Source organism: Zeus faber, assembly GCF_960531495.2.
Source record: "Zeus faber genome assembly, chromosome: 5".
Taxonomy (NCBI): Eukaryota; Metazoa; Chordata; class Actinopteri; order Zeiformes; family Zeidae; genus Zeus; species Zeus faber.
In genome coordinates this window covers 18209714-18281802 of record NC_137192.1, presented here as the reverse complement: position 1 = coordinate 18281802, position 72089 = coordinate 18209714, and the positions used below count along the sequence as shown (strand labels likewise).

Genomic DNA, 72089 nt, shown 5'->3' with positions numbered 1-72089 from the left:
AAATGATTACCAAGTGATTACTGTGCTCAGTAAAAATGAATAAATCTGTTTGGCGACACTGTCTGACACCGCCAAATTGTGAATTCACATAAATATATATAATTTTTTTAAGTTTCAGGTTTTTTTGGCAACCCCGACCGAAAACCTGCCGCAGGCTCTCGTCCCTTTGAATGAAAAACGAAACAGATAAAAGTTGTCTTTTTTTTTTTTTTGGAATATCAAACGAATCACAAAAAAAACATTGTTTTATTGTTCAAACACGACAGGAACAGTCGGTATTTGACGTATTTTGGCAGTTGCGTGGACGCCCCCCCCCCCCCCCCCCCCCCCCAAAGCCAACGCCAGGCTTTTCAAGCGTTTTATTTGAAAGGCCGAGGAGTCTCTGTGCGGACCATAATAGTCATTATTTGGATGTGATGAGATATTTGCCAATCAGTGGGAAAGAAACAGAGAGTCCTCAAAAGAGCCTGGGAAATAAGAGCCTACAGTTAAAATCCCAGGCATGTGTTTGTGATTGTCATTTATTGTCTTTGCCATGGGAAAAAGTGATGCCCCCCCCCCAAATTCTGCCCGAGTCTGGACCAGAAGGACTCAGCAGTAAAGCTTTGACTTGCAGTGGCATGCTATTTTATCCTTTCCTTATCTTTAATTTAATGTGCCTTCCAAATTGTCATAACATGACTCTTCCATTACCTTTCTGCCGATTAATGAGGTAACGAAAATCATTGTTGGTCATTTTTTTTTCCTCCAATACATTTTTTTCCCCAAGTCATTTTAGTTAATTCCGCTTTACATCTGAGCAGCAGTACCTACCTTTAGAATAAAAAAGCTAAAATAATATAACAATAACGTATTTATATATGTTTTTTTTGCAATAAAATCATTTTTTACACACTTATTTAAGTGTGTTTTACACTCTTAAATGACAACCCCTTTAGATTTAAAATTGTTAAAAAAAATTGAAAATACATTAATTCAAGGGCTTTTTCAATGGTTAATATTGAACAGGACTAATCTCAGGTCTGCTATCTGATCTGATGTGATCTGATGTGATCTGATCTGCTGGAGGTTCAGCTCCACGGCAGCATTTTCTTCTGGTAATTCTGTAATATCATGATTTCAAGCAGTAACCCATTGTTTGAGCGTTGAATACCCTCAGTTGTGTAGGTTGAGCATGCGACAGGCACATCTGCCTTGTATTGATTCTAATCCGCAGATCAACCCACACATAAACCATGTGAAATATCTCCACATAAGAAACACATTGTACACCATGACATAAAGGCTATTTTGTTGCATTTTTCGAACAAAAACAAAAAAAAAAACAAGTAATGGGATACTCTTGCTGCCGAACTGAAATTAACCAAAAAAAATCCATAATCATGGGGCGGTTGTTGTTCTTTAAGTTAAATATGATGTTAGAAATACCAGGATTTAAGAAAATATATATTTTTAATTGGTGTCATTTTCTTGGCAGCTTTGGTTTCAGTTCCTTAAACATATTATGTGTGTGTGTGTGTGTGTGTGTGTGTGTGTGTGCGTGCGCGCGTGCGTGCGTGTGTTTTCTGTTTTGCAAGAAAATATATGGAATTTAGCCCCAGCGCCAAATACTTTGAAGCACTCTTGTAATCCCTCACTTCTCACTCTCTGTCACTCTCTGTTCCACAGTGGACGTCGAGGGGGTGCGTTCCCCCGGTGGCTCCGAGGGGGAGGATGAGTTGGGCGCGTGGGGCTTGGCACCGCAGGACGGCCCGGGGAGCCCCGGCAAGGCGAGCCTGACGCCCAGCGAGGGGTCCGGGGAGCCCGGGAGCCCCGCCCAGTCCGCACGGACCCACAGCCCCCGCGGCCGGACCCCGTGGGAGAGAGCCGAGGCCGGGGAAGAGGGAGAGGGAGAAGGGGGAGACACCGCCGCGTCTGCCCGGGACGGGGAAGGAGACCGGGAGACGATGAAGATGTGCAGTAAGTCACGCCCCTTCCCGCGCTGAAGATGAGGCCGTTGCCCGAGCCCGTCGCCGTCCGGGCCCACGTTCAGGAGAGGTTCTTCAAGGAAGGACTTTCTGGATGTGTTGGATAGTGCTTTTTATTTATTTTATTTTTTTTTAGAATCATACCGCATATAAACATGTTCACAGCGTGCCTCGTGATGCAAGACGCTTCCACCGCAGTCGGGTGAAGCAGCTCGGAGCTCCGCAGCTCCACCTCCTAAACGGCGGCTGGCGACGCGGAGCCCGTTTCCTCTTCGCTTTGCGAGACGACGGCCCCTTCTATCGAGCACGACAAAGGAACTCATCCTACGCAAAGTCACTATATCCTACGCTACGGTGCTGATATCAGAAGTCGGCGGCGTGAGGCTTCCCCTCTTTATTTCGGGGCAGAGATCAAAGACCAAAGACCGGCAGTCATTTAGCCCCGTCGCCTCGTCTGATTTGGCCTCTCTTGATGAGGGCGAAGCCGAGTTTTTACAAGAGCCGACCACACCGACTCGTCTCTGTGCCCACATTAAAACACAGCTCCAAATATGCCAACATCTGCAAACATTTGAAAAAATCTCGGTCAGAGCGGCGCTGCTGTAAGCAAAGATGACTCGCATGAGCCGCGGTGGAAGCGGCTTCTCACGTGAAAAAAAAAAAATCATTTTTAACTACTTACCTTTTTTAGAGACTGAGGGTACAAAGATGTTCAACGCAGTATGAGGGTCACACACACACACACACACACACACACACACACACACACACACACACACACACACACACACACACACACACACACACACACACACACACACACACACACACACACACACACACACACACACACACACGCACACACGCACGCACACACACAGTGGAATCAGAATTTGGCAGCACTAAGATTTTTGTTCAAAAATCCAAGGTAAACATTTAAATGTTGAGTTTACATAAGTTATATTGAATTTAAACAATTTAGAGAGATCCCAGATGTCATAATTCACACCAGTCATAGTTGGGTTGAAAATAAAACATTTCTTTTTGTGACAACATTTGACAGCTAAATGCACAACCTGTGATTTTTTTTTTTTTTTTGTGTTTTTTTTTTTTTTGACAGCAGATTATAGCCGATTCCCTCTCTCTCTATTCTTTCTCCAGATAAGTCATTGGACTCCCAGAGTGCCTTAGAGGACTTGGCCCACTATGAATTCTTGGCCCAGCTGAGAAAGGCGTCTACCTCAGCCGGTCTCCCGGAGCATCTGACCCAAAATGGGAACAGGCACGATGACCTTCCGCCGGCCATCTGGTCTCCTGGGGCCCAGCACCTCTCACCTGAGGGACTCTGTGAGTTAAGAAACTGCTTTTAAGGAACTGCTTGGCTTTACCTTTCTTCAAGACAAGTATCAAATACGCAAACGCCACGTGCTCGCGGTACTCAGTGTATTTTGCCGAGCAACAGAGAAGCTTCCTGCTTCCATAGAAGAGTCTTAATGTTCTGCATGGAAACTGTGTGGAATTTCCAAAAGCAATGGAGACATTTTGCCGTTTTGATAGAGTACGACCAAGGGACACGCTGTCTGTAATTCTTGCTGGTTTCTCCATCACACATGTCCATTTCCACAGTATTTATGACTCCATTTCACTGTGATCCATTAGTCTTGAACGAAATGGGAACTTATGAGAAACTCACTGAACAGTTTTGTGCAATGTGGGTCACGGCCAAACAATCAATTGAAATTGAAAAATAGGCAGTGACATGGATTTATGAAACAGTCTCAATAGTTTACTCACTTTTTCTTCATGTCAGCTGTACGACTATGAATTGTTACTCTATTAAGTGGACTGACTTAAAAAACGCGAAAAACAAACCAAAGAAACTGAGCTCTAACTGGACACAACGGTTACAGGCGCGCTCCCGGACGCACCGAGGAGCCATCAGGCGTGTCCGTTCTGCCACAGGAGCCTCCAGAGAGGAGCCTCCCTCAGAGAGCACATCAGAAACTGCCAGGACAGGGACGCAGGCCACATGGTCTGCCCGCTCTGTGGATACACTGCCACCTATAGGGCGCAGATGGAGAGACACCTGGCACTGCACAACCATGTGCAGGACAAGGTGAGGGGGGAAAAAAAAGAAAGAGGAAAAACCATGTTAAATGAATCATAGATATTATTATTATGCTGTCAAAGGGTTGTGTTTGTTTATGTGCCTTGACCCATAATGGGAATTCTAATATGGAAATAATGGGAATGGGAATGGTGTTTTCAATTGAATAACTATTCCTTTTTACAATCCTGCAAACATCATGAACTGAATGTAGTGGCATTTTTTTATATATTTTTTGTAATGTAGTATATCCTCCTATTTTCAAATTCTAGAATTCTATCGCCTTGGACCAGGGCATGGAAAGCAGAAAGTTTAAATGCCTGCAGTGTGGGAAAGCCTTCAAGTACAAACACCACCTCAAAGAACATCTTCGTATCCACAGCGGTAAGATAGAATAACATCAGAATGACAAATCTGTATTTTTCCATTGTTTTGTTGCATCCTAACCTTTACTTATAATGTCAATTGTACCATAGTATGGATCATAGGTAAATGAATGTATTGTGCAGAAAGAAAAGCTTCTAAAATGATTCACAAATATAACAAAAAAGGATCACACTAACCGTTTTTATGTTTAACTGCTGCAGCCCTAGTTTGACCCTGTTACTGTCTGTTTAGGTGAGAAACCATACGAGTGTTCCAACTGCAAGAAGCGTTTCTCTCACTCGGGGTCGTATAGCTCTCACCTCAGCAGCAAAAAGTGCATGAGTGGAGGAGGAAGTGGCGCGGGAGCCGCAGGTGTCTTTAACGGGCACAACCATGGTTCCTACCACCACTCCTTCCCTACATCTCCCCCTGCCGGCGGGGGGAAGAACACCAACGGCAAGAGCTCCCCATTCTCTGCTAAGACTCCGGAGAGTGTCGGGGGTCTGGGCCGAGTGCCGGAGGATCCTCACCAACTCTCCCCGCAGGGAAACCACCAGACCTTCATGGCATTTCCCAGAGTTTCCGACCTGGCCGGGCTGTGGGACCCCACGGCCGAGCTCTCCCTGAAGGCCAGCGTGTTCAAAGGCACCACCCTGCTGCCTTACCTTCACTCCGGCGCCAAGTTTGAGCAGGTGCTTCAGGAGATGCTTCACAGGGAGGTGAGGAGAGAGGAGGAGAGGGTCGGAGAAGCGCGGTCGGGGGAACGGAGAGGGACGGACAACGGAAGAGGGCTGGGCAAGACTGCCTCACCAGACGGGAGGGCTGGAACGGAGAGGTTGAAGTCGGTCGAAGGGGACAGAGGCGTCCTGGGTGTGATGTGTCGCTGGTGTTCCCAGCTTTTCCCCAACGCTGCGGTCCTTCTCCAGCACGAGCGCTACCTCTGTAAGATGAACAGAGAGGCAGTGGAGCTGCCTAAAGGTCCTCACAGCAAAGGCTACTCATCTCCCCCTCTTGCCTTCCAACCAGCAGACTATACTAAAGCGAGCGCCGTCACCAAAGGCCTCTATGAAGACAATTCACCAATGCAGAAGCTCAACTGGCACTCTGTACCACAGCAACTTCTGGTCGCACTGCACTCGCCCACACAGTCTCGCCCTGAAATCCTAACATCTCAACCTTATTGGTCCAACCAGGAAAGCGGTAGCCCCAGCCAACCTATCAGCCCGTCCGCAGAGCTGACGTCGCCTAAAGCCAGAAGGAGAGTTCCTTCTGGATTTGGTTCTCCTCCGTGCCTTAATCTCTCCAACGATCCTGTCGAACATTCCCCCCGTAAGAACCAGACGGCACACCACAACAGGGCCTGGTCTGCCAACGCACAGAATGAGCCTCTGGACCTCTCTCTGCCGAGGCAACCTTCGGGCAAAGACGGGGAGAATAAAAATGTAAACGGTACTCAGGCCAGAGGGGATAAGAGAAATCTAGAGAACCAGCAACTCAGGAGACTGGGTCCAAGCCACTTTCCCCTTCACCAACACCCACTCTACAGCGGGGCAGGAGCGCCTATGTTTGGAGCTTCCATGTACAATGGCTTTCCTATCCTCAATCCGATGGCCCAGGCTGGCCTCGGGATATCGGGGCATGATGGCATCCCGTCTTTTCCAATGAGCCAGCCCTCAAACAGTCCAGAGTTCCTCTCCTCAATGGCCTATATCATGGAGACAGATACGGAGGCCTTGCTGAAGAAGATTCACCAGGACAGACACGCTCTGATGGTAAGAACATCAATGAATAACATCAAGAACATCACCATTTAAAGATTCATTTTTTTTCCAATTCCATAGGATATAGAAAATGTGTTGATTACATTATTGTCCTGTTTACTACCAAGAATGAAGCTTTAAGTCGTGGAGGTCTGGATTACCTCTCTCTCATGGACGAAGGGGCAGAAGGGGAAGGGGGGCCAGGTCGGAAGAGACTGAAGAAGACAGAGGAAGGACTGTACGCCTGTGACATCTGTGAAAAAACCTTCCAGAAGAGCAGCTCTCTGCTTCGACACAAATACGAGCACACAGGTCTGTAATTCACCCACAATAGGGGATTATTTTTAAAGGGGAAAAAAAAGTGGGTTGAATTTGCTCAGTTGTGTCAAGTGAGAAGCTGCAGCACCCGGGCTTAGGAACCCCAGACAGACCAGCCTGCATGTTTAATAGGAGTGATAAAAAAAATCTAATAACAGTTCAGTTAATTTTAGAGTGATGTAATAGCTTCCAATAAAATGCCCGTAAATCCCGCATTTTTTTAAAGGTTAATATAAAGTTTTTTTTATGTTTATTTATTGCAGGCAAACGTCCACACGAATGCAAGATCTGCAATAAGGCTTTTAAGCACAAGCACCACCTGATAGAACACAGCCGTCTACACTCTGGAGAGAAACCCTACCAATGTGATAAGTGTGGCAAGCGCTTCTCCCACTCCGGCTCCTATTCCCAGCACATGAACCACCGCTACGCGTACTGCAGCAAGGACCAGGATCCAGACCAGGACCCCGAAGAGATGCCCCTCACCCCAGGGGCGGCCAGCAGTCTTGGGGGCCGCTTGCCCGACGAGACCCCTCACTCCTTCCTCAGTGACTCCAGTTTGGACGGTGGTCCGGACGGCCTCGGGGAGGCCTCCCCGACGGACCTCCGTCTGGACCCCTCCCTGGCGGACCTCCCAGACGAGCCACCCAGGCCTCCCACATCCTCCTCCGAGGTCCTCCCCGAGGCCCGTATGGAGCTTGAGGTAGGAGACGACATCGGAACTGATAGTTCGGAGAACCATCACTGGGAGGATGAAACAGGGGAGCAAAATGGAGACAAACTTAACCTGGACACGGCACACTCACAGTGACCTTAGTGAAGTTTCTTGTGTCGTTTTTCAAGTCATGCAATTTGTATACAAATACTTTTTTTATGAGTGTGTGATTTTCTATATTGCTATCTTATCTATATATTCAGAATTATCCCTTTTTTTATTTATTCCAGTGATTTTTTACTCATGTTGATAGATAAAAAAAAACAACTCTCAAATCAAGACCTAAGCCATACCGACAAAATATATTTAATGATGCAAAATACAGTATTTTATTATGGAATATAACACACTTTGACTGGTTTTGGTTAATTTAACACAAGCGGCAATTTTAAAAGTGAAATTCTTTGTAACATGCTCAGAATTTCCAAACCTACTCAATTTTGGTTTAGGTTGATATACAGGCCCTGACCGGGTGTAGAAGAAGGTCAATGATCAACAAGTTTAGAAACAAGGCCCCAAAGGAGTTCAATCCCGCCGCACTAATGCATAATAGATGTTTAGCAGGGAAATATAACTGTGACTATGGCTACATGTCATGTAAGGCCAGATCATACAGGTAAACAGCCATATTGATCAGGATTATCTGTTGCTCAGTCATTTTTATTTATTCTTCTCCATCAATGCAATTTGTGCTTCTTTTAATTGTTCTGTAGAGATCAGATCAGGGCCTCAAATTGAATATGCAATAATTTGAGTTGTTATTTACTTACATATGAATACATCTTCAAATTGTAGCTATTACTTGTGTCAAAGCCAGTGATTGGATTTTGGATTAGTTTTTACTTATGCTGTGAAATTTTTTTGGTAGATGCTAAAACCAGTTAACTATTATTAATTACGTTTCCATAAAATAGCTTTATTATCAAATTATTTTAGCAAAAGCAACATATCAAAGAGATAAAAAAAAAAGACCTATTGAATTACAAACCTCTTAAGGATAGTTGTACGCTACCTTTAAATTGAAACATAACAATAAACCAGAACATCTTGAAGTGGATGCTGAATGTTTGAGATTGGATGGTTTTAGATTCACTATTTGGGGTTTTGCCTTTGATAATAAAGCTTACACTGTCGCTGTGCATTACCTGGTTTATGTATAATCACGTGGAGTTGCTTTATTTAATCTAATGCTAAAACGTGTGGGTTTTTACCGTAAGTATTTACATGTGCTGCGACGTGTTTTTCCACACTGTGGTGACGGTGAAGTGTCACACGTTTGGGCTGCACGTGGAGACACAGCGACCGGGGTGAGGTGGAACACACAGCGCGTAGTTCCTCTTTTTTTGGCAGCGTAAAAGGTGCCTTCCATGTTCTCAGACACTGTGAGTAATGGGACGCGGCCTTGGCTCAAGGAGATAAGAGGGTGGTTGCGGTGCCGGAGGCGTGAAGCCCCCACCGTGCCTTCTCGGGGCATCCGACGCCTTCTGCTCCCAATGTGTGTGCGTACACCACGTTCCTCACCAAAGATTCACACTTTGTTTTTTAAGCCAACTGCTGTCTTTTGGCAAAGCTCTGACCTGTTACAGTATTTTACGCTATGTCTAAAAAGGGCAAACATGTTTACTTTCACTTCCTGTCTGCACACATTTATACCATGCAGTATCTTTTTGCTACGACTTTTGTATTGAAATGCCTTTTTTTTTGTATTTTTGCATGTTAATATTTGTAATAAAATTGTACATACATGTTCACCACATTCTCTATATTGTGACTATATTGATCAATGTTAATCAGACGTTACAGAGATTGAAATCCTATAACTGTAATACCATGACGAGAGGAGTTGGGGTTGGAGGCCCGAACCTCCACTTTTACACCGTCAGATCCAAAACAACATTTTAAAGGACGCCATTACCAAGCGAGCGAATACGCAGTACACAAAATAACTGCACCGGGATACTACTATTTGATCAGAACCCCTCTGAAATCAATCACAAGGGTGAATACAGATGTCGTGTAAAGTAATGTGTGGGTCAGGTTGTGGTCTGCCCCGCTTCCCCCGTTTCCCGTCACAGTGAACAGCTTCTATCGCCCCACAGGCTTAGGTCTGACTTATTTGTGGGGCCGTATTTGCATGGTGATCCATTTAGAGGTGACTCGTTTCTGCCTCTCAACCCCGTGCGTGCGGTCAAAGAGGCTCAACCGACTCGGCGCGTTTTTTTTGTTCTCGCCCAGGATATTTGATACACCCAGTATCTGCAGCGCACTGACCTTTGAGATGTGACATTTGGATTTTGATTTAGTCCACGCCGCCGCTGTACACTAACAATTCAAAACCGAATGACGCAAAAAGAAATAAATTGACAGTGTCGGTTCTATGCGCCGACAATAATTAGTCAACTGTAGCACAAACAAGACACGCTGTTTTGACGTGGGCAGGATAGTTTGTTTCCACCGCAGTATAAGCAAACAGTCTGAGTGAGGTGATATTTATCCCTTGAATTATGTCGGACGGATTTTACCTAAATTTGAGTTTTTATCATCACTAAAAGGCTGGGTAACATCCTGGTTTCAGCCTAGGTGACTAGGTGACTTTGCCTAATTTGGGGCGATGAACTTTTATACATAATATTAACATCTTTACGGTTTTAAGTCTATAAGCACTTCGCACCCCATTTTGATGCGTCGGCCTATTTTGACCACAAAAGAGAATAGGCCTTTCACACCTCTTGCAATTAAAGTTTGAATAAGTTGACGAGTGTTGTTTCTACGATGGTCCAACCATCATACAATACAATCATTTGTCAACCATAGCACAAACATGTTAGCTGTTTTGACGTGGGCGGGATGGTTTGTTTCCATCGCAGTGTAAGCAAATAAGGTGTAAGGTGATATTTAATGAAGAATGGCTGCCGTGGACAAGTCTCGGATTCCGCATCAAACACTTTGAAAATGAGACATATAAATAGGGCTGTTCCTGCGGACCATTAAAGTGGTAATCTGTAAGGTTATTTGGTAAAAAATAAATAAATAAAAATCAGACGTTTGATACTTCCCTTTAATTGACACTTTTTCAGAAACAGCAATTGACTTGGCTTTGTGCTATGTATGTGTTCCTCTATATGCTGGGCCCCCCCGGTTGGTGGCGGGGTCCGCCTTTCCCGGCAACGATGCAAAGATCGGGAAGGGAAGCCAGAAGGGAAAGGCGGCCGCGGTGAATTTGATAAACCAGTGCAGTGAGCTGTGGTCGATACGGATATGGATGAACTCGGGTGGAAAAATATCTCCACCACCTCAAGTGACCAAGAAAAACCCCAAATATAGTAACTCAGAGAAAAGAACGTAAGTGTTTTAGATCGAAGGCGAGCGTAAACCCGGAAGTGGAAAACGACACATTCACACCAAGTGTTCAGTCTTAAAGGAAGGAAAATTAAAGAAAATCATGTAGTTTACTTAGTTTATTATTTTTTAGTATGGATTTGATCAACATTTTCAGATTTGACTTTTGGAGGAAATATATTTCAATGTTTATATATTTTTTTCTATTAAAACGTATCACACACTAAAAGGGTGAACACATTTCTTACATTTCTGGCATGTTGTCTTTTCTTCGCCAAATAAAAGTCATTCATATTTCTTAATATGATTAATATTCTTTGTTTCATTGTAGTAATCGATTCGTACTAATTAATTGCCATTAATCATGACCATTAATAATCAAATAAACACAATGCTCCTTAAGACAATATATTAATTATGCACTCTATCACTGAGAGAAAAATAAGTAATAATTACTTATGTACAATGGAAATATAAGAGTAGATGGTGATGGATTAAACAATAGCGTGTTATTCTCACTGCAAAAGCAGATCGTTTGATGATGTCTCTAAAATTAGAGGCTGATTAGCGCCATGGCACCAAGATACAGAAATCACATCACAGAAGACGGCGTCCTCAAGGATTTTATACTATTGGGTTTTATTCACACATAAATCTCTTTGATTTCAGATGGTCGGACAGAGGATATAGTATAATAGTACATAATTACAGCAATGTACAAAAGAAAAGCAAGAATTTCTCAGATATTGAATCATTTAATGGTCTCAATGTGTTATGCGTATTGCATGTAAGAGGACTCCAGATTTGTCCTCAAAGTATTTTTATTTTTTTCCTTTATAGTCTGCGCTGGATGGAAACATTCACAATATGTTGGTACCAGGACACGGGGCTGTCAAACAAAAAATGAAGTACATATTTGACGGTTTGGAAAAATATCTTGAAAGGGGCACAACGCGTTTAGGGCTAAATGTATACATTGACACTAACACCAGGGGCAATCACTCAAATCAAATAAACAGCAGGGTTCTTTGATTAAAAAAATAAATAAAAATTACAACCGCTGCCGTCAAAGATAAAAAGATTGAGCCGGGCAATGTGCTGAAAAATAAAGTGTTTCCTCCATCAAACCTTCAGATGTCGATCTATCAATCATACTCCTTTTGCTGAAACAAATTATTTTAGCAATTCACGAAAAAAATAAAAATGAAAAAATCGAACCGGCCTTCTTTGCGTACCTAATTTGTTTCCTTTTCTATTTTTTTCCTCGCTCCATTTTGTCTTATGCCAAACCCACAGTCAATATAAAATTACCAAAGCCACAAAATACTCTGTGTGTGTGTGTGTGTGTGTGTGTGTGTGTGTGTGTGTGGGGAAAATCCACATTTTTTAAACATATGTATTTCCAGTTCCTCTTTTGTTCTGTTATTAAAAGCAGCATCTACACCCATCACAGGGGACGTCTCCGCCCACCCACATACCTCCACACGTCCACTATCTCTCACGCAAGCCGTCGCTCAGCACAAACAACTCGTCAGGAAAAACGCGACGGCTCCATCGGCTCGCAGGTTTTATTGCAGGAGTTAATACAGGTCAGGCTTCTTGTTTTCTCGCCGTGCACATTTTCTACATTTCAATGCGACTGTTTGCAAAGTGCGACAAGTTGACGAAGAGGATATCGACATATTTACAATCAGTTATCAACAGTTGATACTTAATTCAGCAGGGTTTTGCACCGGTACAAATTGGAAGACAAACTCTAATAGTATACAGCAATGGTTCCAGAGGTCCACATAAAAATGTAGTACTTATTTGGTAACAAGGAGACATTACCAATGAAAATTGGCATAGTAAGCTATGAAAAAAAAACCCAAAAGCTTTCTGGGGAGTTCTCCTGGGAGCGCTCCTCTCATTCTCTCTAAATCACATAAAACCCAAAATACACTCCGCACGCACTGTCTCAACTAAATACTAGATAATTTATTTGCCGAGGGTGGCGCTCGCACACCCCGTCCTCCAACCTCTATCCGCAGGACCTTCGTCTGCCGCCTCCTCGGCGTGTTTCGTTTCCTGCTGCAGGAGATGCTTTACAGTGTTTTCACAGTGAGATGGTTCTGCTCGATTTGCTGAAATGCTGCGCAGAGAGCCCGCCATTCCAAACAATCTCATTTCTTGAATAAGATTACAAGTGATTTACAGACGGGCGGACTAGCAGACCAGCGTCCACCTCGTCGAATTGAATTCGATTACACATTTAGGAAAGATGAAGAGGGATCTAATCCGCCAGTATCAGGTCCAGAGGTCAGTTTTCGTTTCTCTCGCCACAGCCGAAAGCAAAGGTAATGGAGCGTGAGTTTAAGTTGGACCATTAAACTCGAAAACATTAAACTGTTTTAACATCTTTTTTTATACGGCGGCAAAAAGTAATGAATTAAAGCTGTCGCCGGCTTTTCTTGCCACATACTTCGGTTTTGGTGAGAAAACCAATTCACGCCTCATGCCTGAACACCCATGGAAAAGGACCTACGCCGTTATCTCGCCGTTCCCATTCTCACGCCGGATCGAGGGCTCGCGCCGACCCCCGGCGTCGCGGAGATCATGAGAGTCGTTTGGTGCCGAAGATGTGGTCGAACTCGCTGAGGATGAGCTCCACCGCCTGGTTCTGGTAAACCATGTTGATGGCCATATTGCCGTTGTCGCGCTCCGGGCGCATCAGCGTTGGCCCGAACACGATGCCGATGTTCTGCGTGGTCATCCGGTTTGAGTCCGAATGCTCAAGCACTCTGCGGACGGGGCGGCAAGGCGGGGGAAAGGGAGGAAAAAAAAAAAAACAAGTGAGAAAAAACAAAGAGAAAGAAAGAGCGAGGCATGAAACAAAAGAGAAAGAAAGGGGCTTAGCCATCAACCGGGATAAAATAACCATAGAATGAAGGGAACAGACGTTTTGCTCCAAACCACAGCGAAGGCTCTGGATCGGCTGCTGTATATTTTCTAATGAATCTGATACACGTGCTGCAGCTGTCAAGGAGCTGAAGGAGTAGACAGCATCATTATCCCATTGACTATCAAACGGACACAAGATCTGACTTTAAAGCGGCACAAGGCAAGTGTGTGTGTGTGTGTGTGTGTGTGTGTGTGTGTGTGTGTGTCTGTGTGTGTTTTGGAGTGTCCTCCAGTGTATACTGTATACAGATAAGTATACAGTACATATACAGTATACACATATATAACATATACTGTATATATCTCATATGACTATGAATATATATATATATATATGTGTGTGTGTGTATGGGTGTGTGTGTGTGTGTGTGTGTGTGTGTGTGTGTGTGTCTGCGTGTGTTTGTGTGTGACATCTTCTCTGAATGCGTTTATGAATTTGTATACACACACATTCCTGCATTTGAATTTGCAGTTAAATAGATGTGCATGTATGTGACACTCTTTATTGTGTATGCCTGTATGTTTGACAATGAGTATATTTATGCGTGTAAAAATATGCATGCAAGAGTTTGTAAGTGTGTGTGTGTGTGTGTGTGTGTGTGTGTGTGTGTGTGTGTGTGTGTGCGTGTCTTCGTGTATGAATGGGTTAAACCCCCAGCATGAGGCATTCTTCTAAAAATGCCATTCCCACCAAGCCACAGAAGCAGCCAGCAATTGCTCAAAACTTCCACATTAAAAAGAGCGGAGGGGGGGGAGGAAAACGGAGGGAGAGAGAGAAGGAGGAGGAGGAGGAGAGCGGGAGAGAGAGGTTCCAGCGGTGGCGGCGGCGGTGTTGGTATGCCTTCCAGCAGACGGACCGCAACGCTCCCATGGGACCGGGGAGCCGAGGAGGAGGAGGAGGAGGAGGAGGAGGAGGAGGGGGTGAGACGAAAATAAGGAGAATGAGAAGGAGGGATGCAAGAATGAGGAGAAGATAAAGAAAAAGGACGGGTGTGTGTGTGTGTGGGGGGGGGGGGGGGGGGGGTTGATGGGTGTGGGGCAAAGGAGGGAGAAGAAGGAGAAGAAGGAGAGGAAGCGGCAGAAGAAGAAGAAGAAGCGGGAAGGAAGTGGAGATAAGACGGAGGGGAGGGCAGCGACGGGGGGGGGGGGCGGCGGAGGAGGAGGGAGATCGCAAATGAGAAACAGAATGAGGGGGAGAAAGGAATGACAGGGGAGAGAGAGAGAGAGAGAGAGAGAGAGAGAGAGAGAGAGAATGAGAGAAAGACAGAGAGTTGACAAATTCATAGGGGCCCACCACACCCTGGCGCAAACATCAGGCCTCGGAACACGAACGCTCGCCCCAAAAGTGGAAGGAAAAACCATAAGCGGTGAAAAAACACACACTTTATGTACTGTAAAGGGAACTGGCCCGCAGCACGTTAGGAACCATTCATCTTCCCCCCTCTCCCTAACCTTTTCATCTTCACAAGACCCAGAGTTAACTGCAGCGCGGCGATCCCGGCGCAGCGCTGGCACCCGGCAGCGTGTGATTCATCATTCGGAGTCTCGCTTTTAGGGCCGTGGAAATAGCCGGGGAACAACGGCACTACCCCCTCTCGTGGTCAGAGTCCGGCAGGTCGAGAGGAGCAGGAACAATCGGGTTTTTTATTTATTTATTTTGGTTTTTTTTTTATAAAGGGGGGGGTTCGTTCGTGCTTCGTTCCCTTCATGACTAAACCGCTTGGCAGGAGTGAAGGGAGGATTCCTTCATGTAGTTGGAAGGTGGCCGTTCCGAAAGGACGGCGGATCGTAACTCAATACGGACATTTAGAGGCAAAATTGAAAAACCTTTTAGATGATATTTATGTGAAGTCTCTCGTGACGCAGGTTTTTTTGTTTTTCTTTATCTAGCGACTGAAGTGTGTGAACAAATACACCAGAAAGCCAATAAGACAATCAGAATTTTTTTTCCAGTCGTCAGGTTATTTTATTTTATAATGTTATTATCTTATCTTACTTTATCTTATCTTACCATATCTCACACAACCCTACCTTATATTATATTATATTATTTAATTTTATTTTATCTTATCTTACCATATCTCACACAACCCTACCTCATATTATATTGTATTATTTAATTTTATTTTATCTTATCTTACCATATCTCACACAACCCTACCTTATATTATATTATATTATATTATATTATTTTATCTTATTTTATCTTATCTTACACGTCTTGTCTCGTGTGTTTAGTGTGAGTTTGTTTCCTCTCACCGTCTCAGGTGGTTGCAGATGAACTGCAGGGTGTCGTGGTTTGGAGGAGGCATGCTGAGCACCAGACACTTGAGACGATCCACCTTGTCCCATTGGTCAGACATCTCTGGAAAGCACAGCAGGAAACGGCTCATGTTACTATTGAACATCACGATAATTTCCGTGGATCTGACGCAGAAATAAAAAAAATAATAAGCCACTTTGTCATCTATTGGGACGATCCAGACGAATTTCCGGCACGGTGTTCTGTTACAGGTTGAAACATTCGCTCTGAAGGAAGTGAATGTTGGTTTATAGCAGCTGCTGCTCATCTCAGTTAAAGAAAAAATAAATATTCATGAACTAGTCTAATCTTTGCCTATTAAAGAAAAAGGGAATTGAATGACTTAGCACATCCATCCTCCCCTGAATCACTCACAAATTTGATATTAGACAGGCAGACAGACAGACAGACAGACCGATAGATAGACTCAGCAGCTCACATAAAAAATAGGCAATAATAATAAAGTAATAGAATAAAAATGGAAAAATGGTAATAAACGATAAACCAAAATTAACAAAAAAATAGAAGCAAATGGCAATATACAATGAACCTAAACAATCAAATAAAAGTAAAAAGTGAACAATAAATAATACAATAAATAAAAACGATAAACCTAAAATTAACAAAAAATAGAAAGAATAGAAAAATTTGAATAAAGAATAAACCTCCGTATCAACAATTCACTTCATGACAAAAGATTTTTTTTTTGTCGTCATTTATTCAACAAAAGTGAAGGAATAATGGAATAATATTATTTTATTTACATATTTTTGGTTTAAATAATAGAATATTATTTTATTTTTATTTTTAATAATAGAATAATAAAATTGAATGTAAATGTAGACTCATTTCTAACCTCCCCCATAAGTGTAGTGGTTGTAGTAAAGGGGGTGACGGGTTCACAGACGGAGCTTTTATCCGTCTGTGAGTGGGGGAACGAAGGCGGCGGGCGTCGACTCACTGACGGTCTCCACGATGTCCGTGAAGAAGCCATAGGGGACGAGCGGCTCGGGAAGCTCGCGGAAGAAGAGTTTCAAAGCTCCCGTGATGACATGAATGTCCTCCCACTCGCTCTGGTCCAGGCTCAGCTTCTCCTCTGAGAGAGAGAGGAGAGAGGGGAGGAGGGGGAGGAGGGAAATGTGCAGGAGAGAGATAGGGTGAGATAAGGGAAGAGGAGAGGGAGGGAAAGAAAAGAGCAGAAAATAAAACGAGTGGGGAGGAGGTAGATGGAGAGGAGATGTGACCGAGGGAAGGAGAGGAGAGAAAGAGATCAAATGGCAGAAAAAAATAGAAAAGGAAAAAAAATACAAAGTGTTGATGTTTATATAGAACAAGGTATAAATGCTTACTGCTGCAGGAAAGAGAAAGATACGGACATGGAAAGTAGTTTGTATAAATCGGCCACGCGCACGCACGCACGCACGCACGCACGCACGCACGCACGCACACACACACACACACACACACACACACACACAGGACTGTACATGAATATGCACGCACACAAATGCTGCCAAAGAAATACAAGTGTGCAAATTAATCCATAAATCCATTCCCAGTCCTTGAAAGAGCTTCTCAAATCAAATGGGATTTGGGTTTTCTCAATCAGTAAATGTCCAATTAAAGTAATTACGCACAGCCATCACCGAGGTGTCAAAAAGTTCTTCATCTAGGCCTCAGCTCTCGTGTGATGCAATGGGAAGTACTGGTCAGTGCTGGCGGATGGAGTTGTGGATTCAAAGCAATTCACAGAAACAGAAAGCGCTTTCCTGGTGTTTCCAGCATTTCCAGCATTCATCACGTAGTGTTTCCACCACATGGGGGCGCCCACGAGCTGCAGGAGAACTGCTATATGTTATATGTGTGTGTGTGTATATATATATATATATATATAAATATATATATATACAGTCACACACACACACATACACACACACATTACATCAGAAAAACTTCAATCAGAAACGCTTAAGGGAGACACATACATTTAGACGGCGGCGGAGCGAGAACTTAATGGTGAAGAGCTCTTTATGTACACGTGAGGCCGGAGGCGCGCGTCCGGCTGCCTCGGCCAGCGTTTGAGCGCGTGATTGTGTTGCAGAGAATTTGATTAAAGCCTTGTTCACATTATGCAACGCACACGCACACGCGCGCGCGCGCACACACACACACACACACACACACACACACACACACACACACACACACACACACACACACACACAGATAAGCCGGCGGACTGGCACGTCAAAGCAGAAAAGGCCCGTCTTGTTCTTCTATATTTTGTCTGGATCTACCTTGAACCAACTCCGCCGGGAACATGTAGCGGCCGTCGGTGGTCACCGCTCGCTCTGCAAACACCAACAGCATTCTGTCCTCAGCAGTAACTTAAAAACTGTTTTGATGTGTCAATTACACACCGAGTCATGTCTTCTGTTTGGATATTAAATGGTGTGTGTGTGTGTGTGTGTGTGTGTGTGTGTGTTCTTGTGTGCATAAAGTACAATGTCAAATCCTAATTTTGAATAACTGGACTGATTTCGGATCAGCGCTGACCGTCATTTGTTTTGCTCCCCGGCTTCATTGTAACACAACACATTATGGGCATTGGAGTAAAATAAAGCATCAATATTAAGAGTTAACTGTATTGCCTGTACTGTATATAATTGTATTGTTGTATAAGTAACATTACACTCTGGGAAAAAAAACAAGACTGATCTGATCAACTTGTAGTTCAATTTGCAAAACCTATACATTTTTGCGGTTCTCCCAACCTTAAAATTGAGAGATTTAAGATTTAAACCTAAAAACGAGCAATATAATTCAAACATTTTGCAATATAAAGCCAGCTCCAATTACTTTTTTTTTTTTTTGTTTCAATTTTTATCCAATATATTGTATTTCTTCAAATGCACAACTGCACGTTCAAAAAGGGGGATTCAGACTGTTAATTCTCTCTCTTTTCCACCCATCGTCGTATTTGATTCGGTGTTCCGTCCTTACCGTGGTTAACCAGGAAGCGCAGTTTCTGAATCACAGCCAAGTTCCCAGACACCCTGTAGATACCATCGGTTTCCAGCCCTGAAACGACCACACAGTCAGTTTCAGGTACTGCAGATTAGGGCACTAGAGGCCGCGCTCGCACTCCTGATATGAGGAAGCCGAAGCTCACGTCACGAATGCAGAGCATCACTTTTTCCACCCGCAAATGCAGTGTTTTTTTTTTTTTTGTTTTGTTTGGTTTTTTTTTTTCCCTTGAAAAATTCAAACAACTTGTTGTTCTCACTGGCCTTTAAAATGACAAAGCTGGGCAGATTCATAATTCATCCTGCCTGGGAACGTTGCTTTTGATGCAACGAAACTACAAAGCTCTGCAACGCGTGAGAAACAAATAACAGACAGCGCGGGGGGAAACTCGGAGCCAAAACAGCTCCGCACAATGTCATCACGCGCTCGTCAACACCTGTAGAGAGCCACGCAACAAACATCGTCTCTGCATCATAACCGGTGGGAAAGGGCTATTTACTTCCTTTTTTTTTTTTTTCCTCTCTCTCTCTCAACACTTTTCAGACACACGAGCGTTCTCGCAGGGCTCGCTCGCTCGCTCGTTGCGAAATGAAGATCATCTGAGTTCCAGCGTTCCGAGCGCTCCGGCGTTTCTTTTTCCGTTTGGGGGAAGTTGAGGAAAAAAAAAAGGCTCCACCTTCGCGGCTCGTTAAAGAAACAAAAAAAAACAAAAAAAAAAACAAAGGGCGCTGAACGCCGACGGTGGACGGGCTCTACCTTTGAAACAAAAAAAAAAAAAAAAGAGCGATGGTCGAGCTGCGATGGTGTCATCATTTTTAAGTGGCATAATAACGGCCGCTCGCGTGACAGCGCAAGCAGATGGACGGTTGCGACACCGACGGGGACGGGGCGGACTGGGGGGCTCACAGAAACACGATCTATTAAATAATTACTGTCATCGTGACCAAGCAGGGAAACAAACGAGAAGCAACCGAACCAACCTGTTAAATCTTTATCAACGCGTCCGAGACGACATGACTGATTGCAGCGGTAATGACGCTCATGGTGATTATTCCACAGCAGCCGACGGGTAATTACTGAAACAACGCTCATAAATAATAGCATTAGTGATGAGCGACATTACTCAATAGTTGTCTTACGGACACATTAGTCTTTGTATTTTTTGATTGTTTTAGCAGTTTATACCACAATTCACTCGACGGGGGTCGTTTGTTTCTTTAGTTTCCGTGAGCTGATTCTTACCAAATTTTCTTAGATTGTTCTTCGATTTGAACCAGTTTCTCGAGAAGAGGAAAAAAAAGGCAACTATTGAAAACTTTGAAAATCACGGCTTTTCTTTTTTTTTATTATTATTATTTTCTTTACAAATGCCATGATGAAATGCAATTTTTTTTTTTCCCCTCGCCTCTTTTTTCTCGAACGGGTTTGTCCAATTGCGTCGTTTCTTTGTGCTGAAGCTCTCTCAGTCTGACAGACTTCATTCACCAAAATGCCGCTCCTGAGAGACCACCGTGGCCAAAATACGACGTTTTTACGGAAACGTGAAATATTAATTTGCTGTATTGTGCTGAAAAGTCTCGGCGCGGCTCCATTTTCCTCAATTTGGATCTGCGTTTGCCTGGCACTTGTCACAGGTTTTTGCATTTCACTCTACTTCACTTTTGGCTCTGAAAACCAGGCGGAGCGTGTTCGTCACATGGCTGTCAGGTATTTAAAGTGCATTGTCGACGCTGCGGAGCTGTCGGCTAATTGCTGTTCCAAATTTGGAATCCAGGCCGCTTCCGTCATTTTATTTTGCGGCGGCTCAGGGAGAGTTGCAGCACGGTGTCGCGGGGAGATAAGCTCCCGGCGGCGGCTCCTGTGACCGTACCTCGGCTCTCCACGGCCTCCGTGCACAGCCTGACGAAGCGAGGCACCGTGCTCTTCTCCCGCTCGCACAGCATCTCCAGCTGGCAGCCGAAAACCTGGTCTGCACGGGGACGGGCGACAAGGGACAACCGGAAAGACACACACACACACACACACACACACACACACACACACACACACACACACACACACACACACACACACACACACACACACACACACACACACACACACACACACACACACACACACACACACACCTTGTTCAGGAATGTTTGATAGAACCATCAGGGCTTTTACCAGCACGATGACATTACCATCCCATGTAATGAAGATATTGGCAGAGCAACTTTACCGAAGCTCGTCATAGGTCACAATAATCCCTTTCATTTGATATACATTATATGTTGCTCTGTCATTTTTCATCCTGGGCTTAACCTTGACGATGCAACTATTCCTGGTTCAAACTCGTACAGCTCTAAATTAGAGAGCAGTAGAACGACACAATTACTGTTTTGCGTCTATTTTTTAGACCGATCGGGTGGAATGGATGAAAAGCTTGACTACAGTATATCTAAGGCAATACCTATGATACATCTTAATTCAATTCCTAACGTGAACCGGTACTGGTGTTCAAAACAAAGTTTTCAAGGATACCGTAACCGACCCGTGACAGCTGTTTACTGTTGGGTAACAAGGCATTTATAACATCCAAAGACTTACAAAGAGATTTTATTTTTTATTTTCATCCATTTACTCTTCTTGTTTATTATGAATGATCAAAATGGAAATGAAGCGCGCTTTGCTTTGTTCCACACGCAAACAAGAACGATCTTGATTTACCCGCCAGCAAATGTTTGTGCTGGTTACCATGGTTACCCACGACCCGGTGCATCACAGAGCTCTTAGATGAACCGTGTTCATCTGACGTTAATTGACGGCGTAAATCATTTATGAAAAGATGTTCGCCCACAGCAGCGGCCTGACCCAGTGTACACATTCACATTAGGCAATCACGCATCAGAAAAAATGAAATAAAATAAAAAATAAACTAATCTCACCTTTGATGAGCCCCTTCTCTTGCAGCGCCTGCAGCGGAGGCCTCCGGAGGATCAGCTTCTTCAGGCGGCTCTTCACCCGCTTCCGCTCCGTGTTCTCCAGGTTGGAGGCCGAGCGGGGGACTGTGGAGGGAGGGGGGGAGGAGGAAAAGGAGAGGGGGAAGGGGGAGGAAGAGGAGGAGGAGGAGGAGGCGGAGGTCAGCGCGGGCCGGTCTGCTAGAGTGGAGGCGGAGGGGAGGAGGTGCGAGGGGGCGGTGGCGAGGAGGAAGAGGGGGAGGGCGGGGCGGCGGCGGAGGTGAGAGAGCGCCGTGGGAGGGATGACCTGCCACGGGGGCTGCGTGAAGATATAGCTGGGCTGGATGGAGGTGACAATGGAGGAGAGAATGGTGGGATGAAAGAACCCTGGATGGAGGTTACGAGACAAACAGACAACGAGGAATGAAAATGAAGCCCCGGAGGAGGCCAGTGGCTCGGGGAAGGACGTGTGGGAATGTTCTCTGAAGTTCCCTTCATGACACCCTTGGTGAAAAAAAACAGTGTTCCAGGGGATCGGGCTGGGTCACAAATTGATACAACATCTACTCTACTGTGTATCTGGATATGAGACCAAACATCATCTTGGATCAATCTAGCGAATGATTTATCTCGTAATGGCAAGATATGATTGATTATTGTCTTGAAGGCTGCATTCGAGTAAAGTGATGCAACTTTCTGAAATTCAACGCCTCTACCCGCCTGGTCATAATATCCACATTACAAATGATTGTTTCTCAAGTATTTCTCATGTGTAACCATATGGAAAGCACCCATAGTCATTACCAAAATATTGTCAAATTGTCAATATTGAGGTATTCAACGAAAAATGTTCATTTGATCAATATCGATTCATTTAATCAATCGCCCAGGACCTACCAGAGGGCATGTCAAACACGCCTCCTTTATTTTGTTGTTACTTTGTACGATTTCCACAGGCCCACGCGATGCTATTCCTCTCGGATGAAAGGGCCTTTCCTCCCAAATTCACCTTCACAAAGACGCAGTTTAGCAATGAATCTGAGTCGGTAGCTAAAACCAAACAAACAAGTCGTTTGTATTGCTCATTACCGCATGCATCCTCATTACCTTTCCTTGTTTTCCTCCTTACGGAAAAAAAAAGAAAAAAGGATTTGTTCACATTTCAAACGTATTTGATTGACCTTGAATGAGCGATCATTCATATAACCAGGATTTGACTAAACATCTTAAATGTTTTCTGATGACTGCCGCGTCGTTATTTCACTTTCCGCCAGCCACAATGAGGCTGGCTGCATCTTGACTTCATTCTTCAGGAGAAGCGGAGGGAAGTCGCGGCGTTGAGACCTACGTGACGTTCTGCATCGGTCCTCGTCGTCGCCGCTGTGGTCCAACATCTCCACGCTGCCGGCTCTCCTCAGGGAGTAGAGCAGGACGTTGTCCAGCGGGTTCTCACGGTCCTGAAACACATGGAGCAAACTGTGTATTCATATATTCTAAACGTAGATTATGTATGAATGCATACCATAACGCTGAATGTATATAATTATCTTCAATGAATTCATGAGCTTAATTTTCTGTATTACAAACTTACATTATCTTTTAATGTACTTTTATTTTTACTAATACTTATTCGTAAAAAAAATCAGTGTAAATAACTACATTCCAGCTGAGCATTATCAATCCACAAAATTTATTTATTTACTTAAAATCGACAAATAGACACAGCATCATCGCTATATTATTAAAAAGGAGATCATATGATGCCTGTGTGCATGTGCGCGCGCGTGTGTGTGTGTGTGTGTGTATGTGTGTGTGTGTGTTTGTATGTATATGTGTGTCTATGTGTGCATTCGCGTGATTGTCCCACCAGCCTGTCGATGACACTCTGGATGGTGTTGTACCACTCTCTGATCAGGGAGTCGGTGTCCGACTGCAGAAGGAACTCGTTACCAGTCACCGTCCTCAGCTGAAACGTGCGCGCGCACACACACACACACACACACACACACACGCATTTATAAAAGACCAAAGTGTGTAACCTCTCCACAGTATTATTGTTCTTCTCAACCTTCCATTCTTGGGACCTCAACCAACACACCAAAGCAAAAACACCGATTTAACACAGTTCCTTTGTGCCCATTCAGCATGTAATAACTTACTCTGTCAGTGCTTATTAATTTAGGTTGCACATGTTCCTGACAAGCCCTGTGTTTTGGCATTGATTATTCATGCCATTTGAGGTCAGGTGAATGAGATACGTGTGTGAATTCCTCGTTGGTCCCCGACCAACGCTGTTTCAAAGGGTTGGATCTGTTCCAAGGAACCACTACCACACCAAGCCACAGCGTTTGAATTCAGATGACAAGGAATCGAAAAGTGAGGTTAGAAAGCGAAGAATTTCACGTACGAGACCTAGCTTTCACTTGACTCCCTAAATAGCTGCCTTCTCTGTTTTCTCCGCTCCACACACGTCCACGTTTTTTTTCTTCTCCCCCACCGCAACGTCAGCGCTGTTTGCTTTAGTCAGGGGTGAAAATCCTTAAATACGGATGAAAAGGTTCACCGAGGGCTTAGCGTTTTGACGAGTGCAGCGCGTGTACGCGTTTGTTTTGTTAGCGCGGCGTCGTTCAAAATTGAGAAAGTGAGAGGACCTGGGATTTGAGATTCGTACTTGAAAGGTTGAACTTCGCTGTTCGGAGGGAACTACGCCCGCGGTGACCGGTTACCTTGAAGACGTTCTTCTTGCTGGACAGCTCGTTGGCCCAGTTGAGCTGCGCTCCCCTCAGATCCACGCTGCTCTCTGGACGACTGTTTCCTGGTTTCTGGTCATAGGGGACAACACACACACACAGACATCGCCTCAGAATCAAACGACAAGAAATGATTTATTTTGTTAATAACCTATTGTTCAAGGGGAACGCGCTCTCAGCCTTTGTTCCCGTGGAGGTCCGACACAACGCAGCTCTATGCAACACATGTGGTTTCCTGTATCGGGGTCTGTGTGCCACTGAATGAAGCCAGTGAGTAAGAAGTTAATAGTTGTGTTGAAATACATATTGGATGTTTTATTTCTGCTCTTACCCAGCTGGAGGGGGTCTGCGATTTGGGATCCTTGAAGAAAACCAGGCTGTTCCCCACCAACACCACCCACGACGGATTCCAGTTTTTCCTTCAGAAACCGACACGGGTGCACAAGGTTTTTATAATCCCATTTCAGATGGAATTCATACTCGCTTTCACCTTCACTTCACCCTCTAAAATATTACCCACACCCATTAATATGAAATATTTTACACGGCTTTAAGTTCGGGTGATTGATTTGATCGGATGAGAGCAATCCATGTGTGCTTAGATAGGATTGAACCAGGATCCGCTAATGGCTGTATTGTAGCTTCAATCACAGTAAACAACAGAGCAAAAATGTATACATTTGCAAAACATTTGCGACGTGCAAATCAAGGTGTATGATACAATGTTCTCCTGCTATGGTGACACACGGTTACAAAGCCAATCCTCTCGTGCGAAATCATCGAGATATACCCAACTCATGCTGTTTTCACACATGCACTGTAAGCCTGAAATTATCCGGACATTGCCCCGAGGAGCTGTACGCTCTGTGTGAACGCAATCATTTGACCCGATACATCCAAATACATGGCGTACCAACGCAAAACATTGCACAACTTCTGATAAGTCTGTAGCCTCGTCCGCCATCTTGGGTGTCTTGTAAAGCTCTGCAGCGTCAGGCCCTGCCTCCTGCACGCTCTACCCAGGCTCCGCCCCTCGTCTAAACCAAATGGAGGGTTTCCAGGTGGTGTTCACGCATCTGACACGGACAATCTCGTTTGTTTTTTTACTACATGTGTGAAAGGGTAAATCCGGACAATGTCAATAATCAGGTCCAGACATTGTCGTGCGTGTGTGAAAGCAGCTTTATATACAGCATCTTATTTCAAATAACACATCCTGCATTAGTCTTACCTCAGTTTTCTGCCTCCCTCTGCAATCTTGGTCTTATTCAGGATACCGGCCTTCTCCAACTCCTGGAGAAAGAAGTCACAGTGTCTCCATGTCCAAGGCCCGGTGCAAATATCACATTTGTTCTCTCAATCATATTGTACATACTCTTATTTCTTCGATTCAAAGACATCTTATTATCAAACACAGTAATACTTGCCGAACTGCTTATACTATATATATATATATTTTTTTTTTCTTTTTTTTTTTCTTCTTTGACTCAACTGGTCAGCTGTTGCCCAACTTCCTTTGTTCAAACTGTACTGTAGGTCTAATGTAATCTGTAACCTGTGTATATACTTTTATACTGAAAATAAAAAATAATAAAAAAATCTAAGCCTTTGGATATACCGTGAATGATTTGGCCAACATAGAGGTAATTTCGATATCATTCAAATCCATGTCCATCTCTATATTATTAAGGGCAATAAAATAATTCATTTTCATGTTTTCCTCCATATCGTGTCACAACACTGTAAGTCCCAAAAAGGCGAAACTTCAGAGAAAAAATACGTAAAAAAAAAGACAAACACAAAAGAGGAGCAAGAGGTTCTCCCGTGTGAGTAATGCGTTGTAGTTCTGAAAAAAAAAAACATTTGACCAAACTCATAAAAAGCAGAAGAAGAGCGGCTGTCACAAAAGCGGAGATCAGCAAAAGATATAAACGCTCCCTTCACTCTTAAAAACTAAAATGGTTTGGCCGCCGCCTTACTGGTGTGACTCCGTCGCTTTCCGGGGAGCTGTCAGGAGACGGAGGCTCCACTATGATGTCGGTCAAGTTGTAGGAATAGTCGGCACACTGCTGCGCGACCTAAAAAAAACAAAGGTGGAACACTGAAGGTACATTAGGGTGTTCATCAATGTCTGAACATAAATATCTAAATATCAACAGCTAAAGACCTTATTTATAATGTGCGTCTAAATGAACGGTATGAAGTCATTCTTGCATCGGGTCGTGCTGTGTGTGTGTGTGTGTGTGTGTGTGTGTGTGTGTGTGTGTGTGTGTGTGTGACCATGCTCTGCAGCTTTGTACCTCGCCGTTTTTGGGTAGTGCCATAGACTGGGAGTGGGTGAGGTGCTGCTTTCCGTCATGCGGGTACCGGGAGGAGTTGGGAGAGCAGGCATCATCGCCCTCGCCGAACGGCGCCGTGCTCAGCGCGTCGGAGGAAGCGGCGCGCTGCATGCTCTTCGGGAGGGGTTAAAAGAGGCGAGAGTTAGGGTCAAAGGTGAAGGGTGAGCGGGCAAGAGGACACAAAGGAAAAGGAGCAATGATCCGCTGTGGCTCCATGTAAAGCCTTTTCTATAATGTAAAGGTTCTCTAGTCATTCATACATGCATGTGGTTGTTTCTTTATTGTTGTCGATTATGTTATGTATTATGTAAAACCATGCATGACTTTCACCCTTGAAGTAACATGTTTTTAGGAGTTCATTTTTACCCAATACCCAAAAATACTTATGTAAAGTATTTCTCTCTGCACTTTTAGTCATCGGTTATTATAGTGCGTACCTTTTTATAAATAGGTAATTCAGCATGCATTTTTAATCTAAAAACATTTCTGTTCCAGTATGGAACCATTTAGATGCTTTACCTTTGCCTTGGTTAAACATTTTAAACCCTTTTCCTTTAATATAAAGCGGGCTCTGTCAGTATCTGTATGGGTTCTGTGTTTGCTGAGACGGATGAATAGCATGGAGGGGAAATGGCCTGGAGGCATCACTGTACAACACAGCCAAGGCCTTCGGATCATTCATATCGGGATTCCTGGATTTTGAGGCGTTCTTATCTACTGGCCCCCATAACAGACGACTGTGTGGGCAAGTAGGAGGGATTTCTTTTTTGCGTTTTACAGTTTTCGTGGCAATAGCCGATGTTGTAAATGCTATGTGTATCTTACCACAAGCATGTCCTATCCACCAAGTCATTTCCCTCAGAGAATTGTGAGAAGTGGTGCACTTTCAAATTTCAAACATCAATCAATTAATCCATATATATATATTTTTTATATATACATTGACAATAATATTTTGGAGATGACTATCGGTGCTTTCATAAGATATTTAAACACAATAAATATTAGACCAATGATCATTAGCAATGTGGATATTATTACCAAGCAGGAAGAGCCGTTGATCAGAACAGCTAGAACAGTCTACGAAGTTCAGAAAACTGCATTATTTTACTGTAATGCAGCCTTGAAGACATTTAACGATATTGACACAATATTTAATATATTAAAAAAAAATATATATATATATATATTTATTTATTTTTAATTATAATTTTTTTTTTATCAAAAAAAATATTATGATAACTTTAGCGTATATATCGTCCAGCCCTACACTAGTGGTGCTACAAGGATAACCAGGGTATTACTCCTGTGGTTCATCTAAATCAGTTTATACAAAACAAATTAAAGAATAAAGAATAACAACAATGGACATGTTGTTCTGCTTATCATTAGAATTGCCATGAAACCATCACGTTCCTCGTTCATCAGACCTTTGTCGTGTGAAATTGAGCAGACTAGTGTACGGGCAAACTGCGCTCATGGCCCCGTGCCAGTTAGGCTTCAACCGCTGTGTGTTTCAACTGTTTTGCTCCAGTGCCCAGCGAGCGCTGAGAGGCAGAGGCGGTGTCTGGTCGAGAGAAAGATTTATGTATCTGCATAGGACCATGCAGAAGATAAGGTGCATGTACACACACAAAAGCCCCCCCCCCCCAAAAAAGGCACAGAAGACAAAAAAATAAAGCGCGTGCACACAACTCACCCCTCGCATCTATACATTCCGTACCAGCGGCGCAGATAGGTGAATTGTGTGTGATAAAGTATCTTTCCCAATCCCCGTAACCCAGTTTCAACAATCACACTAAATACCCCTCCTAATGTTTGCCATCTCTCCATGCAAGGAGGATTAGCATTAAGAGCCAAATCTGCTCCTTCGCTAAGAGGAGGCCTTTAAAACGGCTTTAAAACCAAGTGCACCCACACCCCGCTGTGATGCAACATGTTGAACTGCTTGGATAACAGCTTTTTTTTCTTACACCATGAGTCGCTATATTTTACCTCCTCAATGTGCACAAACGCTGAGCTCTGGAAATCTAAATTGCATGGCTGGCATTGCTTTAATGTACTCTACGGTAACACTGCTCGGATGCAGTTTTTTTTTTTGCTGATCTTACTTTTGGAGTTCATTGATTTTCAGAAGGATATTCACCTCCGACAGTCCCCTTTCAGGTCGTTAGACTGAAAGTGGGAGGTGAACGGGCGCGGCAGAAGAGTACTGATGCACAATAGCGGAAAATAACCATGAGGAAGAGAATGGTGTGACCTGCAAGTATTAAAATGAGCCGCACGTAATACTTCCTTTACTGGTCCAGCTAGATAAGCAGAGATGGGGAAGAATTTTTTTGTTTGTTGTTGGTAATGTGAGAGCTGTTTCATGAAAGTCAAATGAAATTCCACGCAGCAACGCGGGGCAGAATAACACAATAAGCCGCCGCAGATCCAGGAACTCCCTTTTGGATCCCAATAATTGCCCTGCCGTTTAAATTGACTAACAAAAAGCTCAACGCATGCAGCCCAGTGGGTCTCAGGTGGAAGACTTCCTCTTATCAGCCCAAATTCATGATGAAATCCAGCAAACGTCTCGTACATAGTCTCCTCAAAGACAAAAAGTTAAAACGGGGGAAAACCTTTCGAGCTTATACTTATATAGGTGAGAAAAGTGACTGTGAATGAAACGTCTCCAGGCTGTTTCGCGCCGTTGCTCCATAAATGGGACCGTACTTAAGAGACTGAGGTACGCTGATCAGATTTCAAGCACGTGAACTAGGTCACACAGAAAACTCACCGCTCCCAACAAAAAGTGTAGCCGTGGAAAAAAGTGAAAATTGCAATGTGAAATTGAATGTGAAAGCCGCGTAAAATACCATAAAATACCATGTCACAATGATGACTGAACTGCAAAATAAGCCATCACGGACCCAGGAGCTTCCATTCGTGGGGCGGGGCACAGCTCAACATATCATAGCAGTTGTTCATTTTCGTGATAAAGGCACCAAATGTGGCAGATGTGTTGATAGATAAACTGGGAACAGAGCCGGATATTGGGCCGTCACAAACTCGCACTCCTGTGTGCCGTGGGAGACATTTTTAAAAACGACCCCAGCGGACGGTCAAACTGTCCTATACCATTGGAGCCACATGCAATGACGACACATCATTTAGATCCTAGTCACCCTGAGAACCAAAGAAAATAGTCACTCACAATTCTATGGACTTTTACAAAGTAATTGGTCCTTTTTATTATATTATAACTGTATCATAAAGTGCCCTGATTCAGTAAAACAGTTCTCATATGATTATTTTGTCAGATGGTGAATACTACAGCAAATGTTGTTTGTTTTTTTTATTTAGAAAATGATTTACAGAAGCATGTCAGTAACATACATATAATTATGTAGAATGTTAACGTGTAATCAATAAATATAGCAGAATTAGTAGTAGCAGTAGTACTGTAGTAGTAGTAGTCGAGTATTAATACCAGTACAAGTACTATAGTACCAGAAAGAACAGTACGGTTGTTCTAGTGGAATTTATTAGTTCTAAAATATAGGAAGTTCTTTCTGACTAATGTACTGTATCTGTGGTGGTTGTATTATTGCAGGTTACGTAATAATCAAGATGGTAGTGTTGGTGGTGGTGCTGGTGGTGACTAATTGACTGGCAAAAGAGGTTTCTGCGAAAAGACACAGGGTGTCCACCCCCCTCGATACCTTGTAAATTACAGCCTGCAAACAAGACAAACTGGGCACTGTGTGTCATCCGCCAACAAGACCGTATTGAGACGCTGACCGGCCCCGACGCTGGCGAAGAGGAAGGACGCCGGGAGCACATACACGCCTCTGCGGGGGAGGACGTGCCAGCTGACTCTAAGATCTCCCATTCGCTCAAATATCAAAGTGCCATGCCAAGGTCCGCGGTCGGTTGTCTCACCGGGATGAACAACTCACATGAATCAAGATGTGTTCATAGAGCGGTTCAAATAGTGTGCAGCAACTGCACGGGTTCTTTTAAAATAACTAAAGTAGCACAGTTAATGGCCTGCGTACATTCACTGAACACTGTTACATGGCCTATGTTAATACATAACTGCGCTCGCTACTTTAATCCGGTTATCGCAGGTAGAGACAATCTCACCATTTTGTTGCATTTTCTTTCATTTGTTATTAGCTTACATTGGAATAAAACATATTTTTTCACTTTAACATGTGTGTAAATAATATTTGTGGAGCTGAAAACATGGTAACAGCGGCTTGGGGGTGGCCAAAGTGTTCAATTTCAGTATCAGAATGGCAATCTGCTATGGCCCAATATTCAGATTTCTTCTACATATATGAAGCTATGCTGTATATGTACCAAATTTGGCGCATTCATCACAAAATGAACAACACGGCTTGGAATTGCACAGATGACGTCTCTCTTTCTCTCTCTCTCTCTCTCTCTGACTTTTCACCCCATGGGCCCAAAATCACATGGTGAAACAAAGCAAACGTCCCGTCGTGACAAGAGACTGGAGCCTCAGAGAGAGTTTTCACCTGTTTCATCTGCCAGCCGCTGTGAGCATTCCTGTGGTGGCTCCCGAAGAGGAAATCTGGTGACAGCTACAGAAAGAGAGAAAGAAAAATAGATCCAGAAAGAAAGTTAAACAGCATAATGGACCAAAAGCAAAGAGTTGAGATGTAATGCAGTTGAGGCATTCAGCCTTCACTGGTAAAGCCTCAACTCGCGATCATGTTGGTAAACGCAAATCCAATGTGGATACCAAATCACCGACAGTGGTAACATACATGATGTATTAAAAGAAAACTCTATTTAACATTACAATGAACGACAGTTTCAGACGATGGACCCAAATAAGATCCTACTCATTTGACTCAGACAGGCTCATCTGATTTCCATAAAAAAGAAATAGGTGACACAGTGAAAGCCATATCTGTCCCTGTGAGGATGACACAGCCTGCACACAGAGAAACCTCACAATGATGGGCAGATATAGAGACGTGTATCCACTAACAGCGCATTAAACGTTACACAGCAAATTGTAATTCTCAGAAGACAACAATAAAAAAATGACTCGAATGAACTTACAGCGGTGGTGCTCATCATCCCCCAATGATGGAATACAGCAAACAAAACACTCTGATACCAAGCGCTGAGCGTTAATCTGTTGAGCAAACGGCCGCGGCTGTGTGTAGTTTTATATAATTTCCTTTTGGTGTGGTCTTCAAAAATGCTTTCCCTTCGTTCTGTGTTTCTGCCGCGGTCCCTGCGAACTTCCCTGTTCTAGTGGGAAGCCGGTTCGATCAGAGAGCACAACGCTGCACCAGGAAGCCGCATGACACTTAATGGTCACACAGCCGTTTGGCAACTGCATTGCTGTGGTAACTGTTGTTGGCACATTGCTACATTTTGTGACGCATACGTGCGTTGACATGCATCTGAGAGCATTAAGTATAAAATAAGTATAAAATACTCAGGGTGATTTTGTTGTTTGATTGTTTTGCGTTTGAGGAGATCTCGCAAAACTTTTTTTCATTCAGAATTCAACACTTCACTATATAAGGAAGTAAACTGGATCACAGACAAGATGAACAAAATGTGTATTCGGGGCAGTTCCAACATGCCGTCATCCATGTTTAATCCAGATCGCTCCATTATTGTGGAATCATTTTGTAAAAGACTGTATTCTTTAATCATCGCCGCAAAGCGCGCGTGGCCCCAGATGACGGCGCGCACAGGTCACATGATAGCATTGCAGTCTAGGGGTTGCTCCACAATCGGGACCTCAGCAAGATGGTGGCACGTGCAGATGTAACTGACGTCAGACTTTAATGGAGATCATGGATACAACAAACCAACTGACAATCTGAATATGACTTGTATTTGGGGCAGTTCCAACATGGCGTTTCATCCAGATCGGTGCAGTATTGTTGATACGAGTTTGTGATCAACTATCACCACCTCACCAAGATGGCGTCACGCTCAGCGCGCATGTACAAGTTGATGGAGTACACAGATCACGTGACTTTAACATGATCTTTAAGTAAAGTACTTTAATTGAAGTAATATAATAGGAATATAAAGGAATCTAAGATGTGCATATATCTTCTACAATTGAAGTCAGTTAAACCACTTGCTTTAAGTTCATTTATTTATAGGTTCATAAAATACAATAATATTGTGAAGGCAGTTTTCTGTTGATTTATAAAGTGCCATAAAATAATTCTGTTCCCCCAAAATGAATTAATAATCGTGAAACCAGGCCGGAACGGATGAGCTTCTGCAGTCACAACAAACACTATAGAGAGCCAAAGCGCACTGGTCCATTGAACTTTAATGAAGGGCTGACTACCATCGACACTGTGTATTGCTTCTTGCAGCTATATTTATTATTATTATTATTATTATTATATTAAAATACAGAATGGTAAAAAGACAGGATACCCAATACGTGTGCGATAAGTGTAACACGTTTGATGGAACCTTAATATACAGAGGTATAGGGGAGTATCCCCACCACGATAGAAAAAACTGCCTAAAAAAGTCAGATTTTTATATTGTAAGTGATTTTTAGGACCCATAACAATTTAAAAAAGAATTGTGAGTTGAAATCATACATGTATTTCATTACGAAAAGTGGTGTCCCCACATCTACAGTACCCTCTCAGTCAGGTGGCCCCACAACATAGTGTGTCCGTGTGTGTGTGTGTGTCTTTGTGCTTGATGGGACCTTGATATAAAGAAGTATAAAGTATAGGGAGCAAGTTCGATTTATTTTTTGTTTTAACTGTAAATGAGAGGAAAAATCAGACATTTCCTGATTATAGTAGTTTCCAAAACATGTATGAACATCAAAAAACAACAACTGACATATATGACATATACTTCAAGATGCTCCCGACCGACTAGGAACAGGAGGGTCAACAGCATGTCATGTCCTGTCAAGTTAAAGTAGGGTTTAGGTTTCCACGGGGTCTGATTAAGTGGTTTAAATTTAGCGCTATCCCAAAATGTTTTGGGCTTAAATGAGTGGTATGTGTCTGAGTCTCCATCCCAGATGGCCCCGATGGTTACAAGCTACTGCTCATCTGCGGTAGATCAAGAGGCATTACCTTTTTTTTTTTTCCCCCTTCAGGGGATTAGCTCAACAAAAACATCATCCAAATGAAAGCAAAGGAGGTTGTTGATGAATAAATAAAATCAGTTATAAATAGACGGGTCAGCTAACAAGATGTGGCCTCGTTTTTGAGTTTGGCCTCAGTCTGCCTCGTGCCTCATGATCTAATCTGGAACATAATGTCGGTCTGGTCACTCTCTGGACTCTGACACCCACCAGATTGACGCGCACGCACACACGCGCACACGCACACACACACACACACACACACACACACACACACACACACACACACACACACACACACACACACCTTCTCTGGGTGTCTGCGTATGTGCTTTGTGTCTGTCTGTGTTTGCAACGGTCTATACAGTTGCCAAAAAAAGACTTTTAAAAATTGTATGAGCCCGTGCTCAGTGTCCACTATTTTTAGGACTCTATTTGGGATTTGACACACAGTGATAACACGCTATACCAGAGGACAGTGCTCTCAAAACGTGCTCGACGTGCTCAATATAGGCTTCCGGAGCATAGATGCTTTTAAACTTAGAAAGAAAGAAAAAAAACACAGAAAGTAGAAAGAAAAAATAAAAAATGAAAGCTAAAAGCAAAAGTAGAGACGTGGGTGAGGAGAAACACATGCGGGCCTCAGGACTCGACTCTAAGTGGCAGAGTTCCTTTGAAGTTAAACCTGGTGAAATGAAGCATGTCTGCACCCGAGGAGAAGACCGGGAGAAGGAGCTCGACGTGCAGCGCTGCCCTGCCAAAAGGGAGGGCGCTCGACTGGTGCTGCGCGACACTGTGCCAGAATCCTGATTAAACTCATAAAAGGCAGTCATTCAATTTGGAGAGGGGGATAATATGATGGAGGTGATTATTGTCCTCCATCATCGATGACCATCACACACATTGCTTCAGAGCTCGGTGTCGTTTCGGCGCCTTACCCGGTGCATCGTGGCGCTGCCGGCACTGGCAGAGAGCGGCAGGGAGAGATGGCCGGTTTCCCTCGGTAAAGTTTGGGGGGGCACAGGACTCGCCTGGCAGAGACACGGGAGCAGATTTGAACAACATTTAAGTTCAACAATTTCGGATCAATTGTCAATTGTTAGATAAGCAATCTGGTAAACTGTAATGTTTGTCTGGTATGAATAGTCTATATGGTCTATACTATTCATCAATGGATATATGCATGATGTATGGCACAACAGTGACCGTGTTAACCCTATAAACGCACAGGCCTAGAAAGACAAGTGATTTTCTTTATTTTATTTATTATTTTAACCTGTGCTGTCAGCATGCTGGCCATACAACACAGAGCATTTGTGCCATCGCATCCAGGATAGAGTTAGTCTGCAAGTGGAGTTCAGCTTCTCAACCTGCAATGCAACTCTTTATTCATTCTTAAATCATCAAAAGCAACAACTCTGTCCTGTGGACGACCTGTAGGATGACAAGAGCACAGTTTTTTGTCATACAGAGCCACCACCAAGACACCCCCCCCCTCTTTGGAGAACTATTTTACCATGTTTGGGTCTATAAACAACTCATCACATCTCCAAGAGGGGGAGAATCTCCACGGGTGAGACAAATAAACATAGAACCAAACAACATCATCCACATGGAAAAACATAAACATCGGACGACAACATGACAACAAAAAAACAGAGTTAATTCAGTCCAGGAAAAGTGGAACAGCAGTTGGACACGTGGCCTCTTCCTGTCATAGTTATGGCAGTAAATGAGGAAGAAAAGGAGAGGGATGCAACCAGGAGGGTGCTGGGGTGGCGTGTGTGTGTGTGTGTGTGTGTGTGTGTGTGTGTGTGTGTGTCCACCAGTGAGTGTATATTATGTGAGTGTCTGGGACTTATCGGTTCTGGTGAATACAGTCGATATTATGTTGTGGCGCCTCCAAGCAGCAGAAAGGGCCCCGAAGCCACCCCTCAGTCCCGCAGCCGCATAGACACCCCACGGCTGCAGGAAATGCCCGAGCACCCCGCCCTGCAGCCAAAGAGGACACCCTCCCGAAACGCCCGCCACACAGGCGAGCCGGGGGGACCCCCATGCCCACTCGCACAACAGCGAGGCCCGCCCTACCGCAGCCAACCAGACGCCCCACCCAGCCCCAAGCCCCGAGCACCCACCCATGTAGCGCCACACGAGTGTGCTCAGCGCAGGGCACCCGGATGTTACCTCGGGGCCAAGACCCGAACCCGCACCCCCTGGCCCCAAGCCCGCAACCACCCCTCAAACAAAAACGCGGATGCCAGCCGGCGGCATCCCTCAGGAGCACCCCCCGCCGTCCCCGGAGACAGGCCAGCTCAACCCAAGGACAAGAGCGGGCGCCACCACCTGGCCCCCCTAACACCTCCGTGTGGCCCCCCCGCGACCACAGGACTAAGCGCCACGGACATCCCCATAGCTGTCGGGCATCCACCCAACCGCAGAGCCCCTGTGAGACCAGGAAGACCCTCACATGCCCAAAAACACCACGACATTGAACCAACTTAGGAAGACTCAAGTATTAATGGATGGAGTTATGTCAGTGATAACAGTATCCCATATTTTATCAAATTAATCAACCTCGTTTTTGGATATTGCCAATCGTTTTTCCATTGACATGTATTTTATTAATAAATATAACCATTGGGATGTGGTGAGATTATCTCTGTTTTTCCAATTGAGTAATATTATTTTTCTTGGCCATTGTGAAGGCGCTCAAAATGGGTTGGTGGTGTTTGGGTGGTGGGTCGACTGAGGAGAGGTCACTGAGGAGACAGACAGAGAGGTAGACTGGAGTGCTGTGACCCAGAAGGGTGGATAGCTTCTTGGCGATGTTGGTCCAGAATGTTTGGTTGGTGGGCAGAGCCAGAAGGCATGAAAGTAGTCATCTCTGGTATTACGGGAACAGTGAGAACAAACGTCTTTATCCACAAAACACATTTTGAACATTTTGTGTTGGTGATATGCGCTCTGTGCAAAATCTTCAATTGGATGAGTCGCATTTTGGAGTTGCGGGTCATAGAAAAGGAGTTGTTGCAAATAAGCTTCCACAGGTTGATATCGCTGGAAACAAGCATCAAGCAAGGTCTCTTTCCCATTCCATGGCTCGTAAAGATAAAGTCTCATCTGTTTTTAATAAAAGTTTGGATATTCTGGAAAAGGGATTTTTAAATGACCTATATGAGTAAGATGTTCAAACATCGGAGGTGGTTGTAGGATGTTGTTTGTAAATTGGTTTTTAACTTTGCTGTAGTTGAAGGAATTGAAGGAAGCCGTGGCCACCGATATTATACCTTTGGGTTAAGGTTGAGAAGGATACAAGGGAACCGTTTTCAAAAATGTGTTCCAGATGAGTCATTCCTTGTCTTTTCCAAGACCTGATGTATTTTCCAAGACCTGATTTCTTGAAAGATAAGTGATTTTCCTTGCCACAATATTGGAATGAACAATGTACAATCCTAAATACGGAATGTGTTGAACATATGGCTACACAGATGAAATACTTCATTGAATGATAAATGTTGGTTAAATAAGGGATAAGCAGCAATGAGCTGGAAACCCATTGGACACCTTTTACGAGTTCATACAGTATATTATCTGTTGTTGCAACAGTAACATTATTGTAGTTCATTAGGCCAAACATTATTCAAACCCATTTCAATCAATGATCAACATGATTTAAATATGCCACGTTAACCGCCGTTTGAAATGCTTTTGAATAGGGTTGTTGCGGTACCAGTGTTACCTGTGTTACGCTGTTCAGACGTACACCACTTACATGAATCGCCCACCACCCCACGGTAGTATTCTTTTCCATCAAAAATAAACCAATTTAGTTTATTTTCGGGGATAAACGCCCACGTTCATCAAATTAAAAAAACACAAATATAAACTCAAAAAATAACGGGTCACAGCCGCACCAAGGAAGCACATAAATGTTCAGATTCCAGTTTTCTTCCCTCTTCTTCTCAAACGCGTCTTTTGAAAATTCACATGATTTGAAAACATAACCGCTGTGTCATGACGTCTGACAACCAGGGGCCGCTTTACCTCGTTGGATGCACGTGTGCGGGCTCGTCGGGGGGGTTTCCAGGACCTCTCCTTGGTGATGCTGCTGACGTAGTAGCATCTCCCCGAGGTTGGGTCCACGTACTGCTCCCACAGGTCCAGGACCTGGAGTGGCTGCTGGCCCGGGGCCGGGCTGGGAGGCTCGGGCTGCAGCGACGGCCTCTTGGACTGGTGGCTTTCAGTGTAGAGAGGAGAGTCCTGCCAGGACAGCTGAGGGATGTAGGACTCTGTCGGGACCTGTTGATCCGACAGAGGAAATGTAAAAGGGAAAAAGAGAGGGGGGGGAAAGGTAAAGGAAGAATGAGGAGCAGAGGGAGAGAAGGAGGCCGTGAGACAAAATAATCAGAATTGCAAAATCTCCCTTGGTGCAGGTGCCAAATGCCAAAAAAGGGACATGGCAGTACGCACTGGATGCAATTACGCAATTACCCAGTCAATGCATGCATTGACTGGGTAATTGACTGGTTAACATACTGTATATATGAATATAGTTTGATATTTACGTACATGATGAAAAATAAGACAAATTGCCAATATACAAGAATTAAAAAATTTCAGTTTGACAGCTAAACAGAAAATACACCGATCAGCCATAACATTAAAACCACCACTAATAACCCCCAATATTGTGTAGGTCCACCCCGTGCTGCCAAAGCAGCTCTGTCCTATCGAGGCATGGACTCCACAAGACGTTATACAAGACAAGACTGTAAGTTGCAAGGTGGAGCCCCATGGATCAGGCTTGTTGTTCCAGCACATTCCACGTTGCGACGCTCACGTGCCGTGTCGTAGGGGCTGTCGGCAGTGGACCGGGGTCATCATGGACACTCTGACCGGCCTGCAGCTACACAGCCCCATACACAGCAAGCTGTGATGCACTGTGTGTTCTGACTCCTTTCTATCACAGCAGCATTAACTTCTTCAGCAATTTGTGCTACAGTAGCTCTTCTGTGGGATAGGACCAGACAGGCTATCCTCGGGTCCTCACGCACATCAGTGAGCCTTGGGCGCCCATGATCCTGTTGCTGGTTCACTGGTTGTCCTTCCTTGGACCACTTTTGGTAGGTACTAACCACTGCATACCGGGAACACCCCACAAGACCTGTCGTGTTGGAGATGCTCTGACCCAGTCGTCTAGCCATCACAATTAGGTCCTTGTCAAAGTGGCTCAGATCCTTACACTTGCCCATTTTTCCTGCTTCCAACACATCAACTTCAAGAACTGACTGTTCACTTGCTGCCTAATACATCCCACCCCTTGACAGGTGCCATTGGAACCAGATGAGCAATATTATTCACTTCACCTTGTTTTAGTGTTGTAGCTGATCTGTGTATAATATAATAACATAATGTTGCAATGGAACTCTCCCATTATGTAATCAATACAGAAACATGTAACCTATACTATATGTGTGTGCATGTTTGTGTGCATGTTTAAAGGGGTCAGCATTGTAGTATGTGAATATGTACCTGCGTACGCTTCTACAAACATTTGTGTGTTGGTGTGTGTGTGTGTGTGTGTGTGTTTTTGTTCTGGGCAGCATCTGTCTGGTCAAAGAGCTTTAGCTCTAGCTGTCTGGTCAAAGAGCTTTAAAACAATGGGAAAGGAGGAAAAGAAAAGGAGAGGAGATCAGAAACCAGCCACCTCCAACTATACAATATTACATCAGAAGGTTGGATTAAGCCACGGCTTATAGAAATGCACATGCTGAAACGGATTGCGGGGACTAAAGCGACGCGTACTGCCAAGAGCAGGGGCCGCAAAGCCAACAAAGTCAATTGAGAGGATAAATACGGAAGATCATCTTTCCAGGAGACATCGCTGAGAAAAAAATTCACTGACCAATTGGTTGCCCGAGCCGGCGAATCAGCGTTATGTAACGCCCACTCGTTCAGATAATGACGGTAGAATTGAACGCTTTTACACGTGTGTGTGTGTGTGTGTGTGTGTGTGTGTGTGTGTGTGTGTGTGTGTGTGTGTGTGTGTGTGTGTGTGTGTGTGTGTGTGTGTGTGTGTGTGTGTGTGTGTGTGTTGTACACACGTATTTGAATTGCCAGTGGACCGCAGGGGGCAGCACTGGGGCGGCGGCAGTGGAGTGATGCATGCGTTCACCTGTTCTGCCGTCTTGGCTTTATTTGCATCGCCGCTGACTCAAAATGTGAGCGCAAGTGCATCGCTCATTTGAAACTGAACTTTATTCAAACGCCGAGCGACGCCAAGATGGGGCTGTCAACTCTCAGAAGGTGAGACTGAAAGCGTGATGTTCAGGGCCGCCGAGCTTACGGCGCCTCTGGTGTGGGCAAGGCGGCTGGCTTTTCCACGCGCAATATGGCGCCGCGACGACTGCGCGACGAGGTGAACCGGTTTCAACTCCATAAACAGAAGAATTCTCCTTTGTCAAACATCATTTGTGGTTCACTCCCCTGCAGAGTGTTATATTTTCCTTCGATAAATTGGCCCTACGGCCATGATACCGACAGGGAGAAACTTGGGAAACAGGCCCCGTCGTTCGACATACGAGAGCGTGTCTGAGAAAGTTTGGAATACGGTCGATGGAGGAGAGGGGGAAGAGAGATTGGGAGTCGGAACGAAAGGAAGAAAGAAAATGTGTTTAAGCCTCGTGACCTGGATGTGGCTGCAATAATCCTGCTTACTGGTCTTCAGACGTAAGAGAGGAAGTACGTCAGCGCGAGAGAGAGAGAGAGAGAGAGAGTGAGAGAGAGAGAGAGAGAGAGAGAGATACGGTGAAGTACCTTTCGCCAAGATCGTACCGCTCTGAAACCATAGTTGTCACACGGCAAATTGTTTTTTTAGATTTGGAAGGGAGGGGGTTGTCGATGTGAGACGATGGTTGAATCGAGTAACTTCTGATATGACGGAGGAATACCATGCCGGCGATGGCTGTAATTGCTCTTCTGGGGGGTGGGGCAGGTTGGGGTTGCGTGGGGGGTGGATTATGAAAGTAGAACGGACCTAAACTAAATGCAATCCAAGCTACTAATCAAACCGCGGCTCCCAAATTTTCCCCACAATGTAGGGCTGAACGATTTGGGAAAGTAATCCAAATTTATTTAGGCCAATATTTGCAATTGATATTTTTAAGTTCCTTATCTTCTGTATTATTCACTAAACACAAGCAAAATAATCATTCTACAGTACGACCAACACAACGTTGGATACTGTCAACATATAAACTTTTCTTTCCTGTAGGCCAGGCCCATGTGTTATGATGAAATCAGAGGAATATTGATGCATGAATTGATATGAATAACATATTTAACTATTGAATTGTAAAAAGAAAAACCTTCAATGACAGTAGAATATTGACTCATTGATTTAACTCAAGCCCTGTAGTTGTTCAAATCTGAAAATGAACATTTGAAAAATATGCAGTGTTTCAGCAAAGATTTATTATTTTTTATAAAAATGTTGCACAGCACATTTCCTGACCATGACAAATAAAATCAATAAAATCAATAAAATCAAGCACCTGACGAAGAATGACTTTCTCTCTCTTTCATCCAATCGTCTCTAGGCCCGATCCTGACAGTCTCACCTGCAGATGGTTCTTCGTGCGGGTGATGTCCGCCATGTCCCACTGGCTGCAGGACTTCTTGGGAAACCTCGGGCTGGCGCGTCCGAGGAAGCCGCCGCCCACCTCGTCGTACGGGTTCTCCGGCAGATTCTCCGGCAGGTTACTGGAGCTCTGGCTCCGCGTGATGGTCGGCAGCACCCTGGGGACCATCGGTTTCGTTTGGTACACGGCGGAGGCCACGGGGGAGCCGGGGACCTTGAGGTGACCCGAGGGGGAGGTGATGGAGTTGGAGGACGAGCTGGATCCGGAGAGAGGGAGTGTCGGGAAGCGACCGGCGCCCATGACGTCGCCGTGGTGCGACACGTGGAAGGCACTGGTGGAGTTGAGGTTTTCCATGGAGCGGCAGAAGGGTTTGTTCACTGCGGGGGGGGGGGGGGGGTTATTCTATTTTTGAAATACTATGTGGTCTTGTCCTTGTATTCACCCTCGCGGCCCTGACACCTTACCTTGGTACTTTTCATTATATCTTCCTTCTGTGGGGCTGGGAGTGAGCGACACCTTGGGGAGTATCCTGAGGTTGGAGTTCAGCGAGGTGGACATGGCCATGCGCTGAGGTGAGGGCATGGGCGCGATGGGCACCTCAGTCACGTACGTGGCTGGGACATATATAGGCTTGGCTTTGCTGGCGGCGCCGATCCTTCTGACCTTTTGAAAAAAAACAAAAACAAAGACAAACAGAAACAGCAATGAGTTCTCATATTTTATTATGCACGCCAACAGTACTATGAACAATGCAAATAACTGACAAAAATAGGAGCTTTTATTCACCTGCCACCAGTCTGTGTTGGTTTTCTTCAGCAGGACAAAGCGTTCGCCCTCCCGTATGCAGACCTGGCGCCCGTCGGCGCCGCAATAGTTGTAGTCATACTGGGCCTCGAGGACCACCGTCCCACTGGGCACCCCACACACAGTCAGCCCCCTGCTGGCCACGACAGGCGCGGCGGCGGGCTGTTGGTGCCCCATCGAACGCCGCCAACTCCCAGACAGCATGGCTCTCCCGTTAAGCTCCTTTCAGCAACATTTGCTGGACAAACGCAGAGGTCCGAGGTAGCTGACGCCGGTCTCTCTTGTGTGGGGCACCTGCAACCGGATCTGGGCCAGCGCCATGCTTTGAGAAACAGAGAGAGAGAGACGAGCATGTCAAAGAGTAGCGTGGGAATTAGTCTTGTGTAATGGGAGAGAGAAAGCTTCTGAAACTGTTGTCCTCACTAAGAGCGAGCAAAAGCAGGAAATCGTTTTCAGGGGACATTAGGAGAACGGCCTCATGCTGCGGCTGCAGAGAGGAGTCGCATGAATCCCTGCACTTATAAAAATGGAAAGCTGGATTAATCTGGTGAAAATCACTGAATTCCCCTGATGGGGAAAATCTCGATAGCCGGCTCCCACCCCCAGCCGAAATAGGGCTGGTCCATAAATCACTATTGTTGCTTATCATCTTTTGGTGCAATCTCATGATCTTGAAATTTGAAACTTGAAAACACACACACACACACACAATTAGTACCATTGGACAATTTACTATAAATAGCTCCCCCTAAAGGACCTCATAGCAACTACATCAACATGCTAAACGTCTTTCTTCAGATCACAAATGAGGGCGTGACTACTAAATGGACGCCATGGTAACCGGGGATGAAGCTGTTTATCTAGCGATCTAGCGAATGAGAGTGAATATGGCGTTACAAGAGGATAATTCGAGGATGATTTCCCTCCTCCAATGTTACCTGGCGACGAGAATGACCGACCAACTAAATAGACCTGTCGTCACAAGGCTGTAGGTGCTCAGTTGCGAAGAGTGTTGCGAAGCTGTTTTTAATTCCACCAAGACTAGTTTGAAATAATAACATTGCCTAAAAGGATTATTTATAGAAAAAGTGGAAGATTAATCGTGTAGACTCATTTGTTTAATTGGGACAAGTTCAAACCTGATTAATTAAAAAAAAAAAAAAAAAAAGAATCCTGTGAAAATTAAAACAAAAGTTAAGGAGTGTTGATTACAATTAATTATTCTCTTCCTCTTCCTCGGTAATGTGTCGGTAAAAACAAATGAGTAATAATGCAATTAGGCATAATGGTGCTGTTGTCATAATACATTTACCATCAAACAAAGCCGGATGTGTATTCTGAGGCAATGAATGAGGACAATAACTCTTAATATATTTAGTTATTGATCTGTTTAGCTTCCTGCATTCCTTCATGACTCTTAGATCTTTCCACCGATCCTTCCTTCTTTTTCCCAAAAAAATTAATAAAAATTAAGTTGCGCTACGAATATAGTATATAATGGGGGATGAAGTTGAGTTTTACTGTACGAAACAGAATTTTTTTATATTTGCATGTGTGCCAATGCAACAAAATACACCATGCGACAACAATTTCAATTTTGACGTCAGAGGGAATAATTTTGGAAGAAAAAAAACAAACATATTTGCCTCAATTATTTTCCCTTTGATTTGAAAAACGTAATAAATAAAAATGAGCGACCTGGTTCTATAGACAAGTCATGCATTTCAATGACGTAAGAATTGTAATATCCCCAGAATAGCATGTCTTTATCGTTCCACCTGAGCCAGCATCCCCTAGCGAAAGCCATGCCCCACCAAGCCAAGCGCTTATATAAGAGTGTGTCAAACTTTCTGCCAGACGCACAGCAACATGAACTCATTTCGCATAAGTACACATGCACAAACCCACACACACACACACACGCACACATATCCGCACACACACCCACACACACACACACACACACACACACACACACACACACACACACACACACAGTGGTAAGACCCTATATCAAGGTAGATAGAGCGGTTTATTTTAATTAATGAATTAAATTAAGTACTTATGTCTTTTTTTGTCTCAAACATTGGAATTGGTATTTGGTCAGAGAGTGTAGTCTGAGAACCGTAGTACTGTGTTTGGCACTTATTCAAGAGCTATTTAGGAAGTAATGTAGTATCAATGTATTAGGGTAGAGAGAGAGAGAGACAGATAGATATATAGATAGATAGATAGATAGACAGACAGACAGACAGACAGATAGTATGGGGTCTGGTGTGGTGGAGGATGGGGGCGGGGGCGACTGACCCTTGTAATCCCACTGTGCTTTATTAAAGCAGGGGGATGAGTCAGTGAGCCCCACGCTGCCTGGAGAGAATTAGAGTAAAAGCCTGAGCGTCGTAGCAGCATATGGGCAGCCATGGCAGCCTGGATCGCACGGGCAGCCAGTTTACTGCAGAGCTGGCACGCTTATTTCCAGGAGACTTATTTAAAAACCCTGCTTTTCAATAACTCATGATACACGAAAAATGATACTGCCACACTCGGGTGAATGGAGCACGCGGCGCAGAAATAAGCTCTGCACTTTTGAACGACCACTACATAAAAATAACAATTAGTCTTTATCTCGAATGAACGGCTGGGAAACGATGGCTATCTCAGCAACCTCCGAAATAAGAGATAACTGAGTATGGCCGATCTACAGTCCGGAGGATGTTCACCGGTTAGATACCTGAATATCAAATGTACACAAAGAAGAAGAAGATAAAAAAATAGACAGAGAAGACATTGAGGGTTTTTAAAAGCTTTTCAGAAAGGACAGAGGACAAAAACGCATTGCGAGGAAAAACAGGAAACCACATGAGCACATCAAACGTCAACACAACCCCGGCTTCGAGGTCACTTCCTTCCCACCAACAGTTCTCTTTCCACCTTGATACTTGCACGTGTTTTTCTTCAGGTGGCGTCCCCTCACCGACGGGCCGACAGCTTCGTCTGCTTGCGACCCGTGAATGTGTGCACGAGCTCGTCAGACAACCTCTTGTTTTTCTGTCTTTTCAGTCCTTCGGTCCTCTCTCCACTCGCCATTCAGATGTTATGGACCCAGAGGTCTGTCCTCTGGTAGAAGGAACTGGTAACGGCATTGATATAATACACACAACCAGGTCAAACGGTTTGTTTACTCCTACTCCAAACTCCTGTTTGTTTGCTTGTTTTTGGGGAGGGGGGGAGGGTTTCTGAGCTCATACAAACCTGCCATGTCCACACCCCCATTTCTTAACGCCTATCCAAATAATAATAATAAAGAGGGAATAAGATTCATATAAATAAGACATTTCGTAAATAGTATAATAAATATAATACTTCATATTTATTATATAATATATTTATTATATATATTATTTATATTAATATATTATTTTATATAACATAATAAATATTATATAACATTTATTATATAATATATTTATTATATATATTATTTTATATAATAAATATTATTTAATATAATATTTATTATATTATTTTCATTATTTATTATATATATAGTAATATAAATACAAATCGTAAATAATATTATAAATATTATATATATATAATTTTAATAAATATCGGATACAAAAAGAAAAATGTAATATACACCAAAATTATTATTCCAATTATTCCAAATTATTATGCAAATGATATTTTTCTCTGATTTTCCTAAATAGTCGATGCAAATGACAGTCAGTATAATTTTCAGGTCATCAACCGTTAGGGTATAATTTGAATGTTATTGAACAAACCTCCCAATGAAAACAGTATTTTTTTCAAAAATAAAAAACCCAAAATGCACTGTTCCAAATTATTATGCAAAACAGAGTTTCAAAACATTTTATAGGTTGTAAAGAACTGAAAATGGTCATTTGTTGAATGTGCAGCATTAGGAGGTCATATTTACTGAAATCAAAAGCTATTTCAATTAAGAAAAATTTTAACAGGCCAAGTGACATGTTAACATAGGAGCCTTCTTTGATATCACCGTCACAATTCTTGCATCCATTGAACTTGTGAGTTTTAGGAGTTTCTGCTTGAATTTCTTTGCAGGATGTCAGAATAGCCTCCCAGAGCTGCTGTTTTGATGCAAACTGCCTCCCACCCTCATAGATCTTTTGCTTGAGGATGCTCCAAAGGTTCTCAATAGGGTTGAGGTCAGGGGAGGATGGGGGCCACACCATGAGTTTCTCTGCTTTTATGCCCATAGCAGCCAATGACACAGAGGTATTCTTTGCAGCATGAGATGGTGCATTGTCATGCATGAAGATGATTTTGCTACGGAACGCACGGTTCTTATTTTTGTACCATGGAAGAAAGTGGTCAGTCAGAAACTCTCTATACTTTGCCGAGGTCATTTTCACACCTTCAGGGACCCTAAAGGGGCCTAGCAGCTTTCTCCCAATGATTCCAGCCCAAAACATGACTCCGCCACTTCCTTGCTGATGTCGCAGCCTTGTTGGGACATGGTGGCCATCCACCAACCATCCACTACTCTATCCATCTGGACCTGTTTACTGATGAGTTGCACGGCACTCATCAGTAAACAAGACTGTTTGAAAATGAGTCTTCGTGTATTTCTGTGCCCACTGCAACCGTTTCTGCTTGTGAGCATTGGTTAGGGGTGGCCCAATAGTAGGTTTATGCACAACTGCAAGCCTCTGTAGGATCCTACACATTGAGGTTCGCGGGACTCCAGAGGCACCAGCAGCTTCAAATACCTGTTTGCCGCTTTGTAATGTCATTTTAGCAGCTGCTCCCTTAATCCCATGAATTTGACTTGCAGAAACCTTCCTCATTATACCTTTATCTGCACAAACCCGTCTGTGCTCTGAATCAGCCACAAATCTCTTCACAGTACGATGATCACGCTTACGTTTTCGTGAAATATCCAATGTTTTCATACCTTGTCCAAGGCATTGCACTATTTGAGGCTTTTCGGCAGCAGAGAGATCCTTTTTCTTTCCCATATTACTTGAAACCTGTGGCCTGCTTAATAATGTGGAACGTCCTTCTTAAGTAGTTTTCCTTTAATGGGGCTCACCTGGCAAACTAATTATCACAGGTGTCTGACATTGAATTCAGTGATCCAAAGGGCCCTGAGACACAATACCATCCATGAGTTTAATTGAAAAACAAAAAAATTAATGTTTATGACACTTAAATCCAATTTGCATAATAATTTGGAACGCGGTGTATTGCCATATTGCAATAACCTCCCTGGCAATTTCCACCAAATTTTACGGTCGTTAAACATTGTTTGATGTTTAGCGTTCAATGTTTTCAACACTGAAGCCAATGTTGTCAAACTAAGCAGCGAACCACAGTGACGAAAGAAGCTCAGTAGTAATTCTTATTTTAAGTAAAAAAACAAAACACAGTTGGTAATAGTATTTCGATCACCTCCAAACAAAACCAGCACGTACTGCACATTACAGACTCAGTCAAAACAACACGACCGCGTTGTGCTGGAGTCAGGGGGAAGGGGAGGCCATGTTGGTCTTTCCAGGTCAGATGGCGCTGCAAAGGGCACAGACGTCACCGGCGTCAACACGCCGAGAGGAGCCCAGATGGCGTCAAAGAGTGAGACACACCCTCCCCGGCATGTCTGCTGAGCCTGGGATGCCAGGATGTGGACAGGCCGGGGGCTTCAGGCTCGGTATCAACACCCAGAGAGGAGACATATGGAAGGAGAGCGAGGGAGCACCGGGGCGAGCACCGCAACCACAACGAGAGGAAACCAAAGCCAAACGGGAAGAACACACTTTCAAGCACATGGGTGCGGGAGAAAGGGCGCGGTCGGGATCAGGGCAAACGCGTGCATGTGAGCGGGGGTGTGTTTTGTGTGTGTGTGTGTGTGTGTTTCCAGACTCATCTCCATTCACGAAAAAAAAAAAAATCAAGCCCTACCAGACACATTCATCTCGTTCCACCAAACAAATTCCTCACCCGGCCCAAACCGCTGTGCGCTCGCATGACCAGAAGCATTTAAAAACAGCTCAGAAGGTGACGCACACCCCGGACGGCTCCCATGCCGATCTCATATGAGAGTCAATGTCTGGCCAAACAGCGAGCACAGTTTAACGTCCGAGCTCATTGATTTGAGCCACTCGGTCCATCACAATCAATTACAGAGCAGCCGAAGCGCCGCGCCGACGTTAACCAGCCGACACACCGAAGCATTGCTCCGATCGGACTCCAGATAACGGGCCTGGTTCCATTTTGGTTTGACAATGCAGACGCACGAAAGCAGATGTTCGTATACTGTATAAAAAAGGCTCTCTGCATGGCGCAAAAAAAAACATGAATATATCCAGAACAGCTTAACATGATAGAGTAAGGAGCTTTATCCATTCTGGGTCATTTGGGAAAGTGAGACTCGGAGGCATGTGTACTGTACTTGCGTCTCACACACATTTGGACGCGGTCGGTGAATATGTAAAGCGCATCCAACCGACGGAGGATCCACTTCAGCGCGCGTAAAGGTGGAGAAACCCCTGGTCTATTTCCCATTCAACCTGCAATACTACAACAAACAAAAAAAAAATCCCATTGCAGATTTTCCTAAGAAGCATGTTACGCTAAAAACGACCTTTACAGTGGGAAAACACACCTGAAACCTCAAGATACTGCTACTGCTACTACTACTCAAGTTCTTATTTCGGCCTTGCTTTGTTGCATTGTTTCACAGCCCTGGATCTAGCAAGTTCTGGCAAACAGCAAGATAAGTCTGTTATAGTTCCTTAGAAATAAAAAATAAAAAATCTATATGTTTGAAGTTGAAAGACAGCGCCTTTAATAATCATGGCTACATGCGCTTCAGGCAAGACGGGTATAAAGGAAGAAGAGTATAAAGTGAATGAGGAACTTCAAAGGTTTTTAAGACTCCTGTACACATATTGAGAGGCAAATAGACACACACACACACACACACACACACACACACGCACGCACGCACGCACGCACGCACGCACGCACGCACGCACGCACACATACACACACACACACCATTGTATTTACATATAAATGACCCAACGGGACCAGGGAGCAAGAAGCTCCACATGACGAACAACATTCAGTGGTCACAGGCTGCCATGTCGACAAAATGGACAAAAATAAATAAAAAAGACAAAGGACGGTGCTGAACAACAAATTTCAACAAAATTGTTTTAATGGAGGCAGTCGTTTCTGAGCAAAACAAGCAGCAGGCGCTTTTTATTTATTAAAAAAAAAATGGTGTTTTTTTTGCTCCTGCTGCTTGTTTTGTGAACCATTCGGATAGAAGTTCTGGAGGTCAAACATCCCGTCACCTATTCCCCGGGCCCTAAACAGGATTCCATAATATCCAAATGAGACGCCGGGGTCTCTTTGCGAGGCCCGTGTCGAACCCGGCGCCTGGTGACGGCTCCTACTACAGACACGTGACGGACGGCGGCGTCTCTCTCTCCCTCCCTCTCTCTCTCCCTCTCTCTCCATACGAGACACACGCCTCGAGCCAAAACAGCTTTTCATCCTCACCAAAGCCGTGCATTATTGATGACTAGACCAGAGAGAGGCACCCAAACACACACTGCGCTTCCCTGTGTGGCTTTTGGAGAGGCTGCCTGTATACTGTACGTGTGCGTGTGTGTGTGTGTGTGTGCGTGCACGCGCGCGTGTGTGTGTGTGTGTAGGCTCGATCCCTTCCTCATTTGCGAGCGTAAAAGTGATTAGCTTTGTATAGTTTCCATGAGCCAACCATAAAAAGTGGATGATAACAGCAGGCGGCCATCGGCTCTTCCGTCCCGAGAACATCATGACAACAACCCCCTTCTCCCAGTGACCGTCTGGGGTGTCACACATGGGCCTCTTTGGGGGTTGTATTTTTTTATTTTTTTATTTTTATTTTTTTTGTTGTTGGTGTACTCATAACAACATTTTAATGTGATTTATGGGGAATTCTGAATTTGAAGCCTTTGGTGATGCAACCCTCCTGCTTACAAAGCAGCCCCCTAGCACACACTGACACAGAGCAAACTTCTACACGCATCAAAAGAAAAAGTTTTACTTGTTTATGTGTAGATATAGAGGACACCGGAAAGACGGATATTTGCAATTTTGGCAAAGGGAGCCCGAACCCCCCTCTTCAAGTAGAATTAACCGATAAAGATTTTACTTGAATATGATGTTTAATTGCATTGTAATCAACAAAACACAAAACACAATTGTTATGTATAACCTCTGGTGAGATGATTTATCGTCAATGGTGTTGGTGAGGACAACACCAACATGTGATGAACCATTATGACTTTATAGTCAAACCCTTTAATTCGACACTGAAGTGTGGACACAGGTTTTGCTAACTGCAAAATGTTTCCATTTTCTGTTTTTTATTTGTAATATCTTTGCTCAATCGTTCTGATGTGCTGTTGAAACACTGTATCTTTCTTTATTTTTTTTATTAATTTATTTTTCTTTGTTTAAATCTATCCATCTGTCAATCTATCTATCTGTCTGTCTGTCCATCTATCTATTTATCTATCTGTCTGTCTGTCTATCCATCTATCTATCTATCTATCTGTCTGTCTGTCTGTCTGTCTATCCATCTATCTATCTATCATTTTATCTATCTGTCTGTCTATCATCTATCTATCTATCTATCTGTCTGTCTGTCTGTCTGTCTATCCATCTATCTATCTATCAATTTATCTATCTGTCTGTCTATCATCTATCTATCTATCTATCTAACTATCCATCTATCTATCCGTCTGTCTATCCATCTATCTATCTATTTATCTATTTGTCTGTCTGTCTATCCATCTATATATCTATTTATCTATCTGTCTGTCTGTCTATCTATCGATCTATCCATCTGTCTGTCTATGTATGTATCTATGTATGTATCTCTGTATCTATGTATCTCTGTATCTATCCATCTATCCATCCATCTGTCTGTCTGTCCATCTATCTATCCATCCATCCATCTATCCATCTATCTGTCTGTCCGTCCGTCCATCCATCTGTCTGTCTATCTATCCATCCATCTATCTATCTATATATCTATCTATCTATCTGTCTATCTATCAATCTGTCTGTCTATGTATCTACATGTAACTATCTGTCTGTCTATCAGTCTGTCTGTCTGTCTCTCTCTATCTATCTATCTATCTATTTATCCATCTGTCTGTCTATCTATCTACTAATGCATTGATACTACATCATTTGCTCAATAGTTCATGAGTTCACGAGTGCTGTAGTCAATGTTCACATGGTTCTTAGACCACTCTCTCAGAACATTTAAAAATAGGATTAAAAAAAGGAACCATCCCTTAAATTGAAATAAACCGCACCGCCGTTTGACTCGGATGGTTAGGTTGTTGCTCATCTCACTGGGGTGCTTGCAGTGTATTGATGTGTCTAATGAAGAGCACGGAGCTCCATTGATCCACTGGGGATGAGAGTGAGCTGTCAGAAGCTATCAGGCGAGTCAAAGGCCCACTTCCAGCCTTCCAGTGTGATGCTGTGGGGGCAAAGCCAAGAGCAGCCCAATCTCCCAGGGCAAGTTCTACAGAGGAGGCACGCTCATGCACACACACACACACACACACACAGACACACACACACAGACACACACACACACACACACACACACACACACACAACTTTAATGTCTTCCAAGGAGCGGAATGACTATTCGTGCATAAAGCAAATTAAAGTACAATATCCATTGTCTGAAAGACATAAAAAAATGTTATATCATCTATTATAAATAGTCCCGTCACTCAAGATTGGCACGACAGTAACATTAAGGGCTCGATTTCATTTGGTGTCTTCAAAATTCATTGTGATCGGGATTCTGAAATCCTAGATTCTCAATGGTTTTTGTAAATATATTGGTGTATTAACTTTAAAACATGAACTAAGCTTTATGCAGTCAGGTAGTCTCGTTGGCCTCTCGGTCTCTTTTTCGAGGGAGTAGATACAGTATATAAAATCACCACAAAGCCACTTAAGGAACACAAACCGATGTTCACACCAACACTGACATACCATAATGTGTCAAATGAGTCTGGCTTCAAGTTTATGTCCGTTTCAAGATTCAAGATTCAAGATTCAAGATTCAAGAGGTTATTTGTCACATACATACACACACATTCATTGTCGTAGTTGGGTCCACGGCCTTGTGATCCGGTGTCATAATTATCACTAACCTATTAAAGGTGTTGTATAATGGCAATTTTGACAGCACTTTGCATCGCTTGTTGTGTTTTTGATAACAGCTTTTTATTTCTTAAAAATACTTTGGAATGACAGCAACATCTCTGCATAGTTGGCCAACCTATGCAGCTAGGCCTGCCAAACGTGTAAACCATGAAGAAACTCCAATGAGAGAGCCTGGCAGGCCTATCATTTTATTTTTATTTTTTCATGCCAAATATAACGACAAAAGACCATTTCATTTGTATTTGGGAGCCTCTGCACATCCCTGGAGTGACGCTTTAATAAGAGGTGTACCAAAACATATTATAAAAAAAAGACACAACTCATAAACTTAGATGCAAAAAAAAAAACCTTCATACTGCCCCGTATCTTTCAGAATTTGTGATTCATTTTCTTGAGAAACACACATATTGGTCATAGCCTATTTGATGACTGGCTGACTGGCTGAATATCTTTACCGCTGTGATAATACTATATCTGTGTGATGGGAATGGGATTATAAAAAATAAAAAACAATAAAAGTTTTCTGTGTAAAGGTTTGTTTAGTTTAAGTTTGAGTGTAACTTAAAGTGGACCTATTATGCTCCTTTTTACACACGGTAATATAAGTCTCTGAGATCCCCAAAACATGTTTTGCATTTTCTTTTTGTTGAAAATGCCACTCAGATTATGCATTTGAGCCATTCTAACATGTGTCCAATCCACCCTGTCTGAAAACGGGGTGTTTCAGTGGGGGGAGCCACCCTCTCGAGGCCCCTAATTCTGTGGGCCAATGGTGTTTGAGCACGGCTTCCGGGCTTTATTCTATTTACTCCGTAACTTTCACTTATTTCATCTTATCAGCCCACCAAAATTTGTTTCTGAACAAATTTGAGGTGAGAAATGAGCAATCCAGCTGCCGAATCTTCACTCATATTAGATCTACAAGGCCTCAATTAAAAGTTCGGTCTGACTTGCGTCGCCGTGCTCCAAGCTTGTGAGAGACACGGCCACCGCACCGGGACTCTCGCACGTGGGGATCTTTTGTGTCGGGTCAACGTGAGAAAATACAATTTTAGGAAATAAATAAGTACATCCACATTAAAAAACGTTTTTATTTGTTTTGTTTGGGGAAACGCACAGCGGTTCCGATTGCGCAGATGACCAAATAAACAAATCTATGAGGAGCTGACGTCAGCTGTTGAGAGAAGAAAAACCCATTTGAGAAGCAGCGTTCAGAGCGGTGGGAAGTCTCAGCGTTGTGTTCACAGACATTAGTCTGTCATTATTTTACCTCGTTGTTTGACACTTTGACCGCGTCTAATATGAACATCCAATATTGTAACATTATATATATGACAAAAAATACGGAAAAGTATAACAGGTCCCCTTTAAGCTATTTACCTAGCTCTGTCGTGAGCTCAGTTCACACGCCTCCATAACACACCCTAAATAAATTGGATATAGAAATAAATGAAAGGAAAGGATTTGCAAAATGATACAAAAAGAACTCCGCAAGGTTTTTGCGTGGAGTTGAATTATCACTTTCAAATTCAATTTCTGCACCCACAAAACTTTACAAATCCCCCAGAAGGTAGTATTGAGTGGCCTTGACTGTGCATGTAACAATAATCACACATTCTTTTGCTGGATCAGCTGTGTTCAGCGCAAAGCAGATACCGTTGCATGGTGGCACTTTGTGGGCCGTCGTGTTTTCTCTCCCCAAGATGCACAACTGCCTCCGACACTTTGACACACGCACGCACGCACGTACGCACGCTACAACGCAGCAACAATTCCCAAGATTATACGAATATCCCCTCAGATATGTGCCATGATCCTACTCATAACATACACAGCATACCAGAGCAGTAAATTACTCAAATCCCTCCTTGACTGCAAATCCACAGCGGCAGTGTTTAGAGCAGTACTACTTAATACCGGACATGATGGAACGGGGCATTTTTTTTTTTTTTTTTTTTTTTAATCAGGAAAGATGCAGCCGTCACTATGGGGTAATCTTTGGGGCTGTGGTCAGTTATGAGTGTGCACAGGCAGGAAATAGTAAAGCTCTTCGAGGATTTAAGGAAGATTATGAAACGTGATAATGCAACGCTGGTTCCCAATCATATTCGTGAGCGTGAGCCATCCAAACGCCAGGTCCAGGTCAACGTGCTATACATACAGTATATTACGTGCACCATGCAAATATCTCTCCGCAGAGAGAACGAGGCCTCTCATGGGCAATTTGTATTGTTGCAGATGAGAAGGTGATAAAAAGGAGATGAGAAAGTGTAGAGAAAAGTCGCCGCGAAGTGAATGTCGCTTGTGATGGAGTATATGCATAGTATACAATACATGTATTGTAAACCATTAGATGATCGCGCACTTATGCGTAAGTGCGTGATCATCTAATGGCTTGGATACGCACGCACATACACCCACCGCACAAACAGACGCACTGACAAACATACGGCAGCCGAGTGTGTCAACACAGAGAGACGGAGCCTCAAGGTCTCAAAGGCTTTTTACGTGGAGAAGTGGAAACTGCAACCGAAGAACATGTTTTGAAAGTAGTCCTGAGCCTTGACCGCATTTTCGGAAATAATATTATTCCTGCCGCTCACGTTAATGCAGCAGTTGCAGCCTCTTCTGCGCAACTTTAATCGGTCTTCAAACCATTTATCGAACTATAATCTAGACATTTTCCAGAAAAACTAAACAAAACTTAGAAACTTTGAAAAATAAAACTATATAAATAGTTTGGAGCTATATATATATATATATATATATATATATATATATATATATATATATATATATATTAAGAACTTGCATTCGAAACAGGAACGGATGTCATGGAAGAGGACAGAGCATCGTTTTTATCACCCAGAGAATATCAAATCAAACGAATTGTGAGAGAGATAGGAAATCGAAATGCGGGTTCCGAAAACAAACGGACAAATAAATACAACGAAAAAGAAACCAAATAAAAAGTACCGCAGAACGGAGAGGATGGAGAGCAAACTCACCCCCGCATCAGCTTGCCGTGGCGCCTTGCAGAGCGACGACAGGAGCGACAGCCCCAGCCTCAGCCTCAGCCGCGGTTGCTGTGGGACCGCGCGGCTCCGGGACGGCGGACGCTCAGTGCTCGGGGTTGGGTCACATGATTGAGATTGAACGGATATTAAAAATCCATGTCAACACTTCACACGCAAGAAAGAAAAATACAATCACCCATGAGCGGTGAATAGTTACACGTCTGCACAAGTTAATGTGTACATCAATATGTGAAGCAGATCATTTATATGATCATATTCATATTTATCATTGCACCATACGCTGCCCACTGTACATTAGTATTATTCACTGCTTATGACCATAAATTATATACTCTGTCACATAATCAACATATATACATATATTTTGATTGGGCATTTTCTTTTCTCTTCTTTTTTTTACTTATATATTTTTTTCCTGTACCTTATGTTTTATGTTTTATTTTCCTCCAGATTGGTTTAAAAAAAAAAAATCCAATACGATTTCATATTGAACCAACAACAAAAAAAAACAAAAAACTCAAAAGTAAAAAAAATAAATAAAAACCTTTTTACGTTTTAATAGAGACGCGAGCGAAATCGACCCCGCCCGTCGTCCCCACACTGTAAAATAAATCAAGCCCGCTCTTCGCCACTCGCCGGTGACGCAGCAAGTACAGCCCTGGGAGTTGTAGTCCTTTGCGTGCGTACTTAACATGTCGCCCAACGACGCCGAGACCGGCGGGGAAACTACACTGTCCGCCATTGCCGTCCGGTAGAACAGCGCTTGCATCAGCGCATGGAAACGGCACACGCCGACGAAGTTTGGAGTCCTGTCAGTCGTCTGTTGTTATATAAATATCTCTCACACCCTGTTTTCAGCCTTAACGCACGTCGTTCCGTTTGAAACCTGTGGAGAAGACCTCACTTCGCCGACCCGATGAAACTGTATGTAAGCGAAGGCAACCCGCACTGCCTGAAGGTGTTAGCTGCCGTGGAACTGACTGGAGTGCGATGTGACGTCCAGTGTGTCAGCCACGAAGGTAAATAAATGACATCTAATGTTTTGGTGGATGAGCACACGCTGGCTCGTCGAGTTAGTTTGCTCTGCGGTATTTGGCTGAAAACAAAAGCTGTAACGCACGTTACCTGATGAAGGAAATGTCGGTTAGTTAGCGAGATACTTCATTCATCCAGCACTACACATGAGAACAATGGGCAATAATAAAGTCATATGAATAAAAATATAAAAATGTGCCACAAACTTCAGAATACAGCCAAAAAATGGCAATATACAATAATCCTAAAAATTAACAATCGACAATAATCCTCTGTACCATAACATTAAATGGTAATAACAATATAATATTTTGTTATTGCAAAGGATGAGTGTTTTAACCTCCCCTTGTCTGAACCAGGTCAAGCCAAAGGAGTTTGCAGTCTTGACATGTTCAGTGACATGTTAGTTGTACAGTCTTAACATGTTCAGTGACATGTTAGTTGTACAGTCTTAACATGTTCAGTGACATGCTAGTTGTACAGTCTTAACATGTTCAGTGACATGTTAGTTGTACGGTCTTAACATGTTTAGTGACATGCTAGTTGTACAGTCTTAACATGTTCAGTGACATGCTAGTTGTACAGTCTTAACATGTTCAGTGACATGTTAGTTGTACGGTCTTAACATGTTCAGTGACATGCTAGTTGTACAGTCTTAACATGTTCAGTGACATGTTAGTTGTACAGTCTTAACATGTTCAGTGACATGCTAGTTGTACAGTCTTAACATGTTCAGTGACATGTTAGTTGTACGGTCCTAACATGTTCAGTGACATGTTAGTTGTACAGTCTTAACATGTTCAGTGACATGTTAGTTGTACGGTCTTAACATGTTCTGTGACATGCTAGTTGTACAGTCTTAACATGTTCAGTGACATGTTAGTTGTACGGTCTTAACATGTTTAGTGACATGCTAGTTGTACAGTCTTAACATGTTCAGTGACATGTTAGTTGTACAGTCTTAACATGTTTAGTGACATGCTAGTTGTACAGTCTTAACATGTTTAGTGACATGTTAGTTGTACAGTCTTAACATGTTCAGTGACATGCTAGTTGTACAGTCTTAACATGTTTAGTGACATGCTAGTTGTACAGTCTTAACATTTTCAGTGACATGCTAGTTGTATGGTCTTAACATGTTCAGTGACGTGTTAGTTGTACAGTCTTAACATGTTCAGTGACATGCTAGTTGTACAGTCTTAACATGTTCAGTGACATGTTAGTTGTACAGTCTTGTTTAGTGACATCTACAGTCCTAACATGTTTATTGACATGTACAGGCTTAACATGTTTGGTGACATGTTAGTTGTACAGTCTTAACATGTTTAGTGACATCTACAGTCTTAACATGTTTATTGACATGTACAGGCTTAACATGTTTGGTGACATATTAGTTGTACAGTCTCAACATGTTTAGTGACATGTTCCACTGACAGCTGTCTGACACCATCACGTTCTATCTGTATTTACAGAATGAGGCCTTGAGAACTAACTAGAAGGCTGCAGCTGTACATCAGTGCTTTGGCTGTCCGCTTCTAGTGCCATAGTTTGTTCACAGTTATTCAGTCAGTTTTGTTTATGGTGGACTACCAGAAGTGATGGGAGTTTACCCCCATGACCCATTGTCTGGGTATATGGAGTAAGTTCTTGGCAAGCATTTAAATGAATGGAAGTGCAGTTACTTTAGGATTTGCCCCTTCTTATGGGTTAAGTAATTTCGTTCTGGTAACATGATAATACTGTCGTCGTAAAATTCCTCTGAGACTGGGCAGATATTCTGATCATGTCAGACCCGTGGGAGAGGCTTCCATTTCCATCCAAGTCTCAGCTGTTTGTTCTTGTTGCTTGTGTTGGATCATTTGGAGACAGATAACCGGTTCTGCTGCAGCCACATGCCATCTGGCATGAGGCCACAACCAACCATCAGAATGCAGAGAGACTTTACATTTCCAGAAAAATAAAGGCATAAATTAAATTGATGGATTATCAAAATCCTCTCGTGACTTCATCATCCTCAGTCTTATTTGTTCCAGATAAGGATAAACTCAGAGATGCGAACTTTACACTGACCTCTCTTTGTCGAATTTTGCCGCATCTTTACGAGAATAATATTCAATTTCAGTGCGCGATCCAAATTTGTATAGATAATTATGTGAGATTTACTCTTGTAGTCTTTAGGAGGTCTAACATTCTTGGGTTCTTCTTTAAAGTGCAATCTTTTTTTCAAATGTAAAATAAGTGGAACATCTTCTTACATGATTGCAATTCCTTTTATTTATTTATTTTTGATTTTGGTAAAGGTATGGTATATATAATAAAGCTCAATATAGCTCATAAACCTCCATGACTTGTTTAGTAATCATTCGGATTCCACCAAAGATCAGCATGGGTTAATCTTAGCAACAGTCCACTTTGCTGTGGAATTTTCCGAGGTCTCATCAATGTATAAAAGTTTGTGTTTGTTTGTGTCTTTTGTCCCAGAGAGAGTGGTGCCCTTCCTCAGCCGTCCAACCCTGCCAGTCCTGCTCCTGCCTAGTGGAGTGCATCTCTTCAGCTCAAATGCCATCTGCCAGTCAGTAGTCATTTCCAACCGACAAGTTCAAACTATTGACAATGTAGTATGAGTGTGTAGAACCTCCATTATACACATGGTAGGGTATTCTCATTCATTCCCATAACACACTTGAGTGGAGAAAGTTCATACATACAGTATATACAGTATCCACTACTTGTACTGTTCTTCTCTACGAAGAAAGGTTGTGGATGTAGAGACTAGGGTTGTCACAATTCCGATTTGAAAATCGATCGAAATGAGCGTTCGATCATCAACTTCGAAATCACCCTCGGGTTTGCGGTTCTCCCTGTATTTTTGTGGGTAATATTGTCTGACATGGTCGCTCCATATTGGGGCGGTCAAGATCCGCTGGTAAACAAATGCAGTGTGCGCTGGGGGATGTCAGCTCCGAACCGACTTGAATGAAATTTGGTTAGAAGTTGGGAGAGCTGCGGTCGACTCCGCGGAAGGGTCCGCTGCGACGCATCCCTCAATGCGCACTGCAATCGCCCGCCTGGCACTCGGGCTGCAGGAACAAAATTTGAATACAATTCAAGTAATACAAAACGAATAACAATAAAGTTCAATAAAAGTTCATCCATTTTGTTTTGCGGAGTGAACCCACATCAGAGAGAAATATTCCCGGTAACGGTGTGCGAAGTCCGCGTCGGCATCTCCCTCTCCTCCAGCGTTTCAATGTGTGTACAAGGGAGAGTGCCCCTTTGACCAGAATGTCCAGTAATTCCACATTTGGGGCGATAAAAGTGGGAAATAAATCCGACATCACCGACGGAATGTCCTCTATTGCAGAGTTTCCCAACCACCGGCTCGCAGACCGTGCCCGGCCATTGGGCATTTGCTGCCGGGCCGTGAGAACTTAATGTTTTTTATTCAAGACTCTAGTTTTGTTAAAGCTCTTAACTGTTTAGGTGTGTTGTTTCAATATTTTCACATTTTTGTTATTATTTATAATTTTTAATATTCAAATAAAAGTTACTTATTGTTTCTCTTCACAAACCAAGACTTGATAGTCTAACAATGGTGTAGCCGTCAGTGCTGGGGGAAAAAAATCATGGATTTGGAGAATCGTGACACCCCTAGTAGAGACCATTTCCTGGGGGTCCCTTTGAGTTTTCCAGGTTAAAATAAGTGCTGTGTTCATTTAACAGAACCCTTACAGGATAGGTTTGTGTTCTAGCTCAGGGTTATCTGGTTTTCACAAACCAGGAAATATTTATAATCAGGTCAAGCTACGTTGAACAGGTTCTGTCAGCTTCGGGGTGGATGAGGTAATCACTCTTAATATTTTGTGTCCTTCCATAAACGTATATATTGTGTCCCTCTCATTTAATAATTCAGATACTTGTTTGAAGCAAGTGGACAGAAAAGCAATGACCTCTGGAATCAGTGGCTTGAATGGGAGTCCACAGAACTTCAGGTAAGATCTATCATACTGTTGACGATGAAGAAAGACGTCCTATAAAAGCATTATTAAAGCATAACTGCTTTCTTATTCTTTAAGGGTTGTTGTTTGAACTGAAAACATTTGACAAATTTTCATTCGTCTTTTTTGCATCTTGTTTTCCCAGCCTGCACTGCTCCATGCGCTGCACATGGCAGTGTTGCAAGGAAAAGGAGCGGAGGCGTCCAAGGCCCTTCAGGGGCCGCTTAACTACTTGGACCAATGTTTGAGCAAGAGAACGACACCGTATTTAACTGCGGTAAAGCAACACCTGCACACATTTGTGTACTGTGTGTTTGCACACACTGTAAACATATACTATAGACAGATATACAGTAAATACAATGCAGAAGACATGCTACACCTACCAGCACTGCGAGCTGTAAAGCATGCACTCCTTAAGCAAAGAGTTCATAATGCATTTTTTTTTTTAGAAATATAAAATTAACTCAGCATTTTGTTCCTGTTAGGGGCCCTTTGGCAACATGTTATCCACTTTTTTTTCACAACCAGTAATGCTGAGCTAAGGCTCTATCTCGCTGAGTACTCACTTCTCCCTTCTGGTGCTCAAGTTGCAGTGGCATCGTCTAGCTAGTAACAATTTCTAAATTTCATGTTTTGTGGAATCACTTGGTTAATTGCATGGCCAGAAGGAACAGCTCGAAAAATGCAAGTGTTTAATTATAGAATATTGTTTTTCTTGAAGTGCCATCACCGGCAAGGAGTGGGGGAGATGAAAAACACCACATTGTATTGTATTGAACAGGACCTGATACACACAGTTGAATATGAGGAGGGAGCCTCAGGCAGGATATTAAATATTGATTGTTATAAAAGTGATAAATGTGTTGAAATCAAAACAATAAAGGTATGAATTAACTGATATGTACTATGTGTTTTAGGAGGAGGTATCAGTTGTAGATGTTGTACTATGGGGCGCTCTGTACCCGGTCTTATCAGACTCTCATCTAGCTTTTGGTGAGTACCATCATATTGGAGGAACTGGGGCTAAAATAAATGTTAATTCATTATCAATGAGAGAAAAAAGGATTCAATTGGCTATTGCATTTTTGTTATTGACATTTTTTTCAATCATCACAAAGACTCCTGAATTGATATTTTTGTTTACATTATATAAGTTTATATAAGTTTTAACATTCACAATAAATAATTGTTTATAATTCCAGAATCAGTATTATTTTCCTATTTATTTATTTTAATTTTAAAATGTTCCCCCTCTATAACCCTGCTTGGCCCTCTCCTGTCGCTGGTCCAGGTGAGCTACAGTCGGTGCAGGCCTGGTTTGACCGCGTTGTGGGTCTGAAGCCGTGCCAGGGTGCGGCTCAGAAGGTTCTGCAGGGGAACGGCCTGCAGGGCCTCAAGAGCTTCATGCAGAGGCAGCCCGTTCCACATTCGAGTCAGCGCAGAGACACGCAGCCGTTCAGCGGCAGTCCCACAGAGGTAGCCGGCAAATCCTCCGCTCATTTTCAAGATTCAATCATTTAAAATGATGCCGTCTATATACTTTGAATACCAGGTTTCTAGTAATAATATTTGAATCATAATAGATGCATCCTGTATCTTTACACGTTTGGCCTACGCAGGACCTTTTTAAATAAAGTCTTTTTTTTTTTTTTTGGGGTTTTTTTTGTTTGCATAAATGGGGAGAAAATGTAACACCATAAAAAAGGAAGTAAGAGTTGAATGCAACTGAGCTCTGAGTCTGACTGTGAGTAGGGCTATCTTGTTAAGAAGGTTGTGTCTCAGGGCGAGACTTAACAAAGCTCCATGGAAGTGAAATGAAAATCCCTGTTAGGCTATAGAACATGCAGTATATAGAGATTACATCATTATTTCTCCATCCTTTTCATTCTCTTTTTTTCGTGTGGAGTCATTAGTGGAATTTCAGGATAGTTCCTCAGCTCAAGTTGCTATGTGGTTAGGGGTTAAATGTTGAGGTCAAAAGGTCAGGGGTACAAGGTCTGATGGGGTGATTGTGTTTATTTATAGAACGTGTCTCCAAATGTCTATGCGGGGCTTCTATCAAGTCAGCGTGCCTTGTTAGTCATCGGCTGCTTCATACTGCTGTTTGAATTTTTTGGGCCATTTGGGCGCATTACGAGTACTGCTCTTTACATGTGTCATTTGTTAGCCCCGCATGAATGGAAAGCACATTCTTAAAAAAAGATACAAGCACATGAAAACTCTGAAGGCGGCAAAATATTCTTGATGAATTCATCTTATTTTGAACAGGCCCTTCGGGAAATTAGGATTTTGTGCAGGTTCAACAGCTTGCGATTAGCAAAATTGCAGCGACTTTTCAGCATTTAATGACCAACTCTACAGACCAAACTATGCAATTTCTGTTCCGTTCATTTTAATGGGAAGGTAACAACTCATTACTTTTTGTTTTTGGTGTCTACAGGGTGAGGAAGGGGAGCGTGTGGTCTCTGAAGAGGAGATGGAGTCGGCTGTTCAGACCTGGAGTAAACAGCTGGAAAACAGCCCAGTGGCCACGGAGAGACAACACCCCATGTAAGCATGTGCTGTTTTGGGAATTTAACTGATTTGGTTTCTCTGGATATTGCCTCTGCCCGTAGGATGTGAGATTGTGTGAAGTACACCTTTTTAAAATTGTTTTTGAGTTTTGTTTACGCTGTCTGCGAAATTGTTGTTACCAATCCATTATTATTCCGATTTTTTTCTATGTTTCTTTTAGACCTTATAAACTGTTGGAGGCAAATTCTTAAAGATATGGATTGCAGCTGCTAATGTACCATGTATTGCGTATCAATTGCGCCCGCTACCTATTCAAAAAAAGACATTGCGCTACTTATCATTGCACTAATTATCAGTCTTAAATAAATATAAAACATAAAATAATTGTCGGACAGTAGTTATTTTGATTTTAAGTGTTTAATGACAAACTACAATTTGTAAGGAAATCCTTGGCAGCGCTCTGAAGACGGTCACGCAGCGCTGCCTTTTTTTCTCTTTTCTTTGGTCTCGCACAGTTACCACCGGCTCTCTGCGGACGGTGATATTTTCACGCAAACTACGTGCGGCTATTAGCGCCAGTGTTTTTGAATTGGACGCTATTTGCAATGAAGCTAATTTGCATAGAAAGGGGACAATTTTGCAGCAAATGCATGAATAATACCTCATTTAAATACGAACAAATAGCACCAGTGCACTGAGATGCTTTTTGTGGCAGCGCAGTCTGCGCTGCATTTCCCTGTTTGCGGGGGCTCTGTAAATCAGAAGCTTGCTTGTTCTGTTCTTTGTGCCCGTGTAACGGGCGCAAAAGCTGCGCAATCCCTTTGTGAATTTGTCCCCTCAGTGTAGTTTCAATTGGGGGATGGTAGCTCAGGAGGTAGAGCTGGTCATCTAGTAATCTAAAGGTTGCTGGTTTGATCCCAGGCTCCTCCTGCTAGCATGCTGTAGTGTCCTTGAGCAAGACACTTAACCCCTAATTGCTCCTGATGGCTGCGTCCGTCGGTGTTTGAATAATTGTAAGTCGCTTTGGATAAAAGCGTCTGCTAAATGTAATGTAGTGTAAAGTAATGGGTGTAAAAGATTTTACTTTTTTTATGTCATGGAGTACAATGAATGCAGCTGTTTCACATAAAATATAGAAAATATAGACAGAGGTGGTGAAAAGAGAGGTGAAGGATTGACCGTTTACATCAAGAGTAAAAGTGTTTCTTCTTCGTTCAGCCTGCCTCAAGAGGGAAAGCGTAACATCCTGCTGACGAGCGCCCTGCCCTATGTCAACAACGTCCCTCACCTCGGAAACATCATCGGCTGCGTCCTCAGCGCTGATGTCTTCGCCAGGTAGGCTTTGAAATCTGTTTTCCAATGTGTTTGGTTTGTTTCTCACTCGCCTTTATTTTTTTTTTTAATGAGGTTTATTCTGCAGGCCTGCATAGACTTACGAAATACATCCAATTAACAAAATATTAGTATACATGCATAATTATATGATGTACAAACACATTTACATATTCATACCCACTTAAACTAATTCATCACCAATAGCGGACAAAAATAAATGTTATTACCTCATCAGTTCTGACAATTTCATCCCATTCCTGCGAGCAGATTGGAGTTGCTGGTGCTTAAGTATCCCTCCTGGGGTTAATTATATCCTCCCCTCATCTTCTTCCTCTCCCTTCACTCCTTCCTTCCTCCCCTCCCTCTCCCAGGTACGGCCGCCTGCGCGACTGGAACGTGTTGTTTGTGTGCGGCACGGACGAGTACGGCACAGCCACTGAGAACAAGGCGCGGGAAGAGGGGCTGACGCCGCAGCAGATCTGCGACAAGTACCACACTGTGCACGCCAGCATCTACAAGTGGTTCCAGATAGACTTCGACTTCTTTGGAAGAACCACCACCGAGAAACAGACCGAGTAAGTGGAGGCACAGAACACAATGGTAGTCGGACTATTTAGGAGGGAATCATTGGTCCTTTAAAATGTCTTAAAATGTCTTAAATTCAGTTTTACGAATGTTAGGCCTTGAAAGTCATTAAATAGTCTTAATATAATTACATTACTTTTCACTGATTTATATTTATCCATATACTTCTTTTTGTCGAAATTGGTCGAGTTCTTCTGCCTCAGAGTCAACATTTCTGATGTTATGAAGCCAAAAGCCTACCATTGAACCTTATACTTGACTTGATTTGTCGCAAGTTCTGTTAAAAGCCAGCATTTGAAAGTATGTTGTTTTTGAATTTAGAAATGAAAAGCTAAAAAAAGGCCCACGTGACAAAAGGTTAAATTTTAACATTCCTCAAAGTGTAGTTCGGCGATGAATTTGTGTCGTACTATTCATTTTTAAGAATGTGTGGCTCCCTAGATGACACACCCACAAAGTACTCCAAAAAAGATTGGGCTCATTATAGCAAACCCAATGACATCTGAAAAGGTAAACCATACGGAGGTGATGCAGAGGGAGCAACATTCAAACTAGCATGAGTGAAATGAGCCAAAAATTAGATAACAATTCTAAATAATGCTGGTTAATATAGAACTGATAAATAGCTCCTACGGTACTTTATGTATAGCTCCAAGGAAGCTGTACTGGTCGACACACTAACTAACTTGAGCAGAGCTACAGTTAAACTTCTAAACCTGTAACAAAGCCCAAGGCCCTGGACAGAAGTTGAAATGTGTCACTTGGCCGTGGGACCCGTCATTTTCAAAAAAAAAAACCCCTTCGGCCAGTAAACATTGAAACCGAAGACTCTGCTCCCCTCGCTCCCCTCCTTCCATCCATGCAGGATAGCCCAGAATATATTTTGGCGTCTCCACGAGCGTGGTTTCCTGGTGGAGGACACGGTGGAGCAGCTACGCTGCGAGAGCTGCCAGCGGTTCCTGGCTGACCGCTTCGTGGAGGGCGTCTGCCCCCACTGCAGCTACCCCGAGGCCCGGGGGGATCAGTGTGACAAGTGTGGGCGGCTCATCAACGCCGTGGAGCTCAAGGTGGCTTTGGAATGCACGTCGAAAGAGTTGTGAATATAAAATAATATTGGGGAGATGGAGGAGGAGCGTGATAAGGAACCCGATAATGGCAGCTTCTTTAATCGGCCATTATTAAGACAATAACGAAGACGTCATTTCCGCTTGTCGTGGGCTCACCAGTCGTTTTTTTGGTTTTTTTTTTCAACCCTGGTTCCACCCAGAATCCCCAGTGCAAAGTCTGTGGGCAGACTCCTGTCATCCGTTCTTCCAAACATCTCTTCCTGGACTTGCCCAAGGTACAAGTTGACCCTACTCCAGTTTTAAGTTCAATTTTGTCGCTGTTTTAAAGGGAATTTTAGAATTAACAAGAGTAAAGTGCCGGGCTCAGAGATTGAATTGGCTATTTGCTGCTCTGATTTTGTGTTTGTGTTAAATTTTGTTTTCTCTCTCTCTCTCTCTCTCTCTCTCTCTCTCTCTCTCTCTCTCTCCCTTCGAACCCACTCTTTCCCTCTCACTTTCATCCGTGCTCCTCTCTTCCCCAGTTGGAGTGTCAGCTGGAGCAGTGGTTGGAGAAGTCCACCACCGCCGGAGACTGGACGGCAAACGCCAAGCAGATAACACGCTCGTGGCTGAGGGACGGCCTCAAGCCCCGCTGCATCACCAGGGATTTGAAGTGGGGGACGCCGGTGCCTCACCCCGGCTTTGAAGGAAAGGTCTGGAATCATGCTTTTAGAACCCCATAATATAATCCCACACCACTGTGGCTTATTTTAGGCCAGATGTTGCCACATATATTTTTTTCCCAAAAGGTGAATAGTGAGTGTTTTTGCTTTTTTTTTTTTCTCCCCCCCCTTACATTTGAAATCTATTCATTAAATTGTTGCACTCAAACTGGCGTTTCAGCGCTTCCTCCTGGGCAAAGCGTGTTCTCTGAAAAGCTACGTTCCCATGGCTTTTAAAGAGATTGACAGTGGGGCAAATGGATGCCCCCCCCCGCCCCCCCCACACACACACACACACAAACACACTCACACACACACTCACACACAAACACACACACACACACAGCATTATAACGTTTGCACAGGGTATAACGGTTGCCTCATTTCTGTGAAAATGAATAAAGTACCCTGTAAGAAAAGTCTTCCTCATAATTAGCATTTTCAGCATTCAGCTCGCTGCATTTTCATCCAAAAATCCATTATACATTCGGAACTATAAATAGCTCTACTGTAAGTATTGCGTTTTATTTTTTTGAAGACGACTGTTTTTTGCTTATTTACCATGTGTTTTTCCTCATTGCTCAGCATTCTTTCTATTCGCTTCGCTTTAATTCCTAGTTTGAGTATCCAATTAACCAAAACTATATGAACGGTGATGACTGCCACTCAGACTCAGTTTCTTTCCCCTGCAGGTGTTCTATGTGTGGTTTGACGCTCCCATCGGCTACCTGTCCATCACCGCCAACTACACAGCTCAGTGGGAGAAGTGGTGGAAGAATCCACAGCAGGTACACACCCATTCATGGCTCACGTGAGCATAGTTCATTTCATGACGCTGTTCCAGTCACTACCGTACAATTGGTGTCGCAAAAAAAAACGTTTTATTAACATCCCCTTGGTTTTTAGATGCACCGATTCCTGAATTCATCAGTATAGCTTGTGCCGAAATATACTGTGGATAGAGTTGAGTAAGGTCTAATAACAAACATGTGATGGCGTCATCTTGTAAGAAGGCAGCTGCGCACATTGTTCTGCGTAACTCGGGGCTTAAATCTGTTTAACAACAAACAAATACACATCCTTTTATATCCGAGCATTTTTTCAAACGCAACTGAATTATATCCAATTAGATATACAATTTAGTGTATTCCCTCCAACCAGTTCTCAAAAGCTGCATTGTGGAAAAAGTGTTAAATACCAATTAGGTCAATTACATTTAAATGCTCTGCAAGTGCAGAGTAATTAAGCAATGAAAACCAGCCCAGTGGACAAAACACATCTTCACACGTTTGCCAAGCTACCACTGCAGCCACACCGACTTCACTGATCTCCATCTAAAACCTCAGGATTTAGCTCTTGTGATCTGTTTGGTGTGTGTGTGTGTGTGTGCGTGTGTGCGTGTGTGCGTGCGTGCGTGCGTGCGTGCGTGCATGTGTGCGTGCGTGCCCGTGCATGTGTTTTGAGTGTTGGCCTATATTCACAGTGCAAATACAAAGAGAGATTGATGGGGGGGGGTTGGGAAGACTAGATAAGTCCTCTTTGAACCGGGTGATCTCATCATGATCTAATATGATGTCACCCTCTCACCAGCAGTTCTCTGTTTACGCCACCAGGTGGAGCTGTACAATTTCATGGCCAAGGACAATGTGCCGTTCCACAGCGTAGTGTTCCCCTGCTCCCTGCTGGGAGCACAGGACAACTACACCCTGGTCAATCACCTCGTAGCTACTGGTAACTGCATATTTCTTTTCATTTATTTATTTGGGATAATATGGATGTGATGAGTGCTTTTTTAAAGTTAAATACCACTATAATAATTGACCCTTCGCTCAGCCCCGAAACCCCTCCGTTACTATTGCTGTGTCAGTCCAGCTTGCTTCGTCAGTCAAAGCAAACATTGAGTTGTCAGCCATAAAATTATTTAAACTACAGAGGAAAATTTGGAACGGTCAATTACATTTCAGACGGGAGCCGAGAGAAAAGCCTGCATTGTGCTTCTGATGTCATTCTGAGGACCAGAATTGCCAGCTGTAACAGTGGAGATCCATTATGGGTAACCAACACTAAAAGTGGTGACTATGTTGTTGAAGACGTTGCCATAGAAGTTTGATTTTAATATTTTACAATGATTGGCTCCCTTTGTGTAGCTAGTTTGTGTTTGCAATTACGGATGCAAAGCTGTGTTACATATGCATTGATGTTGCCGAGCCGACAACAAAGATAACTTTTTTGGTAATGTGAACGCTGGCTCCTACCTGGAGCAAATACAGGTGGTCTTTGTAATCTTCAAGGGGTTAAATTGTGATGAGGGTCACACGCGTACTTGTATCCACGGACACTTGTCATCATTGAATCAACGAAAAAAGGAGCTCTCCTTTAAACATCTTTAAATAATGAGCAGAAGTTGAATCGGGGTTTGTCCAGGAGTCGAGTGTGTATTTGACGTAAAAAAATGTTCACCGTCCAAGGTATTCACAGCTCCATTATTTACATTTTCTTTGTCTCGTATTCATACAAAGGTTTTTCGTGTCTGCGTGAAATCCGGAGATGTCAGCCTCTAATATCATTACTTTTGCAAATTACTGACAAATATTTATCTCAGCAACAATAAAAATAAAATACAGCAAGAGAGAGAGCCACAGCTGCTCGGCTATAGTTGGACCATCATTGTTGGGAAGAGTGGATTAGAAAAGGGTCAGCTGAGATATTAGTCTATACATTGATCTGAGGATTGGTTTAGAAAAAGGTATGAGATTCGTGACTTCACTGGCACTCCAGACTTAACACGTCTGAACGTTCACATCAACGCCGAGGAAATGTTCAAAATTGTGCTCCGAGTCGACTTGCGCTCTCTGTATTCCCCCCCCCCCCCCCCCCCCCCCCCCCCCACGCAGAGTACCTGAACTATGAAGACACCAAGTTCTCAAAGAGCCGCGGCGTCGGCGTGTTCGGCGACATGGCGAAGGACACGGGCATCCCCTCCGACGTCTGGCGCTTCTACCTGCTCTACATGCGCCCAGAGGGACAGGACTCGGCCTTCTCCTGGGCCGACATGGCTCTGAAGAACAACTCCGAGCTGCTCAACAACCTGGGCAACTTCATCAATAGGTCGGCACTCCTGGGATAATTTGCGTTTCCTTGTCGAGATTTCTATCTCTTTTTTTTCCTCTTTGAACGGGAGGCGTGTCCACGTTACATTTTCGGAACTCCTCAAAACAGAAACTTTGCGCGGGAGCCAGCGCTGCCATCCGTGGCAGTTATCTGCCGACTTCCCCTGAAACCCTATGAAGGCAGCAGCAGTTACAGGATGCTTAACCCAATTTTCTCAATTTATTTTGGGATGGTGTAATTTAGCCTCAATTAAACCACCCTCGGATGATTTTTTTTAAAAGATCAGGGTTAAATCCTGCATCAAAGATTTCTTCTTAGCAGCCTTTCCTCAGAATACCTTGATCTCAAAAATTGGTCTGGAGCAGCAACTTTGATGCTTAATTAGCTCAAAAATATCTTGAAGAATGCAACGCGCCTAAGGTGGTGGAGTTGGAAAGTACGCAGCTACAGAGAACTCCGTCCTCCCCTCCGTACACCCCTCTGAGCCGCCGTAGCACCAGCCGCCTTCACCCGGCGCCCGCCTTCCCACATCTCTGGGCTGTTCGTGTTTCCAGCCACAATTCTGTCCATGTAACCAAACGATTCAGAAATCTTTAAAAAAAACAACTGTTTTTCGGGTCCTCGGGGGAGAAATATTGGCTCGGCGTAGGCTGGGTAAACCTTGTCAGCTCTCTAATTTAAAAGTAAAGAAGCGCTCAAGTCTCAATTTGGGACGTGATTAAATACAACCGGAGGCTGCGGGGAGTGAAGTGTGTCGTCAGAACTGATGTCAGGATAGTAAACTTACACTCCATAGATTAGAATTACTGTAGATAGTAGTAATGTACATATTAATTTGTTACCCTTCTGGTCTTTGTGGGCGGGTGAGGGGTGTAAAACATGTATAACGCTCCATGGCATATGATGTAATGTGATGTCATATGATGATGTCTCAGGATAAAATGGCACATTCCAGCCTAAACTGCAGTGGATAAGTGGTTGGAGCCGTGAGCTCCACCTTCCTGCCGTATATCAATGAGCTCATTTCAGCCGGTAGAATACCACGTTACATCTGGTGTGAAAATCCATAATTTATAAATGGTTAGCGAGTCAAGCAACAAGCCCTTCCCCCTCTCTCCTCTTCTTGCTATCTGTTCCTCTCTATCCTCCTGTGTACCCTCCTCCTCCTCCTCCACCCATGTGTCTGTCCTCCAGAGCAGGGATGTTTGTCAGTAAGTTCTTTGAGGGCTGCGTGCCCGTGATGGAGTTGCAGCAGGAGGACAAGCGGCTCCTCGCCCAGGTGGGCTGGGAGCTCCGTCAGTACATCCACCTCCTGGACAAAGTCAAGTAAGACAACCACTCAAAGTCACTGAGGCAAGGCTCCGTCATTTTAAACGGGATTGGATTCATCCTTTCATCGGATTCAACCAAAATTTGGAATTTTTTGAATCATTTTTTTCAAACTGAGTTAAAATGGCCCCTGAGTTTCCCTCCGGGTATTAATAAATTCTCATCTTAATTGTTACAAGAAGTGTCAAAATTTATATTTTCCTTTTATTTGATTCCCTGTAATGCGAAATGTTTTTTTTTTTTGTTTTTTTTTGTATTACATGAGACAATTATTCTGTGAACCGTGGATGAATTCATCCTGAAATTGATAATTATGAGATGTGAGATTTAATTAAGCGCCCGTCGTTTATTTTTAATCTTCCGTCAGTTTCTCACAATGAGCTTGTCTCCCCTAAAATATTCTGCCAGAATCCGTGACGCGCTGAAGCACATTCTCAACATCTCTCGCCATGGCAACCAGTACATTCAGGTCAACGAACCCTGGAAGAAGATCAAGGGCGGAGACGCAGACAGGTGGGCTCGCCTCCGGCCGCCTTTCATTCACGAAATGGATTGAGTTTCTGTAGCTCACGCTGCTGGCATCACATCCCATATAGAGAGAGACGTGGCATCATGCTCGTAGAATAAAGCGGAGAAATTCCGAAAACAGTTTAATTTAAAAGGTTAAAGTGGTAGTCCGTAAGATTGTTTTGTGAAGAAAGCCC

The 72089-nt window shown here is 43.4% G+C and overlaps 3 protein-coding genes across 4 annotated transcripts in view; 2 read left to right on the top strand and 1 right to left on the bottom strand.

The window, feature by feature from the left end:
* LOC307230586 (zinc finger E-box-binding homeobox 2) overlaps positions 1-7329 on the top strand; it is a gene marked incomplete at both ends in the record, with an annotated part of 32995 nt that extends 25666 nt beyond the window's left edge. The window contains 7 exons of the mRNA XM_080001022.1: positions 1669-1959; positions 3129-3314; positions 3878-4083; positions 4347-4458; positions 4693-6212; positions 6329-6512; positions 6782-7329. Of these exons, the coding sequence (XP_079857148.1) occupies positions 1669-1959; positions 3129-3314; positions 3878-4083; positions 4347-4458; positions 4693-6212; positions 6329-6512; positions 6782-7329 (3047 nt within the window). The remainder of the gene's footprint in view (positions 1-1668; positions 1960-3128; positions 3315-3877; positions 4084-4346; positions 4459-4692; positions 6213-6328; positions 6513-6781) is intronic.
* Positions 7330-12130: 4801 nt separating this feature from the next.
* On the bottom strand, positions 12131-42637 carry arhgap9 (Rho GTPase activating protein 9; the record flags this gene model as incomplete). Its single annotated transcript, XM_080000546.1, has 20 exons — positions 12131-13352; positions 15772-15877; positions 16776-16910; positions 18112-18165; positions 18818-18895; positions 20712-20810; positions 21772-21891; positions 23132-23240; positions 23651-23749; positions 24510-24605; positions 24865-24952; positions 25765-25826; positions 26513-26611; positions 26834-26986; positions 31402-31467; positions 34928-35020; positions 38034-38288; positions 41609-42006; positions 42094-42292; positions 42416-42637. The coding sequence occupies 20 exons, from the start codon at positions 42635-42637 to the stop codon at positions 13166-13168; spliced, it is 2718 nt and encodes a 905-aa protein (XP_079856672.1). The 3' UTR covers positions 12131-13165.
* A 13852-nt stretch (positions 42638-56489) lies between these two features.
* The window catches only part of mars1 (methionyl-tRNA synthetase 1), a 19377-nt gene continuing 3777 nt past the window's right edge, over positions 56490-72089 (top strand). For both annotated transcript variants that reach the window (XM_080000545.1, XM_080000544.1), the window contains exons 1-17: positions 56490-56726; positions 59224-59314; positions 60656-60734; positions 60886-61017; positions 61661-61736; positions 62035-62219; positions 63184-63293; positions 64476-64592; positions 64964-65167; positions 66043-66244; positions 66445-66519; positions 66766-66936; positions 67638-67733; positions 68559-68676; positions 69840-70053; positions 71251-71382; positions 71794-71898. In XM_080000545.1, the coding sequence (XP_079856671.1) occupies positions 56624-56726; positions 59224-59314; positions 60656-60734; positions 60886-61017; positions 61661-61736; positions 62035-62219; positions 63184-63293; positions 64476-64592; positions 64964-65167; positions 66043-66244; positions 66445-66519; positions 66766-66936; positions 67638-67733; positions 68559-68676; positions 69840-70053; positions 71251-71382; positions 71794-71898 (2210 nt within the window). In that variant the 5' untranslated portion in view covers positions 56490-56623. The remainder of the gene's footprint in view (positions 56727-59223; positions 59315-60655; positions 60735-60885; positions 61018-61660; positions 61737-62034; positions 62220-63183; positions 63294-64475; positions 64593-64963; positions 65168-66042; positions 66245-66444; positions 66520-66765; positions 66937-67637; positions 67734-68558; positions 68677-69839; positions 70054-71250; positions 71383-71793; positions 71899-72089) is intronic.